Source organism: Thalia democratica, chromosome 4 (genome assembly GCF_965202585.1).
Source record: "Thalia democratica chromosome 4, ktThaDemo2.hap1.1, whole genome shotgun sequence".
NCBI classification, from domain to species: Eukaryota; Metazoa; Chordata; class Thaliacea; order Salpida; family Salpidae; genus Thalia; species Thalia democratica.
Genome location: NC_139168.1, coordinates 5,448,250 through 5,520,338, shown reverse-complemented (window position 1 = coordinate 5,520,338; position 72,089 = coordinate 5,448,250). Strand labels below are relative to the sequence as shown.

The 72,089-nt window shown below is 25.7% G+C and overlaps 2 protein-coding genes across 2 annotated transcripts; both read right to left on the bottom strand.

Moving 5' to 3' along the window:
• Nucleotides 1–15,071: 15,071 nt before the first annotated feature.
• On the bottom strand, nt 15,072–17,336 carry LOC145834305 (metal cation symporter ZIP14-like). Its single transcript, XM_082941703.1, has 2 exons — nt 16,379–17,336; nt 15,072–16,101 (listed from the first exon to the last, which is right to left on the bottom strand). The coding sequence occupies exons 1-2, from the start codon at nt 17,135–17,137 to the stop codon at nt 15,715–15,717; spliced, it is 1,146 nt and encodes a 381-aa protein (XP_082797829.1). The 5' UTR covers nt 17,138–17,336; the 3' UTR covers nt 15,072–15,714.
• Nucleotides 17,337–34,336: 17,000 nt separating this feature from the next.
• On the bottom strand, nt 34,337–64,756 carry LOC145834499 (mucosa-associated lymphoid tissue lymphoma translocation protein 1-like). The gene is made up of 12 exons (XM_082941943.1): nt 64,683–64,756; nt 63,908–64,204; nt 61,511–61,653; nt 60,251–60,353; nt 57,255–57,432; nt 52,404–52,472; nt 50,849–50,999; nt 46,732–46,837; nt 40,871–40,954; nt 40,583–40,665; nt 39,820–39,918; nt 34,337–35,725 (listed from the first exon to the last, which is right to left on the bottom strand). Coding segments are annotated over exons 1-12 (1,464 nt in total). The 5' UTR covers nt 64,684–64,756; the 3' UTR covers nt 34,337–35,575.
• Between the last annotated feature and the right edge of the window lie 7,333 nt (nt 64,757–72,089).

The following is a 72,089-nucleotide window of genomic DNA, read 5'->3' as shown; positions in this document are numbered from 1 at the left end:
AAATAACCCCAAGATTAAACGTTTTAAAATTTTTATTTAATGAAGGTTCACCAAGTGTTATACGGTCATTTCAAATTATTTAAGCTAAACTAACATTTAAATTTACCCATTATAGCTACCATGATGAAAGTAAAATAGAATAAAATATTAGATTTGTTTGTTAAGTCAAGACGGATTTATACTTTGTTTTAAGTTTATTAAAGTTTCGTTAAAAATATTTTTGAACGTTTAGGTTTTAATCTTTTAGGTATTTTGTTTTTATTTTCTACTTCTAAGCCTACTTATAATTTAATTTAATTTATTTAAGGTCTCAACAAAAAACATCAGCGAAAGTCTGCAGAACGGAAGTCCGGATTTTCGTTTGCCGTGAGACAAGCTCAAGTTTAACAAAAGGGTTGATCATGCCAATTCGATCATCAGACTACAAGTTTGTGGTCTGATGATCGAATTGGCATGATCAACCCTTTTATTTAAGGTCTTGCAATCAAGTTAAACATATTTTAAATATGAGTAACAGTATTAGAATACCAAAAGTTTAACCTACAAATTTTATTAAACCATAAAAAGCTATTCTGAGATTTTATGAGTTACTCTTAGTATTTAGGTGAAACTTCAAATAAAAGCTTCTACAACATTAGTATACAAATTCATAAAATAAACTATCGTATTTTCTTTAAATCTTTATTTTTTAAATATTTAACGAAGTATAAAAACTATAACTGTTTTAAACGGGTAGGTGTGATAATGCACGACTAAGAACTTTGTAAGGAAATTTTTGCACGGGTTGAATTTTTTATTATTTAAATTTTTTATTATTTTATTCTAACCTTAAATTAATTCTTTTTTTTGGATTTTTTTAATTTTTTACTATCACTATTACCCCTAACCCTTACCATCGGTCATTAACTTGTTATTTTTTTGTATAATTTTTTTTTCAATTACTTTTACTATCACTGTTATCCCTAACCCTTACCCTCGGTCGGTAGCTTTTTTTTCTTTTCGTTTTTTTGTTAACTTTTCTCTTAGTTTTTTTTCTGTTTTAGTTTTTTTTTTTTACTTTCGTGCAAAATTTTACCCTTGTGCAAATTTGTCTTCGTGCAAAATTAACCCTTTTTGCAATTTTTTCTTCGTGCAATTTTGACCCGTTTCCATTTTAAACGAATCTAGTTTAAAGTAATATGTTGTTGTATAATACTTTGTAAGCTTAACTATTCGTGCTAAATAGCTTTATTTTAAACTCTTAAATACTTAAAATTAAAACTTCAATAAAATATTTCTAGGTTCACAGTAGAGCATACTATTTCACTCTATTATATGATTAAAGCAACTTATTTTAAACAAAAAAAAACTTGAAACTAATGATATTGTAACTACCTAATGCAAATAGTTTTGTAAAAAAAATTATATTTACAGCATCATCAAATCTTGTTATTGTTTATTAAACGACAAAAAAGCGCTCGAAATAATTAGTCCTAGGACCTCGTGCACGAAGTGCATTTCGGTTATCGGGTCATACAAATCTTGGATACCTTTTAACTTCTTGTCCAGGACAATAAACTTAATGACTACCTACCATGAACTGTTTTTAATAACCTAGTTCATAATGAGCTCCATATCTAATGATTCAATTTAAAATTTGATATTATTAATTATAAAAACTAATCTATACTTAATAAAAAATCTCTGTAACGCAAATAATTCTGTTTTCACTTTACAAACATGTATAATGTATATCATGTATAATGTTGAATATTAGTTGGGTCTCTTTAATTTTGTGCGTTAAAAACAGCTACCGCTTGTTTGTTTTTCGAATAATAAGAAAACTAAATACTTTCTTTTTAGACATTTATTTTAATCCTTATGATAAGCCAATCATTTTTACGTGTTCGTTAAAAACTACACAACAAGGTAAAATAAACACTTTCACCTAAAACATGTCTTAATTTATGGTTCATTTATAAAAGTTGTAACTATATAATTTTTTTAAAACTGTAACTAAGGTTTTAAAAATTTTCTATTTATACTTTTTAAATCATTTTTTTTAATATTTTGTATTTGTGAGTAAATGGATTAATTAACTAAAAAAGTTAGTTTAATATTAAATATTGCATTATTGTAGATAAGATAAAGGTTAAAAACTTTTGTTAGCTTTTGTAATTAAAAACAAAACATATTTTAAATTTACCATTATAATTAAACTAAAGAAAAGTTAGTACCAATTATCTAGTACTTCATTTCTAAATTTCTTTTTGATTATTCTTTAGGAGATGCACTTGTAATACTTTATTCAAAATTCTAGTAAAATAAATTAGAATTTTTTAACTCAAACATTTAAATGAAATTTTACGATAAGTTCAAGCTGACTTTAGATTCGAAGATAGATACAGTTATATTAAGTAAACAAAATTTACTAAATTTTTTTAATACTTTTATTTGAATTTTTTTTTAACACCTAAAGTTTTAAACTTACTAGCACTACTTTTGGTTGCTTAATAGCTAAGTTTTAAATTTTGTGCTCACTACACAAACACCTTCAGTATTACTACGTCATAATATTTATAAAAATTTAAAATTATAAACTTCTGCAAAACATGTTTAATAAACTAAAGCTATATTGAGGATTATTTAAGACGGAATATCTCATATATGAAACAGCTGTATAAAACTGTTGTTTATTTTATAATTAAATGTTTTGATCCAGTTTAACTTGTCGAGCACTATCGATCGAAACTGTGAATAAAACTATAAATATATATAGATATACTGATAATGTATTAATTCATTATTTATATGTATAAATATTTGCTTTTTAGTTATTGTTGTTCTTTTTTATAGTATTACTTATAAAATAAAACAATTTAATTCGCTTTATATAAATATTACATGACTCACCATGACTAGTAATTGTTTTTTGACAGAGCTACCACTTATGTATATTGATCCGACAATTAAATTACCCTTAATCACTTGACCGTTGAAATGAATATTATATTTTTTATTTGCATTTAAAATACATTTATTTTGATTTATTTTGACTCTGTTTGTGATGGTTTTGATTTTAGAATAATGATAAATAAATATTATGCCGTAGCTTCTTTTTTTCCTTTTTTAATTTGTTATTATTGAATACAACTCTTATATTGTATTTATAGTACTTGTACAGTTTTAGAATAAAAAAATATCAAGATCTTCAAAAAAAGCAATAGCATTTAAGAAATATATTTGTTTCAAAAATACTCTCTTAAAACATTGAATGACCCTAGCCTTTTAAAGTTTTTCACAAATAAAAGTGTTCAAAAACGTATGCAGCCTAAATTCTAGTTTAATTAAAAATTCAGCCTAAATACACATGCTGACGTGCGAACAGTTGTGAAAAGAAAATATCCGACTATATAACAATTTTGTTCAAAAATTAAATTTTATTCAAAATTTTCTCTGATGATGCATCAGAAAAATAAATTTTATAGTTTACACTTCTGTTTTATACTTTACAAATGTTTGTATTTGATTGTAAATTTTCTTAAGGTAAATCATCGACAGTGTATGAATCGTGTTTGTTGTTTTTCATTGTTTAAAAAAAATCGTACATTTTAATCATAGTTAATAAGTATTGCAGTATATATTTAATAGATTTTAAGTTTTTGAACTATAAATTTTTGTAGCTATACATGATTTCATTTATCCACTTAAATTCTAAAATAGTGCAGGATTTTCTTGGTTAGTACGCACTTTTTAGCCAGATGTTTTATGTTTTGAAACTAATTTCCATTTAGAAGGTTACATTTTAGGTACGCACTCTCTGCTTCTAACGTTCTAAGTGCGTACTTAGTAGAACACTATTTTAAATGCATTTAAAAAATAAAACAAAAATTTACAGAATGAGAAACATAGAATACACATGTTTTAAATAGTAGAATAATGAGAAACGTTTTAAACAAACCTTAAAAACTGTTGCGTACAATAGTAAAAGGAGAAACGTATAACAATATTTCAACAAATGCCAAATAATGCAATTATTAATCTATGTGATTTTTCAAACCATTTTGTTTACTTTACAGCCACTAGGAACTTATTAATGTTTTACAACTTATAGTTACGAACAGCAATATAAGTAGTTTCAAGCTGGTTAGTAATAAATTTTGTACACAATTTAGTTTCACTGTCTCTTTTACATAAAAAACACACCAGTCCCGGACAAGACGTTAAAAGGTATCCAAGTTGATTACATGACAATTCAAATTCGGACAACTCAAATTCTGACAATTTAAATTATTAAAAAAAATTTAAAAAGACTATATGTAAATAAGTAATACAAATTTAAAAAAAATAAAAAAATACACGTGTAGATCTTATTAAGGTCTACAAGGCACTTTTTTTCTTTTTAGAAAAATCTTAAACATGTTTCGAAATATTTTAAAACTACTAAAAATAACTATGTTTTTTACTTTATTTAAGCCATAACTCAAAAAACATTTAAGGTTTAGCAAAAATAAAAACTGCTTCTGTATTTTTTATGTTTGACAAAGGTACATTAGTTTTTTTGTTTGTGGCCCTTTCATTTTTTTTAAGAATTTGAGTTTTCGGAATTTGAATTGTCCGAACTTGAATAGTCGTGCACCCATCCAAATGATTTGCAACTCGGTAACCGAAAGGTTTTTCGTGCATTAGGTTTTACAACGAAATTTTTTGAGCTTTTTTTTGCCTTTCAATAAAAAATAGCTAACTTTTCATAATTACTTTTGATTTTTTGGTTAAACATTTTCAAGTGTAAATAGGCTTTTTTAAAAGGAATAATTTTGAAAATAAATGTTTGTTGTTCATATAAAGGCAATGATATTAAAATGAGTACTAAATTTGTCGCTTGTTAAAATAAATATTGTTTATTGTTCAAGCACATAAGTTCGGGACACCGGATAATAAATACGGTAAAATTAGTAATTTTATCCTATGTATTTAATAAAAAATTATACGGTACTACAGCTTTGAAGCATTCCACTCAAGAAAAGCAAAGTGATTTCTTTTAAATAAGTTTTGAACGAAAATAAAGTTATTTTATTCATCACTTTTCATAATAAAAAGTAATTTTTAATATAATGAGCTTAAATAAGAAAAAAGCACGTGTTAAAGTACAAATCTACAGTATATGAATACTTAAATATTAGATTGAAACAGATTCAACACAAAATCAATTCAAATTAAATACTCATTTATTTAAAATATTATTTATAATAAAACCTCCAGTTACTCAAGTTCAGCAAAAACGGATTTTTAAACCGAGATTCTCAGCCAAATAGAGCACTATTTTATATTATTTGAATACTACAGTTTTATAGGGGATTTCTTTCTCTATTTATATGATAACTCATTCATATAAGTTGTAGAGTTTCATTTTAGAAAATAGAATCAGACTGAAAACATTTTTAACTAATGAATAAAAAGTGTATGTTTAACTTACGTCAGTAAATACTTAAGAATGACTAATAAACTTTTTTTCTTGGTCACTTTTTTACAACAAAGACTTTTTTTTTAACTTTTAACTATTTTAAAAATAAAGAATGTTGAACTTTTTTATAAGCTTTGTTTTATCAGTTAATATATAAGTATTAATATAAACTAATGCTAAATTACTTTTATAAACTTTTATTTCCTGAAACTAAACTTGCGATAATCCAGAAATTTAATTTTAGTATCACTTTTTAATAATACTTAAACTTGCAATATAACAATGAAAGCTAGTATTTTGAATAAGCCAATTACTTTTACAAAACACATTTAATATTTAGTTATACTTGCTTTACTTGTAAAACTTTTTGTCTACTTAACATAATAGATTATAAGAAAGTTTTAATACACTTTTTGTTTTAAGAACTAGTTAGAAATTGTTTTTTTACAATCAATTTATTTGAACTAATGATTCATCGTTTTTGTTCTTGTTTAAAAACTATTTGTTAAGGTGCTAATTTGTCATAGAAACAGATAGCTTTCTAAGTTTTACAAGAGTAAAAAATTGCACGAGGAGACAAAATTTTAGAAGATATTTTGGTTCAAAGACAATTTTTATGTAATTTTTTTAAATTATTTTTTTTTTTTACAATCATTGTTACTCCTATCCTAACCCTTACCCTCGGTCGGTAGCTTTTTTATTTATTGAAATAGAAATAATTGTTAACATAAGACTTTACATTAAAGTTAAAAATAAAACTAGTTTCTTTTTACAAAAATATTGATGACAAAACAATTAAGCATCAAGGCGTCTTATACAAACATTTCTTTTATTTATTATTAATATACGCTCCTCTTAGAAACAAAAGTACAAATACTAAAGCTAATAAATGTTTACACTGCATAAACAAACAAAGACTAAATACTTGCCTAGTCTTTTACTAAAAACTATTTTAATCTACCTATAATTAATTTTACTTAATTATGCTAATTGGTCATAGTTGAGTATTTTCTTATGAAACCTCTTACTAGTTATTTACTAAAAATTTATTTTAAAATTAGTTGCTAACAAAAGTATTTTGATAAGTGTTAGCTAAAATCGAATTTATTTGTAGATTTAATAAAAATGTTTTTAAATTGATCATGTCCCAAATTTTTGTCTAATATATGTAGTACGAAAAAAATTATAAAAAACTCTATTTTTGGTTTGTTGTAAAGGCATAATAAGCTTATTATCATAACTAAACAAATCTGATGTAAATACATAAATATTTTAGCTATACAACACTACTTAAAATCTATGAAATAAATCAAAATCAATGTGGTTAGCAGCATACTTCACTAAACATAATTAATCACTTGAAATTTTGCTTTTCCTCTAAATAATTATTAATAAAAAGTAATTTTTTTTTTAATATTTTTGTTATTTACTTAATGGGTGCACCAGTCTAAATGTATTTTTTTTTTATTTTAGAACTATTTCTTTAGTGTTTTAGGCTGATGGTTTTTCCATTGTGTTTATTTTTTCATTTATTAATAAAAAAATGTACGTTTTTAAATTACAGTTAACATGTCTTACAATATATTTTGTAAGGTTTTAAATGTTTAAACTATAAGTTTTAGCATCTATACACGTTTTTTTATTTATCTATTTGAAATTCTAAAATAGCACAGTAAATACCCGATAAGTATGCACTTTTTAGCCAAATGTTTTGTGTTTAAAATTTAGTTTCCATCTAGATGGCACATTTTAGGTACCCACTCTCTGCTTATAACGATCTTAGTGCGTTATAATTGTATTAAAAAACTAAATCAAACTAAAAACTTTACAGAATGAGAAATGTAGAATACATACGTTTTAAAAAAGTAGAATAAAGAGAAACATTTTAAATAAACATTTAAAGCTGTTGCATACAATAGTAAAAGGAGAAATGTACAACAATATTTCAACAAATGCCAAATAATGCAAATATTAAAGTACCTAATAGTATTCAAACTATTTTGTTTATTTTACAGCCACTAAGCACTTGTTAATGTTTTATAACTTTTTCATTAAACACGCCAGTCCTGGATAAGGCGTTAAAAGATATCCAAGTAGGTTACATGACAAATCAAATTCGGACAACTCAAATTCCGACAATTCAAATTGTTAAAACAATTTTAAAAAGACTATATGTCAATAATGTAATATGAATTTTAAAAAAATAAAAAATACATGTGTAGATCTAATTAAGATCTACAAGGCACTTTTTTCTTTTTAGAAAAATCTTACTTTATTTAAGCCATAACTCAAAAAATATTTAAGGTTTAGCAAAAATAAAAATGCTAATGTATTTTTATATTTGACAAATGTACATTACTTTTTTATTCGTGGCCCTTTCTATTTTTTTTATAAATTTGAAATTTCGGAATTCGAATTATCCGAATTTGAATAGTCGTGCACCCATCTAATTAGTGTGCAACTCGGTAAGTGCACGCAAGTAGTGTGCAACTCGGTGACCGAAAGGTTCTTCGTACATTAGGTCTTACAACGAAATGTTTTGAGCTTTTTTTTGTCTTTTAATAAATAGCTTACTTTTCATAATTACTTTTGACTTTTTGGTTAAACATTTTCGCGTGTGAAGAGGCTTTTTTAAAAGGAATAATTTTAAAAATAAGTGTTTATTGTTCTTATAACGACAATAAAACTAAAATGAGTACTAAATTTTTTGCTTGTTAAAGAAAATATTGCTTCTTGTTTGAGCACATAAGTTCTGCTCACCGGTAAATAAATACAATTAATTTAGTAATTTTATCCTAAAGTATTTAATAAAAGTTTATACGGTACTACAGCTTTAAAGCATTCCACTCAAGAAATGCAAAGTAATTTCTTTCAATGAATTGCTAATGAAGATAAAGTTATTTTGTTTATCACTTTTCATAACTAAACAAGAAAAAAGCACGTGTTACAATACAATCTAATATATCTGAATACTTAAATATTAGGTTGAAACAGATTCAACACAGGAATCAATTCAAATTAAATATTGATTAACATAAAATATTATTTATAATAAAACATAGAGTTACTCAAATTCACCAAAAAACGAATTATAAGACTGTGATTCTCAGCCAAGTAGAGTACTATTCAATTTTGTTACATATATGAACACTACTGTTTTACAGAGGATTGTTTCCTTATTTATATGATAAGTCATTCATAAAAGTTGTAGAGTTTCATTTTAGAAAAATATAATCAAGCTGAAAACATTTTTAACTAATGAATAAGAAGTGTATGTGTAACTTACTTCAGTAAATACTTAAGAATGACAAATAAACTTTTTTTTTTATTCAGAGTTTTACAACAAAGACTTAATTATTTTCTATTTCAAATTACTTTAAAATAAAAAGAGTTGAACTTTCTTCAGAAGCTTTGTTTTATTGGCTTAAATATAACTGTTTAAATAAACTAATGCTAGCTTTTTTTTAACTTTTACTTCCTGAAAATAAACTTGCAATACTCCAGAACTTAAATTTTATAATCACTTTTTAATAATACTTAAACTTGCAATAAATAAATAAAAGCTAGAATTTATAATAAGCAAATTAATTTTACAAAACACATTTAGTATTTAGTTATACTTGCTTTACTTGTAAAACTTTTTGTCTACTTAACATAATAGATTATAAGAAAGTTTAAACACAGTTTTTATTTTAAGAACTAGTTTGAAGTTGTTTTTTTACAATCAGTTTATTTAAACTAATAATTCATAATTTTTGTTTTTGTTTGAAAATTATTTGTTGTGCTAACTTGTCATAGAAACGGGTAGCTTTCTAATTTGTACAAGCGTGAAAAATTGCACGAGGGGACAAAATTGCACAAGGCACAAAATTGCAGAAGATATTTTAGCACAAAAAAAAAGTTTTGCACGGAGACATTTTTTTATAATTTATTTTAATTATTTAGTTATTTCACTTAGTTTGGCTTTTTATTACTATCACTGTTGCTCCTAATCCTAACCCTTACCCTCGGTCGGTAGCTTTTTTTTAATTATTTAAATTAGAATTATTGTTAACATAAGACTTTGCATTAAAGTTGAAAATAAATTATTTATTTTTTTTAACAAAAATGCTGATGACAAAAACAATGAAGCATCAAACCATATTATGCAAACATTCGTTTTTTTAATTATTAATGAACGCTTTTCTTTTAAACACAAAAATAAATATTAAAGTTGATAAGATGTTTACACATCATAAACAAACCAAGACTAAATATATGTCTTGTCTTTTACTAAAAACTACTTTAATCTATCTCTAATTAATTTTACTTAATTGTGCTTTATGGTAACAATATTGTAGTTTCTGATGAAACCATTAACTAATTATTTACTCAAAATTTAACTTTACAATTAGTTGCTAACAAAAGTATTTTGATAAGTGTTAGCTAAAATCAATTTTATTTGTATATTCAATAAAAATGTTTTTAAAATAAACATGTCTCAAATTTCTGTGTAATAAATGTAGTACAAAAAAAAGTTGTATAAAAAGTCTTGTTTTAATTTGCTGTAAATACATTATAAGCTTATCATCATAGCTAAACATTGTTGTAAATACGTAAATACTTTAGCTAAACAACACTACTTTTCCTCTATGAAATAAATCAAAATCAATGTGGTTGGCGGCATATTTCATTAAACATAATTAATCATTTGAAACTTAGCTTTTCCTCTAAATAACCTTTAATAAAAAGTAATTTTTCTTTTAATATTTTGGTTATTTACTTAATGGGTGCACCAGTCTAAAGGTATTTTTTTAAATTTTAGAGCTATTCTTTTGTGTTTTAGGCTGATGGTTTTACCATCGTTTTTATTTTTTCATTTATTAATAAAAAAACGTACGTTTTTAAATTACACATGTCTTACAATATATTTTGTAAAGTTTAAAATATTTAAGCTATAAGTTATGTTTTTTATTTATATATTTGAAATCCTAAAATAGTGCAGGAGTTTTCTGATGAGTATGCACTCTTCAGCCGAATGTTTCGTATTTTAATTAAATTTTCATTTAGAAGGATACATTTTAGGTACGCACTGTCTGCTGAAAAAGTTCTTTTGAGCTGTGTTCATAATGTGTACTTAAATAGAAATTTATTGTAACTTCATTTACAAACCAAAACAAACAAATTTTACAGAATAAGTAGAATAAATTCGTTTTAAAATAGCAGAATAATGAGAAACATATTACATAAACTTTACAAGATGTTGTGTACAAAAGTGAAAAGAGAAATGTGTAATAATTAAGATACTTCTACAAAGGCGTAGTAGTCCAAATATTAAATTGTCGAACATTTTTCATCCTATTTTGTTTTTAATTACAATCTTTAGGCACTGGTAAATGTTTTACACCTTATAGTACAGTTTTTGAGCACATTATAACAAAAACGTTTTTAAGTAAAAAATGAACTTGCTAATTTTGGTTCAATTTTTCTTTCTATTCTTTCATTTTATTGATCGTTTTATTTCATTAGGTTCAAAAGTTTAGATTAAAAAGTTTAACTTTTAAAGCTCATAAGAAATTGTAAATATTCCAAGTTGTGTACGAATCGATAACTGAAAGGTTTTTCGCACACTAGGTCCTAGGACCAAACTTTTTCAGCTTTTTTTGTCATTCAATAAACAATAACTAAGTTTTCATAAGTTATTTTTTATTTAAAAAATTTCACGTCTTAAGCAATTTTATTTAAAAAAAAATATGTGTTGTTCATATAGAGCTGTGAAATTAAAATGGGTACTAAATTTGTTGCTTGTTAAAATAAATACTGTTCCCTGTTTAAGCACAGTAGTTCAGAACACTAAAAAAATGAAAGGTAAACTATTTTTTGTCCGAAACTATTTTATGAAAATTTAAACGGTACTACAGCTTTGAATCTTTCTATTTAACTAATAGCAAAGTAGTTTTTCTCAAATAAACTGTGTACAAAAAATTAAATTAGTCAATTTCTCACTTTTCATAATTTAAAGAAAATTTCAATATAATGTGCCTTAACAAAATGATAAACTTAGGGTATACAGTACAAATTTAGAAAATTCGAACACTAATATATTAGGTCGAAACAGATTCAACACAGGAATCAACTCAAACTGAAATATTGAAATATAATTTATAAAAATTTGCACTTACACAGTTTCACCGTAAAATAAATTTTTAAGCTGTAACTCTTAATCAAATATATTACTTTAAATCGTTACATTACAGTTTTGTAGTGGATTTTTATGTTTATTCACTCATATGATAAATCTTTCATAAAAGTTGTAAAACTTAATTTTATAAAAGCAGAATCAGGCCGTAGCACTTTTAACTAATAAATAAAAAGTATGAGTGTAACTTATTTCAGTAAATTTTTTTGTTGATAACAGTTTTACATCAAAGTCTTAACTATTTTTATTTCAAAAAATAGTAAAAAAGGTGCAATTTTTTCACAAATTTTGTTTTATAGGTTTAAGTTTAACTACCAAACCGAAATTACTTTTTAAACCTTTTCTTTTTTCAAATTAAACAACACTTGCAATACACCAAAAATTTTAGTTTGAAAATTTTCAAGTAAGTTTGATACTAAACTTATTCAAAAGTATGCTAAAATAATAGCTAGTGTTTTAAATAAACCAATATCTTCCACAAAACACATTTAGTTATTAGTTATACTTTCTATATTTGTAGAACTTTTTCTCTACTTAACAAAATAGTTTATAAAAAATTCTTAACAAACTTTTCATCATTAATACACTAAATAGAAATAATTTTTTAACTTTCAGTTATTTAAACTAATGATTCATCGTTTTTGTTTGAAAGTTGTTTGTTAACTTGCTGACAAACATGAAATCAGTTGATTATTATTTACAATACAACTATTTATAAAATAGTTTAAAGTTTGAAAGTTTATTTTTTAACACATTAGTCTAATTTGGATACAAATATAAAAACTATAGTTATAAATAGTGATATACTATATTCTATATATTAGCTTGTATTTTTATCTATATTAAACAATCAAGAAGTTAATATTTTGATGATTAATTATATTTGTTTAACATAGTTTTTAAGACTGTTTTATGATTGCATTTAAATTAATCTATTACATTGAAAAAATTTAAACACTGATTCTACTGGATAGTTTTTTATTTGTTAAAATTAAACAAAAAAAAATTTATATACATTACTTAAAATTTATTAAGTTCAGTAAGGATGCATTAGAAATTTCGACTGGTAAATTTAAAACTAATTGTTTTTTTTTATAAACCAAAACGTACTTTTGTATTATCATAATTAACATAACCTTTATACTTTTTACTATACCTTTTCATATTAAAATAAACATCTTAAGAAAAAACTTTATCATGTAATTATAACCATTGTTTTGAAATAAGTGCTATCATAAAACCTCACATTAAAATTTTAAGTCAAATTATAATTATTTCACAAAAATGCTGATGACAAAAACAACGAAACATCAAAGTGTCTTATACAAACATTTGTTTTATTAATTATTAATGAGCGCTTCTCTTCGAAACACAAAAATAAATATCTAAGTTGATAAGATGTTTACACCACATAAACAAACCAATATTAAATTTTTGTCTTGTCTTTTACTAAAAAACAAGTTTAAACATGTTGTAAATACATAGCGAGCTCATTATCTTAGCTAAAGAACACTACTTTAAATTTACCAAATAAATCAATATCAATGTTGGTAGTGGCATACTTAATTAAACGAAAAAAAAAAGTTTAAACTTTGTTTTTCCTTTAAACAGCCTTTAATAAAAAGTATCTTTCCTTTAAACATTTAACATTTACTTAATGGGTGTAATAGTAAACATAACTGCAAACTAAACGTCATATAGTTCTAAGAAGTATTGCAATATTTCATATAACGCAGACTAAGTAGAGAGAAAGTTTATTTCGAGCATCTTTGAATTGTGTTATATATAAAGGTGTAAAAATGCTTATGCAAGCTTCAGCTATTTCCTTATATCATATCGATTGGTTGAAACTTATATGATATGCTTTTATTTTGAAACTACTTCTTAAGTCGCTAAGGTATTTAAATTTTTAATAGGTTTTTCTTATACATAAAATTTTGGTACAGTAGTTTTAAAGCTTAAACTTTTATTAAGAATATTGTGTTAAATATATTGATAGCTATAAAAAAATAAGACATGTTTTTAATTTAGTATGCATTTTATTGGTATTTTAAAACACGAGATCTTTAAATAGTTGGTAATTATATTTAATTCAAAAGTATAAAAACAAACAAACGACTTTTTTTCTGAAAACAGACAATGTAATCACAAAAATTTGAAACAGTTAGATAAAAAATAAACCATGCCATTGTAAAATGGTGACAAAAAAATTGAGGTAAATTAATATAAGTTCAATTAGTTATAAACACCATACATTAAATATAAACGGCTGCTTCTTCATAAAAGTAAAATAAATAGCTAAACTGTTTGTTATTTTATTTTTAAACAAGTACTTATAAGTGCTTAACACATAAAAACTTGCGATAAATTAATTAAAAAAATTAGAAAAAAAACACTGCCTCTAAAACAGAAGTAAAGAAAGATATACAAGAAAAATGTTTTAAATGGTAACATTGTTTACAAATCTTCAAAAGTTAAGTTATAAATAATAGTTGATAGAAATTCAATACAAACAAAATATATATATATAGCAGATACTGCAGCTAATATAAATTAGCTTTATAAGTGCAAGTTTATATAAAGATGATCGTACTTAGCAACCATTTGTTATAATAATAGGTGTAGTAGTAGGTTATGAAACACAAAATAGTATTGAGAAATATGTTTAAATACTTAGTTAGTTTTTATATCTTTTACAACAATCAGTTTTTAACTACAAAATTTTATCTTTTTTAAAAACAATTTTGACAGAAAATTGGAAATTTTAGTCAATTTTTATTTAACTTATTGGAGTATAATCGGTAAAACATTTTATACTTATAAATTAGCTTTATTAAATAAAGTTTTACTATAGAAGGTAGTGATTTATTTGAAAATTTTACAAAATATAAAAACATATAAAATTTATACACAATTATTTAATTAGGTAGATAACTTGATAAAATCATTTAAAAAACGTAAACCAAGTTAACTAGAAATATAAATAATTGAGGTTAAATAAATATGGATTTAAAAATTGTGCACACCAACAAAAATAGTATATATAAACGAAGTGTATTCAAGTAGGGCACCTTTCTGCATATTATTTTAATAAAAATGTAAAATTTTATGGCAACCATAATTTGAGAGACTGTTAATATTTATCAGTAGTTTATATTTGCTTATTCTTATTATTAAAAAACTATATCTTTTAAAATAAATAATGTGTTAATCTTTAAAAATGTGCATAAGATTGTAAAATGTGTTTACAAAAAATACGAATGTGCATTACATGGCTAATTTTTTCATTGTAAACATTTTATATTATTCATTGCTATTAATTTATAAAAAAAACAAAAAAGTATGCCTTTAAACAGTTTGTGCTTTTTTAAACAAAGTTGTACAATAAAAAATCATTTAAAACAATATCAGTAAATTACAACATTTTTTAAAAGCAAAATATGAATTAAGTTATTTTAAAGATAAAAATTAAGATTAAATTTTTTGTGTTTTATTAAATTAATTTAGAAATTAAATAGTTTAGAATGTTAATTAAAGAAAGGAAAAATAAACTATACCGTTTTTGAAAAGCAAAATATAATCTAAGTTATTTCTAAGCTATAATGTAGTCAAAATTTGATGCAAATAAGTTATTTAGTACAAATTATTTTATTGTGTTTTAGCATAAATTAAAGCAGATATGCGGCATATATATAAATTAAAAATAAAAAAAAGTAATTAAAATATCAGGTGATCTTAAATAGAATAATTTATTATTTTAAGTTAAAAAATAAAATTAAGCTTTATAACAAATTTAACTTAAATGACTAATAAGAAAATCAGGTAAAAAGTAAAAATATTTTAGTGTTTTAATCTAAGTTGCATAAGAACAAAAAACTTAAAAATTACTTAAACAATCAGGTAATTATAGATAGAAATAAAAAACGCATGAAATTTTTTAAACTAACATCTGAAATAAAAGTTATATGACAAAATTAAACTTTCAAGCTAATTAAAATATCAGGTGATCTAACTTAAAAAAAAAATCAATATACTTCAAACTATATAATAAAAACTAAAATCCCAAAACAAAGTATAATTTTAAATTAAAAAATCAAACAAAACTGATCTCGTCTTTGAAGAAGGTGAGCAGGAACATGGACAGAAACCCGACCAGCAAACCCGACATCTGAAGCACGAAACTCAGCCACGGCCGCTTCTTCAGCTGGGGACAGTTGGCCAAGTCCTTCCCTTCCGGCAGCATGCCCGTCAGCGATATGTACATGAACACCCCTCCGGCCAGGGCGAATATCCACGTGGCCGAGGCGAGTTGCTGACCGACGAGGACGCCAACGATCATGCCCAGGTAGCATGAGCAGGCCGAGACGAAGTTGAAGAAGGCGGCTTGCGAGACGGTCATTCCCGCTTTGAGGAGGATGGCGAAATCACCGAGTTCGGTTGGGAACTCCTCGCAGAAGATTGCAAACGATGTGCTGAAGCCCTGTTGAATGAGTATTTTCTAAATTTAATTGTATATTAGTGTTAGTTATTAGTTATATTAAATTTTGCTTCAGATAAACATTCTTATAATTAAATTTTCAATAAAATTTTCCACACAAATAAAATATGTAGCTAAAGCCCTGTTTGTTAGGTATTGCATAATTATAATCAAAGATTAATGTTGTTAAACTTTAAACTTGGTATATTTTGTTTCAGCCTTATTTTTGTGTTATTCATTTGATAATAAAATTCTTAACACAAATAAAATATTTATCAACCTGTATGGGGGAGATGACAAAAGAACTGCCTATTGCCAAACCATCAATAAAGTTATGGAGAGCGTCACCAACAGTGATCATCCAGGCAATAGGCTTGACACTATTGAAGTCTGTAAACTTCTCCCAGTAGGTTGTGTGGACAATGTTTTCCTTTGAAAGGGCCTTTTTCAGTATTTGCTGGTTCTCAACCGGGGGACTTTTTTGCTGCAGCAATATTTCAGCACTGTTGTCTGTGGTTCCATTTTCAACATCAGTGCTCTCAGGAGAGTACTGTAAAACCTTCAAATCTGCTTTACTCTTCTTCTGATTGAACACTATCTCAAGCAGGTTCTCCACAAAGAAGAACAAGTATATGCCAATAATTATAATGGCGCTGAGCCAGATAGTCTTGGGGTCCTCATAAACCCCAAAGCCCTCGGGTATTAGCTGAAAAGCTGCGTTTCCAGACAAAGTACCAGCAGCCAATGCTATCAGGAACAAAAGAACTTTGTTGTAGTAGGCCTTGTTCATCAATGGCAAAACGGCAATACCTATCAAAGAGCAAAAACTTACCACTGTGACTGATATGAACGAGTAAAGCCAGACATTGTCATTTGGGTTGTCAACGGATTTTTCATCTTTTGGTGTTTGATAATCTGAAAATGCATCACAGAAAAATTCAGCATTCTCTAGGTTGGCTAAAGTTTCTTTATTTTGGCACATTTTGGAGTACAGCATGGTAAGCATACAATTGGTATCATAGGTATAGTTGTTTTTCATGCTGGACTCTGCCAGTGTGGACAAAAAAGAGGCTTGGACTTGGAACACAGTTTTTCCTGTGAAGTTGTTGAAGTAATTGTCATTAAACTTTTGGGAAACGTTGAGAGTGGAATTTACATTTTGCACACACTTGTCAAAGCCTTCAGTTTGACAGTTTGAGCAAGTGATCAGAACTAGCAATAAAAAGATGTATCTTAACATTTTTATTTATAATCTAAAAAATTAATGTAACAATTATCTACTATGTTTATATATTTATATAAGGATAATGAAAAACCTTTAATTTCTATACAAAGTTTATAAATTTCAGTTTTAGAAACTCAGAAAAATATATTAGTTTTAAATATAATAACTTTGTTTATTATTGTACATATTGATAACAGAATATACAACACATATTTGAAGGAAGTATAAGTAAGTATTGTAATTTTTAAGAAAATACTTCATAAGTATTAATAAAAACAAAAATTATCAATGTTATTTAAAAACATTTAAAATAGGGTTTCCTAAAGTGGGCTACTATAGAAATTTAGGGGTATATAAGCAGCATAAGGGACATGAAGTGGACATGAAGCAACAATTAGAAACTATATATTCTGCAGTTGATGGTGAGGAGCAAAAAAAAGGTCTTAGGTGTTATTAATTAGTTTTTTGAGTAATCTTGTTGAAGGTGGCCATAGCTTTTTTATTTATTTAAAAGGTGCCACGACAAAAAGTTAAGGAAACCCTGACTTAAACAAAGCTTTTAATTCAATGGAATTAAACTTATTTTAATTTGATAGACACTGTTTAAAACTATATCAAACTATTACATAAAACTTAAAACAAATCATTCCAATTAGAAAAGAGTATTAACAAGTCTTTAATCATTTGTATTATAAGAAGTTGTCACTAATTATTGTTTTCTAGGTTTAGGGTTTATAAAAACTTTAGAGATCAGCTGCTTTTTAGTAAAAAAGCAGCTTAATTACAAAAAAGATTTAATTCACTTAATTAAGACAATTCATGTTTCATATCACTTATAAATATACAAAATAAAGCCAAGTTACTAGAAACTAGCAATATTGAATTAAATTAAAGCACTGCTTAACTTTTCATTTTGCTTACAAATTATTTTGACAATTACTTTTAACTTTTTTTTTATTTGTGACAGTAACTTTTTTATATGTACATTAGGGTGGTTATTTTTACAGCTACTTTTGATTTTCCAGCTGGAAGAAATTTTATGTTTTAGAAATATCATTAAAACACTTTGTAGAAAATTTTAGGTTATTTGAAAAAAGGTTTACCTTGGCACTAAGCAACTTTCTAAAAACCACCACAATGCAAAATGTATTGGATCCAAAAATTGCGACTGTAGAGTTTTAAGCTCAACTTTTTTTTACATGTGGCTATTTGTCTCACTAACAAACTGTGAACAATTTAAAACGATTTAAAGAAAGTTTTATGGTGGAATTTTTTGATTTTATGTATTTATTATTACTCTTTGTAACTTTTATTGAACTTCCTATTTTCTTTTAAACAAGAAAATCCATCATAAAATTATTTTATTATCATTTTAAATTCTTCACAGTCTGTTAGTGTGACAATTTGCCACATGTAAAAAAATTAAGCTTAAAACTCCAAGGTTGCAGTTTTTGAATCCCATACATTAAGCACTTGGGTGGTTTTTTGAAAATTGGTTGGGGTTAAGGTGAAAGCTTCTTCATATCATTTAAAACTTTGTACAGAGTGTTTTTATGATACTTCCAAAACATAAACTGTTTTACAGCTGGAAATTCAATATTAGCTGTCAAAATAAGTACCCTAGTGTACATAACAAAGTTTTGTGAAGTAACTTTTAAAAGAAACTTTAAAAACTGTCTTATACTAAACTTAGGTTATATTTTGCACCCCTTATTTGATAAACAACTCAAGTAAAATATTAATAAAGTTTTCTTTTCTAATTTTACAGTGAAAGATTTTGTATAAATTTTCTTCATAATGAAAACATGGACAAAACTTTCTTTTAAAATATTTACCTAACCAATACTTTACAGACTCTTTTAAGTAAAAATAGTTTTTAAGTCAAAAAAAATAAATTTAATAAGTTATTTTTAAGGTTAAAAATATATTAACGAAATGATTATTTTAATAAGTTTTGTATTTTACCAAACAAACTTTGAAGAAAACCCGTAACTGATTCAACCTAAAAATAAGCTTAACAATACAGAAAATGTAACTAACTTAAATCTTGAAGGTGTTTTTAAATTTTGGAACAGTTATAACAAAATTCTATTGTTGACATTGGCAATAACAAGTTTGAAAAAAAAGTCTTTAATAATGATATAAAACTATTTTGTTATTTCTAGCATTAAGTTTGAAAAAAGACTTAAACTTATTGTAATTCACTGTTTAAAACTTTCTATAACTTATTGCATAAAAATGTATTTTCCTTCTTAGTGACTTCTTATAGATATTTATTATACGTTAAGAAAATAAAACATAAAAATTCAAAATATATACAATCCAGTTAAATAACTTAGCAAAACATGTAGTATAAAACTTAAAGCTTTGATAAAAAATAAATCTTAAACAATGAAGTTTTTTTTTAATAAGTTTTTAGCTACATGAAATGCTAAAATAATTACTACTAGTCTATTTTTTAATTTAAAAGAAAGGGTATAATTGTTTACTGAATAACAAATAAACAGATTATACAGCTTACAATTATTTTCTCAAATATCCACCAGTCTTTTACACAACAACTAAGTTACAAATCAAACTTGTTTCAATGACTCATTGAAAATTATTATAAAACTACTCATAATATAGAGCAGAGTTTCTCCTGTTTTTTTACTTTTCATTATACTACCAAGGTTGCCACTCATTTTTTCAAAAATTTTTCTAGGTTTTTCAAGTTTCTTCCAGGTTTTTAAAAGTAAACATTTTTTGGTTTATTTTTAGTTTTAAGTCAAGTTTAAAATAAGAAACTGTGTTAAACAGTATTAAAACATTGAAAAGATACTGTAAAGCTACTTTAAACATTTTTTTAATGATAAAAATTTTTGATGATGACAAAAGTTTTTATTTATATGGTAGATTTTTTGAGTCAAATCCAAGTTTTATTACTGAACTTGTGATAATTGTTAAAATTCCAGGTTTTTCCAGCTTTTTTTGTCTAAATTATCAAATTCCATGTTTTTCCAGGTTTAAATATAGTTAAATGAGATAACATTTTCTCTTTTAAACCACATGGAAAAAATTGAGCTTCTTAACTTTCATCCCTTGTATTTAAAATTTCTCAAATTTTCCAAATCATAAAAATTATCTGGTAGTTGGGAAAAAATGTAAAAACAAAACTTGTATGTAAAAAAAACTTGCATGACTTTAAAATTCAATTTCAAACAACACCATCTATAAAGAATTTCAAAGTAGTATTAAAGTAAAATAAATCTTATGAAAAAAATACAAAATACATATCATATGATTGCACAGTGTTGAAAATTTATTAACTTATATGAGCTTTGAATTAGTAATTATTTATACAGGTTACAAATTAGTTTATATGTTAGTCAGTTTCAATCCTTAAAATAATAAAAGCTTTACAACGTGGCTACTACTCTCAAGGCAGATAAAAACAACCTGAGTGACTAAAAAGTAGCCAGAGTTACATCAATCCTGAGTTTATGAGAAATAATAATAATAATAATAATGTGAGCCAAAAAACTTTAGAAAAAACTTCGTTGTGGATAAGATTAAAAATACCAAAATAATAAGAAAAATACTTTATAAGAGTTATTGATAAAAAAACAAGACTAAAATTATAAAAAGTTAGCCAGAGGTTAATAACAAAAAAACTAGATTCAGTTGGACTAAGTTAGCTTGAGTTTTTCAAAAATTTCAAACTATCTTTAGTAGCATGAGTATGTGGCAACCCTGTTTAATAACCAATATTTAATACAATTTTATTTATAAACTTATTCCTTTAAAAGTAAACTATAAACTAATGGGAAATAAAACAAAATAACTCTTTTGTAGCCATAAGTATTCTAACTCATTTATAAACTTACACAACAATGCTAAATCTATGCAAAGTAAGAAAACTGTGTTCAAAATAAAACAAAAAAAAGGCAATCACTGGTTTTTGAGAAATTGTTTCCAGGTTTTTGAAAGTACACCCACTTGGGTATATTTTTTGCTTCAAGTTTGTTTTTTTGTTTACAACTGTGTTAGATAGTATAAGACTTTCAAAAGATACTGTAAAGGTTCTTTATTGTGTTTTATTATTTAATTAAAAATTTGATGAACACAAAAAAAAAAATCTGTATTCTATATGATAGACTTTTGTGTCAAATCTAAATTTTACTACTTATCATGTAAAAATGGGTAGGGCTTAAATATGCACAAAGCAACACTTTTGCACAAAGGGTCGCTTTGGAGCAAAGACACTTTTGCAGGAAGGGTCACTTTTACACAGGTTGATTTTTTTTGTTAACTTCTTATTAATTTCAATTTTTATTTTTTATTTCATTGTTATCCTAACCCTTACCCGTGGTCAGTAACTTTATTTTTTTCTTTTTGTTATTTTTTTTTATAACTAATTTCTTTTTTTAAATTTATTAGTAATTTTTTTTAGGGATATATATTCTTTCTATCACTGTTACCCCGAACCCTTACCCTTGATTGGTAACTTAGTTTTTTTTCATTTTTTTTTTTTTATAAAGTTTTTAATTTATTTTATTTACTCACGTGCAAAATAACCCTCTTACAAAACTGTCTTTGTGCAAAAAAGTCAATTCGGGAATATTTGACACTTGTGCAAAAGTGTCCCTTTGAGCATATTTGACTTTTTCCCTGTAAAAGTTGTTTCAAATTTCAGGTCTTTCAAGGCTTTTTAGTAACATTTGTTCAAAATTTTATGTTTTTTTTCAAAATTTCTAAAATTCAAGGTTTTTCTAAAATTTCTTAGCCTAAATTATCAAATTGTTATTTAAAATTCTATTTGCAACTAACAGGGTTCTTGCGCAAATTTTTTTTTATTTAGCCTGACTGAGACCATTTTAGCCTGACATTTTTTTAAAGTAAGGAAAATCCCCTTTAGAAGTCAATTTAGGTATTTGGGGGTCTTGACTAGTACTATTGTAGTCTCCGACTTCAACCAGTTTTATCTCAAAAATATTTTGAGCTTTAAAAATCTGCAAAAGTCAACTCATAGTTTTGTTACAACTCAATAAAATAAGACTAATTTTGAAAAAGGTGATTGACCCCTCTATGCCTTCTTACAGGGTTCGTGCGCGAAATTCATTTTCATTTAGCCTGACAGAGACCTATTTAGCCTGACATTTTTTTAAAGTAGAAAAAATCACCTTCAGAAGGCATTTTGGGTATCAGGGGGTCTTAATTAGCAAATTAACGCAATAAAAGTATTCACAAAACTACTTTTAAGGAAAATAAAAATTTAAATGAATTTTTTTTCAACATCTATCAATCCCTTACCCAGCAACTCGGATATTTTTAACTGGTCATTATAATTTCTGCTTCAATGAATTCATACCTTTATTAAATTTTGGGGCTTAGTTACATCCACCACTTATCACCCATATACAAGATTCGTGTCAATTAGTACTTGAATTTGTCAATTATAAGTTACATGATTGGACCAGAAGCTTTTATTAAAACAGAAATGTGAATAAGTCTGTAAAAGAAAATCAAAATGTAATTAAACACATCTCTCAAAAACTTTATATTATCATTAAAGCATCTTAATTTTTAAAATAACTAATTAAAATAATCATGATATTACATAAGTAATTTTTTAGTCTTGTGAATATCTCTAATAACTTTGAATACAGAAAATAAAATATATGAACAAACTGCTAAGAGTATTAATCTATAAAGTATTTGGTATAAAGCCTTTATATTAGAAATTAAAACAGTTTAACCAACTAAGCTCTGAAAAACAAAGCTCATGTAAACAAATTCAAACAAACAGTCAAGTTGTTGAACTAAACTGTAATGTTTAAACTGTACTTTTTTATGAATTTTTATAATTATGACGTATATAATCTACTAAAAACAAAATAATGAGGATTTTTAAAATTATTTTAGAGATTCAACAAAAGGTTTTAAGCACTTATTTTTACAAATACCAACTGATTTTGTCTTTAATAACTAAATCTTTATTTAGAAATAAATTCACATCTCAATTTGATCTTAATTAAAAAAATTTCATGCACTTGAACTGACAAAAACTGAGATTCTCAAATTTTTAAACACAAAAACTGATTTAGCCTGAAGTTTTTCAACTTTTTTCAAAAAAACTGATTTAGCCTGACTTAGCCTGACGCGCACGAACCCTGTTCTTAACATAACAAATTCAGTGATAAGTTTTAAAATAAGTGTTATATCTAATCTATTACTAGTATAAAAATTTAATATATATTAATAAACACAATTGTTTAAAATAATTGAGCACTAAGTAAAAACATTATAACCAGAAGATTTATAATAAAACAACTACATTGTTGTGTTTTATTAAAATTTAAAATGAAATTAATATTCAAACAAAACAGCCAAGTTGTTGAACTAAACTGTAATGTTAAAACTGCATTTTTTTATGAATTTTCATTATTATGACATATATAATCTACTCAAAACAAAATAATGAAAATTCTTTAAAAATTTTTACAGATTCAACAAAAGGTTTTAAGCATTTATTTTTACAAATACTGACTGATTTTATCTTTAATAACTATATCTTTATTTAGAAATAAATTCACATCTCAGTTTGATCTTAAAAGATTTCTAATTTTTCTTTATCAAAAATTTTCAAGCATTTGAACTGAGAAAAACTGAGATTCTCAAACTTTTAAATAAAAAACTGATCTAGCCTGACGTTTTTCAACTTTTTTCAATAAAACTGGTTTAGCCTGACTTAGCCTGACGCGCACAAATACTGAACTAAATGGAACGGGAAAGGTCAAATATGCACAAAGGGACACTTTTGCACAAAACTTTAAAAAAGTTATAGAAAAATAATAAAATCATAAAAAAAAATAATAATAATGAAAAATTTATTAATAAAAAAACAAAAATATTTACAGACCAAAGGTAAGGGTTAGGGGTAACAGTGATAGTAAAAAAATAAATAGAATATTAAAACTATTGAAAAAAGAGTCAATAAATAACATATTTAATGCGTGCAAAAGTGTCTTTGACATAAAGTGACCCCTTGTGCAAAATTGTTACAGTGGGAAAAAAGGTAATTCCCTTGGATGATGTCACACCAATATCAAATTTAAAATATATTATATTTGATGTCATTATTAACCATATTTTTGGCTAAAAATTTGTATTTTATAAATACATAAATAAAATTAAACTTATTTATGATAAACTAATAAAACTTAAATATTTGACAATATAAAGCAATTATATCAATACAATATTTTGTATTGATTACTATATAGTAAAATAAAATCGATTAGATATTTTAATTTATCATAAATGAATTTAATTATTACTACGAATTTATAGTATTATTTATAGTATTTATAAAAAAAGTATCTTTTTAGATTAAACATATTAGGCTTAAAACATTACATTTTTGCATATAACTATGGTTAAAAAAGACATTCAATTTAAAATATATTCAATTTGATATTGATGCAACATCATCCTAAGGAATTACCAAAAAATGTCCTTTTGTGTAAAAGTGAAATTAAAATTAAAATTAAAAATTCAAATTATTTATATAAATTGATTGTCAAGTCACACACCAATCTTTATCTTAATAGTTTTAAACAATAAAAACTATTTAATAATAAAACTTTTAAACACTAAATAAAAATATTAACATAAAAATAAAAACAAGCTCAACTTTCAATAATATTGTAAACGAAGTTTTTAAACCCACTTATGCCAAAATTAACCTTAAAAATTATATCCTACTATTAGCACCCTATCATTTTCTTAGCATCTCAGTTTTGAAGCCAAAAAAATCTTGCTTAAAATGTTTTTTTTTATTACTTACTTTTGAAAAAGTCTTAAAACTCCCTAAAAGCTTACAACCAGGTGACAACTTTAGTAACCAGATAACATTTATTCAATTTTTTTCAGTTTTTTTTTGAATTTCTTCCAGGTTTTTGAATGTACACATTTTTGGGTCTATTTTTAGTTTAAGGATAAGTTTAAGCTTAAAACCTTTGTTAAACAGTATATTAAATTTCAATAAAGATACTCTAATTGTTTTTTTGTAAAAAAAAACTGATGAAGACAAAAAAAAAATTATCTATACAATAGATTTTTTATGTCAAGTTAGGTTTTACTATTTTACATATGAAAATTGTTTAATAATCCAAGTTTTTTTTTTTAATTTCTTAAACTCCAGGTTTTTTTACTCTAAGTTTTCAAATTCGAGGTTCTTCTAGAATACCAGGTTTTGTGAAAACCATATTTCATATTATTAGTGATCTAATAAAATCAGTATAGTGATGTGATTTTTCTAAATTAAAATGGGATGAAGGTAGTCTTCCTCTTTTGATTTTAAAGACTGGACAGGATTGAATTTTAGATAAACAAAAATAAGAAATGGTTAGAACCATCAAAAAAATCAGTCACAATCTTATATAAGCACTTTGAAGAGATTTTTCGTTTATTAAAAAACAAACATTTTCAATTCTGTAGACAACAAAATAAATATACTAGCAACTTATTCAAATAGAATCTAAACTGCTTGTATAAGACTGTGAATTTTTTTTTGGTGGTTCTAAATATTTCTCATTTTTGATTTTTCTAAAAAGTAAAAAAAATCAGTCTTACACTCAACCACTCCCATTAAGGCCATAGGGGAAGTCCAACATTTTTTTTACAAAAATTAAATTAAGCTTTTATATGAAAGCTTTAAGTACAAACTACAAGCCAGTTTTTTTTAGAATTCAAGATGTCATTTAACTTTTGAGATATTTAATTTTTTGTAAAAACTTTCCGATATAAACAATGGACCGCAAATTTTTTGGGGTTAATTTTCTTGGAAATTTTAAAATTCACTAAAAATCTATTTCCTCCTAGATAAAAAAGATACTTTAGAATTTTAGTAATTTTAAATAATAAAAATTTTATCCCAAAAATGAAATAAAAAAATGTTTTTTTAATATATTTTTACAAAGTTTTATTAAAATTTCAAAGTAATTTTTTTTGTTATTGTATAAAAATTAGACTGTGAAAGTTTAAAGAAGATTTCTTGAAAAATGTAGGAGGAGATAGATTTTAAATGAAATAGTCTTTTTTCGCTGTTTTAGTTTTCCCTTCCCATAGGGAACCTATTATGTGACTGGCCATATCTCAAAAAATAATTCAAAATTTTTAAAACAATAAAAAGCATCTTGAAGCTTAGAAAAACTCTATAAAATCAGATCAACTTGTAAAAAACATGGTTTACCCCCCATGGCTTTAAACATATTGTATAAAAAACTAAGGTAATTACCTAAAAATTATGTTGCACCAATATCAAGCTGAAATTATATTGTAAATGATGTCATTTTTAACCATAATTCTAGGCTAAAAATATTTTTTTTTAGCCTAATATGTTTAATCTAAAAAAATACTTTGTTAAAAACAAGCTATATAAATACATAGTAAGAATTAAATTTATTTATTATAGACAAAAACATTTAATAGCTTTTATTTTACAATACTGTTATAAACATAAACTTTTGTATTGATAAAAATACTGTTCATTGAATGAAAAAAAAAGTGCTCAAAATTTGGTTCAAGGACCTGGTGTACCAAAATACCTTTTGATTATCAAGTCATTCACCAGAAAACAGTTTAATGTCATGTCCATGACAAAATTAAATTGCTTTATATTGTAAAATAGAAGCAATCAAACATTAATGTTTTATAAGTTTATGATAAATAAGTTTATTTTTGGTTATGGTTGACTTTAGGTGAGCACCAATATCAAACTGAAAATATAATACATTTGATGTCTTATTTTACTATAATCTTAGGCTAAAAAAAACGATACTTTGTTTTAATACATAGAAAGAACTAAACTAATATACTATAGACTAAAGTATTTAATCAATTTTATTTTACAATATCATAATCAGTATAAATTATTGTATTGGTATAAGCACTTTATATTGTAAAATAAAAGCAATTAAATATTTAAGTTTATTGGTTTATGATATATAAGTTTATGTATTTATAAAAGATAAATTTTTTGCCTAAAATTATGGTTAAAAAAGACATTAAATATAATATAATTTTAGCTTAATATTGGTGCGACATCATCTTAGGTGATTACCAAAACTAACTTGTTTAAAGGAACTCTTGAAATTTCCATAAAATGTTTATGTAATTAGATGTGCTTACTGGTAAGGTAAGTGCTTATATAAGCTTAGTAACTTAATATTCAAGTAAGTAATGTGATTAGCTTCATGGTTGTTTTACCGGTTTAGGTTAATTTATGTAATATTGTTCTACGTTCACAATTATCAGCAAAAAGCAAATTTTAAAAGTTCGTTGTTGCTATTGTAAATACTGCAAAAAAAAATTAAAACTAAGTTATTTATACTTTTTTAATTTGTTGATAAAAGTATAAAGTTTGATTTTGTTTAACCTAGATAAAACCTTTTGGGTACGATAACTATTTTTTTAGATTAAACAAGGCAAAAGAAAGCATATTTCCTACTTAATAAGCATGAATATTTTTTGTATACAATGCTAACTTCTTACAACAATAGATTTTACCAATTAAAAAAAAACAATATTTATTATCTTTTGCTATTCAATAATTGGGAAGCTAAATTATGTTTTTTACTAGCAAAGGGTTACATTACAATAGGGTATGTTTTATTCAACAAAAATTTCTAGTTACAAGTTTTTACTAAGATAGGTTTTTATTTATATAAAAATGCCTAGTAAAAATTATACTATTTTAGTTTAAGTATTTTATATTAAACTGAATTGTTACTCAATATGCATAATACTTTAGGCCTCTAATTTTATTCAAATGTTTAAATTATAAAATTGTTATTTTATTAGCTTCAATAAGTTTTAGTTTGTTTAAAAGCTGTAAAACCCAAACTATATTTTACTTAATTTCTCTCAAAAAACTATGTTTTCGATAAAAAAAAATATTTCACTGTAAATATTTGTTACAAAATTTAAAAAACTAAAAAGATTTTTTAAACTTTATGAGTTGAAATTCTTCTTATCTTAAAATACTAAAAAACAAGTTAAGCTAGGTTTGAAATAAACAGCATCAATTAAAATAATGACAATATAATTCTAACTGGTATTCTTACTTCATTTATATGATAATAGTAATTTTTGTTATTTACAGAATTTGCAAAGGTAAATTTATATTCTTATAAAAATTAAAATAAGGAAGAATTTAATCAATAATAGTTTGTAGAGAAAATAGTACATTTATAATAATAAATAGTTCTTAAATCACTATAAACCTAATGACAATAAAGTTTTCAAGTTTGTCTTGTTAGATGAATCAATACATGTTCTACTAATTCAAAGTGAAATGAAAATCTCACCACTAAATTATTTAACCACATCTATCAAGAAGCATTATTCGGATTTTATTTCTGTTTTATTAAAGAGTAATTAATCAATAAAAAAAAATTTATGTATGTTACAACCTAAACTAACATAATAAGATTTGAGTTGATTTTCTGCATTTGAAAATCCGATTCTTATTAAGAACTTTAAAAGAACTTTTCAAATAATAAAAGACTGTAAAAAAGTTTTTCTAACTGTTATTTAGTTAGACCTAGATGCGCTGTTGTCTTAAGCAGAAAAACTGATTAAAACGGATAAGTTTGAGCTCATTAATAATTATTCTGCGTTAAAAAAAATTAAAGCTTCCACAAGTTTTTATCATTTAACTTTTAGAGTAAAAAGCTACAAAAACTAAACAGACGTATTTTAAAACTTAAACTTTTCTTTTGTGTTTGGACTGTTTACTACAAATAAACAAAATGTCAATATAAATTTAACTTTTTGGATGTGCTTAAGCAAGTCGCAGACTTTAGATATTTAGTTCATTTATGAACATTAGCAAAGTTATTTTTACAAGTTTAACACTGAAACTTATGTTTAAACTTACAAAAAAGGTTTCTTAAACGTAACGGTAGAATTTAAGAGAGACGAAGAATGTTGTAGCTTAAGTTTAATTATCTTAATAATAGTATGGCTTAACCATTATAAAAGTAACAAAGCTTTGTACTTTGAAAGTAAGTGTTTATGGTAAAGTTCATTGTTTATTACTTTAAAAAGTAAAATTTACTACTCCTATATATCATAAAAACAGATTTCTGTCTATAAAAAATGTATTTGAAGTTATTTAAGATTTTCCAACATTTAAAACGTATTTTTTGTTAGTAACAAGGAACTTAGTAAGTTATACTTTTTGATTAAGTTGAATTTTAGCAACTATTACGGAGATAAGATGCTTACTTATTTCTTAGCGCAGGGGTCGACAAACTGCAATCTTATTTATACTTTAGATGGGATTCGGCCAATTAAAAGTAAATCTTGGAAACTTAGCTCGCAGATTATTATTAAAAAGTACACGAGATATTATATTACATGAAGTGAAGAGAAAAAAAAATCGTCTTAGGTATATTTCACGCGAAGTCTTGAAATTTTACTAAACATTTAGGATCTGTTACTAAGAAAATAAAAACTGAAACTACAACCGCGGCACGCGACTATTTATATTATTGAAATTCGGCCTACGACCATTAAATTCTTGCCGAACACTGCTTTAGCGTTTTTTCTTAGTTTGAAAAAACCAGATTTCTGATGCAGACTCTTATGTTATTTAATATTTTATAACGGCATAAGTAAGTCCAGGTATAGGTTCTATTTGATTTTCGCCCATGTTTTCTGTTATCGTATTCAAAACGAACGTACTAGCTGCTTTACCTGGTTGACAATGTATTAAACGTTGCACGGCAAAAAACAAAGCTAGCCTAACTGGTTGTAAACTGTTGCTTTATCATATTACAAAATAGATCGTTTGTAGATTGACGTCTGCAAGTTTTTCGAAAGCGACTTACAAGTTTCAAAAAAAATCCAGGTATCAGTTTACCAAAGGCTTTTGATCTGGTGACCCAAACTTTATTTTTAGCTAACCTTAAAAAGTAAAGAAAAATGCCCGTCGATAGTTCTTTGAATGTTTTTTTTTTAATTTCCTAATGAACTTAAAAACAACCTAAGGTCATTTAATAAACTTGTATTATAATTATATTTTTGGTAGGTTTTATTAAACTGTTTAGCCGTATTGTTCTTGTTGGTACAATTAATTTTTAAAGTTTTGTTTTGAAGAACTTTTTTAGTTTTTTTTGTATTCAACTTGTTGTTTTCCGTTATTTATTTTTTTAAAGCTTTTTATTCTTTATGATTATACGTAATTAAAAACCTTTTTACAAGTTATTATATATTTTTGAAAAACTTTGAGTTTAAATAAGATAAAAAAGACTTAGTTTCTTCGATAAGTTTAAACTAGTGATGTACCGGACTCACTATCCGGGTCCGGCCGGATATTGCCATTTTTGTCTGATATCCGGATCCGGCCGGACTCTAATTTGAAAAAAAAGTCCGGACCCGGATCTAGTTAGTAAAAAAGAGCATACTGAAAAGTATTTTTTCAAAAACAAACCCTGTGAAAATTAATAAGAGTCATTTTAGTCAGTTAAAATTAAACACCTACCGTGATTGGCTCATTTTGTACACGTGACTAATTTACATTTGTTTACATTTAAACTATAAATAAACATTTCATGAAATGCAACTCTTTACATATGTTGTAAAATTAAAAACTTTGGAATGAATACTTGCATTATTTATTGTTTAAAGTTGAGCTCAAAGTATATTTAGAGTTAATACGGTTGAATGTACGAGCCAATGAGAATCTAATGACGAAATGTTTCAAACTAAATACTGATGCAACAAAACATCAGAACATGACAGGCAGTTTATATGTAAGCAGTTAGTTATTTAGTTTTTAGTGTAGCTTGAAGCAACAAAATATCTTGAACGTTTTTGTGAATGCTTATTGTAAGAAGCGTTTTGTCTTAAAAGTGAATATTTCAACAGGTGTTTAATTGTTTAAATATTTAAGCCAGGTTTATAGTTTAACAGTTTATTAAATTTTTTACAGTTTCTTGTTTACTAAAATTTTTATTTAATTTTTAGTTTTAAGTCTTTTGATATAGACATAAATAGCTTCCAGTTTTTAAAGTGTTACCAAAGTAATTAATAATTTTGTATATGCTAGTATTTCTTGTGTTTTATATAAAAGATTCATCACTCAAAACTGTCGTGTCTGATTATAGAAAGTACTCTCAGTTAGAATTTAGTATTTGTTAGATATTAATTAAATAAGGTAGAATTTAATAATGATGGGTAGTACTAATAAGTTAAGTGTACCACAATCAGTCCACAACTTTACTACCAAATTGTCAACCTTTGCTAGCTGTTCTACTGATTATTAGATTAAAGTAATTTTTTCAGTTTTTAAAAACCTCATTCTGACTCAGGCTTGTTTATACTCACTCTAGCTAGTTTTATTGACTTAAACAGTGGCAACCCTGCTAGTTTGAAAATTTTTGAGAATTTTAGAAAATCTTGAACTGCCTCAGGCTAGTTTAGTTTTTTATAAAAACTCAGGCTAGTTTTCTTTTAGATTTTGAATGAGTTTGAGCTGATCCAGTTTTCAATATTTTGTAATTTTCTAGTGTATTTTGTTCAAGAACTTGATTTCAGATTTTTAATTGTAAATAACACCTAAATTTGTAAAACTTGTGGCTAGCTGTTCTACTTATTATTAAATTAAAGTTCTTTTTTTTCAGTTTTTAAAAACCTCATTCTGACTCAGGCTAGTTTATTCTAGTGATGTACCGGACTCACTATCCGGGTCCGGCCGGATATTGCCATTTTTGTCTGATATCCGGATCCGGCCGGATTCTAATTTGAAAAAAAAGTCCGGATCCGGTTCCGGCCGGACTCTAATTTGAAAAAAAAGTCCGGATCCGGCCGGATTCTAATTTGAAAAAAAAGTCCGGATCCGGTTCCGGCCGGATTCTAGTTTGAAAAAAAAGTCCGGATCCGGTACATCACTAGTTTAAACACGTTATTAAAGTTTGCTTGCTAAATAGACTTTCTAATCTTATACAGCAAGCTAATTATTTCAAACTTTCAGTTATGGAAGCGGGTCAGAATGACACAGCGACAAATATAATAAATTCGTTCGTTTATGATAAACCTATTTTTTATATATTCTTACAATTTTATAAAGCTTACTTTGTTAATTTTTACATTTTTGAGATTCTGTTAGTATATTTTAGAAATTTTTTATTTATATTTAAAGTTTTTTACTTCATGTTAAACATTTATGCCAAGAAAGGTAAAAAATTTGATCGTTAAAATAAGAAAAAAAAGAATTATATTTAGATTTTGTAGATTTAGATAAGTAGATTTTGGCAAATTTTTAGCTGTATATTATTATGCTTACATTTAATTATTTCTATTTTTGTTCTGTTAGAAATGTAAATACTTACAAATGCTAAAATACAATGTTATTAAATGCTTAAATTTTTGAAATAAGTTAGATACACTAGTCAAATAAAGGTTGACCTTTTTAATAGCATAAGCTTAACAATTATTTGAAGATATATTGGTTTGGATTTTTTAGTATCATGTTTTGCACAGTAGTTTAAGATACAGTTTTTTTGTACCCATAAAATGTTTTATTTGAATGAAAACATAATTCAAGAACAAAACTATTACGTCCTATATTAACAGCTTTATCAAAGAATAGTTTACACAGCATAGAAACTAAATTACTATTTAGAATTAAGATTTGGTGCATTTAAATTTTATAATACTATCATATTATTATTTTATAGTTACCTTTATTTACAGTATCAATTCTGTCTTCAACAGTATGGCAATATTTTACTATAAGTTAGGAAGATAACTCCATCGCTGTATGCAATATCTGCGGAGCTAAAAGATAAAAAGAAGTAGTAGCAAGTCTTAGTCATATACTACCTATTCCATGCACGAGCATTTGAAAACTCAACACAGCGAGAGTTACAAAAAGTCTCAAAGTGAATCTTTAGACAAAGATAGAAGTAATGCATTCGAACCTCCGAAGTCTATGAAACTCTGAGACATTAAGGATTCAAAAGCAATAAAAGTTTATAACAGTCATTAAAATATTTGGACTCGGCCGAATCCTAATTTGAAAATAAGACTCGGATTTGGCCGAATCCGAAATTTTTGGACTCGGTAGATCACTACTGTTAACCCTAACCCTTATTATCTGTCGGTATATTTTTAAGAACTTGTTTATTATAATTTTTCATTACTCTCGTGCAAAATTTACCTTCGTGCATGTTTGGCACGTCCCCGTGTAATGGCTTTTAACCAAAAAAGGCTTATTCCAAAAGTTAGGGTGGTGTATTGAACATAAACGTTGACTTTGGTTGAAAACAATGTAGAGATAATTTTAAAAACTAGAAATGCAGTCTAAGTTATCACTCTATTAATGATAACAGTTTAGACCAAAGTTTTCAAAACTTTTTATTTTCAAAAGGCCCCCTTCTAAGAAATAAAAAAGCTATGGCTCCCTCCATCAAGAATTCTCAAAAAACTTTTATTAAAATAGCTTGGATTTTTTTTTGCTCTTCATCATTAACTCCAGAGTATCTAGTGCAAATTTCTAGTTGAGGTCTTGTAGACCCCTAAACTTCCTAAATTTGTTCCATAATATCTAGTATAAGTTTTAAAACTACCATAAAAACCGCTTAGGACCTTTTGTTGTTTTTTTTGCATTTTATCATCAACTCCAGAATGTCTTATAAAAGTTTCAAATTATGACCCCATGGCTCCCCTGTAGCCCCTTTACTACTCATAGCCTCCAAATTTTTGTAATGGCCCCCAAATTGACCCAGTTTTGGAAACCTTGGTTTAGACTTTGAAAACACTGACTTGTTTAAAACAACAAAATAAAGTTTTTCGTGAAATAAAATTAAGTTTTTGGATTCATCAGAAACATATTTGAGATATTTAAATTTTGTTTAGATATCTTTATATATTTTTATACTAGTTTTTAACAGTTTGTAATTTTGATTTTATTGTCTATAAAACTATATATTTTAGAACAATTTTAGGGTTTAGTGTTATCATTTACCTTTTGTTTTAATTTAAAATCATATGAAAAAATATATTTTATCAAAAGTGTAATCATTCTTAAATAACTCAAAATTTTACAACAAATAATAAAATTGAGCGATAAAAATACAGCAAAAATGTTCTGAAACGAACTAAACACACTTTAAAGCACTTTAGAAAACATAGCGCCATAAATTAAAACATAAGAAAAAAAAGAATACAAGTAATATACTTTTACTGCGACAATTCTAGACCGATGGTGAGCTAAAAGTTTCAAAAAATACGTAAACACGACATAAAATTAAAAAGGAGAAAATATTTTGAATTGGACTTATGCTTGTTGCAGAAAACTGAATAAAGTTTAGAGCTGTGGATCCCAAAAACAAATCGCAAAAAAAAATTTTTAAATGACGTCAATTGAATATAAATTAAATTTCTGCCAATGGACGTCAAAATTTTCTGAGATTTCAAAAATCTGGGAACATATTTGCGTTCATTGGCAATTATGGTTTTAATGACGACCAACTTTTTATGTAAGCTCCGAAAAAAAGGACGGTTAGGGGCAATATATCCCCTTTTGGAAACCCTTAAAAATTAAATTTGATTAAAAAAAAATTAAAACGGATTACAATCTCACCCTGAACTTTATTTATTTAAATGTTAAAACTTCTACAGCTTAGCCCCTAAAACACGTAAATTGAAAATATGATTAAAACTTTCATACTTGTGGATCAGCGTATTCAGCACAAATACGAAACACACAAATACAGCGCAATATGGCCCGATAGTTCCAATAAATAAAACTCTACTATTAAATATAAAGAAGAGAATGTTTGAGAGGTTTGAAAATTATGGATATTTAGTTCGTAGATAGGTAGGTAGATATTTTAAATAAACCTTATAAATGCAAAACACTGCAAATTTAGAAAATAAGTACAAGATTAAGATAATTAAAAAAAAAGAAGCTATAAATAAAACTTCTAAAAAGCAACTTAACTAATTTTGTGAGCAAGAGTTATTGGATAAAGTAAATAAAAGTTTCCACACTAGTTAAAAAAAAGTATTATATTTCCTACTGAGTGAATATTTAAAACTAAACCTCTAAGCAAAATAATTAATTATAAAATCTTAAATAAACCAAACAAACCCCGATACGACTTAAAATATTCAATGAAAAAAAAACAGTTCAAATCTCAAGACTTTTTTCAGCGCTCATCTAAACCAGTTAAACCTGTTTACCACTCAAGAGCGCCCTCACGTGATGAAGTGGTCGAGCCACAAGCGCGCGAAATTAACGGGCAGCTGGTACTTGCACCGCTTGACCCGGATGTGCTCGATGTCTTCCATCAGGATGTACCTCAGCTCGATTCTGAGTTGCAGCGCACACTCTTCCTGGTGGACTAACTGAAAAATTAAAATAAAAAAATAATACTGTTTCTACAATTTAACGTTGGTAGAATCCTTCTATGGTGGACTGGCTGTTGAAAATCGTTTGAGTGGTAAATTGGTTGTAACACCGTTTTAAACACTGCAAAGATTAGTTTAATTACCAGTAAGGGTTTGATAGCATCATTTTAAACAACATATAATGAAGTCTGATGAAACCCTTTGTAAATTATTTGTAAAAGTCGTCATGGTGGCCCGACTGTGAGTGAAAAATTTATGAAGTATAAATAAAGGTAAAATATAAAACATGGTATTTTGAGTTGGGACCGGTTTCTGATATTTTATTGTCACACCCGTCAATGTCAGCTGCTCCAAAGCTGAATATTTTAAATTTTGAAATATTTTCTGTTAGTTATTTTTCAGTCGTTAAATTAGCAAAATACTTTTCTCACGAGCTTTAAGAAACTTCAAGGAAAAGTTTGTATTAACAAATTAGGTTGATAAAAAAGTTTTGGAGTTTTCCATCAAACTTTACTTGTTTATCTCAATTACATTAATTAGATTTGTTTAAAATGTATTAAAATACATTTTTAATTTCAGTTTTAAACTTCTGTTTAAATTTAAAGGTTTTGTATAAACAATAAAACGTACAAAAGTAAAACAAACATTAAATGTAAAACTATATAACTTGTTAACAATAATAAATGTATAACACAAGAGTGTACGAACGAAGAAATTTATTAAAACATAAAAACTTTTTTACTTTATTTATTCAACAAACAAAACTCATTTAAGTTGATTATTTTAGCACAACAATCGAACACAAATGTTTATTGATAATATTTAATTTAGGTTTATTTTTGTTAACTTCCATTAATTTAAATATTCAACTCCATAAGCATTTTTAGTCAAATATTTTTATAATAAGAACAGCAAGTCTACCTAAGTGATATAAACAAGCTAAAGTAGTTTTATCTGAAAACTAGACAGAACTGTAAATATGAAAATTTATGCAAATTTTTGAGCAACAAAATTCAATGAAAATGAACAAGTAAGTTTTATTTTTGAAACTTTATTTATTCTTTTTAAACCTTGTTTTTCTCAAAAATAAACTTCACAATCATGTCGAGCACCGAATTCTGCTTATAAAAACACCAAACACTTTATAAAAAAGATGAAAAATAAGCATAATTTTGAACAACTTGTAGGAAACAGAATTTTTAATTTTTGAGGAAAAACGTTTTAATAAAAAATAAACAAAACAATCTATTTTAATGTTGGTCGTAATTTTTTAACTTTCTAATTAATTAATTAATCATAATAAACTGAAATTGCTTTAGTGTCTTGAATGCAAACAATTTATCTAACTTGAATTGGGTTGACTTAAACTTAATTTTAATGTATTAAGGGGTTCAAGACATTTTTTAAATTTTGTTTTTATAAAAGAACAAAGCATAAATTACAAGTCAATTAATATACAATATAAAATTTTCAGTTATATTTTTAAGTCAAGTTGCAAAACGTGTCTGATGATAAACACCGAGCCATGAATTCACTTCAAGTTATTTTCGATTAATTGTTTAATTAGATAATTGCTTTGAATGAGTAATGATTAGAAGTTAACCATACTAACAACTAGAATACTTGTTTTTAATCATTTTTCATTCAAGGTTGCATGTGAGTTTTGATCAGCTTAAATAAACCCGATTTAATTCATAAAACGAGTTTTGTTGGTAATATTGAGGTATGTGCTGTTTTATTATAAATGTTTTACAAACTTAACTTCCAAAAAATAATTGAAAACTTCATATTTCATAAAATTGACTTGTAATTAATAATCTATGCCTTGTTAAAAAACAAAATTCAAAATTTTGTAAAAATGTTTAAAAACCTTAACAAATAAAATTAAGTTTACGTGAAGCCATTACCAGTTATTATAAATTTGTTTTGTATTCAAGACACGAATTCAAGTAATTTCATTTTATAATGATTAATTACTTAATTAAATAGTTACACCCTAAAAAAAATATTACTTTAAAACTTTTTTTGCGAAAATTAACATTGGTTGTTATATGAAAGCTTAGAGTATATACTACAAGATATTTGTCATAGAAAATAAAAAGTCTAATAAACTTTTGAGTTATAACCAGTTTTGTAAAAAAGCATCCGATACTACCGTATGTAATCAAAAACTTTCAGATTTTCTCAGAATTTTGAAAAATTCACAAAAATCTATTTCATCCTTCAACTTTATATTTCACTTAAAACACTGTAGTTATGATAAAAAATTGTCAAACCTGTATAAAAGTTAAACAAACAACAACTAACCTCACACTAACTTTAACAAAAAGACGTGCAAACTCAATAAACTCAAATTAAGTTTGTGTGAACCCAATATAAGTTTGTACAACAAAAATTGATGGTAAAATCTAGGCATGTACTTTTTACAAGTTTAAAATATTTTAAATTCTGTAAAAACTGACTTTAAGATCATATTTGGAAATTCAAAGTTAGTTTTATTGCGCCTTAATCTCGCTACGCCCGTTAAGAAATCAAATTAAGCTTACATGAACCCAATATAAATTTCTGATAAATCTGTTTAAACTTTACACCTAAAGTAACATTTTCAAGAAATTCCATTTTTTCTGATTATTTTTTTCAATTCTTAAACGCCTTGACGAAATCAAATCAAGTTTACGCAAACCCAAAAAAAGTTCTACATTATTTGCTTGTACTGTACACAGCAAGACACAGATTCACTTTAAGTTTGATTTATCACTTAATTTAACAGTAACGTGCTTTGAAACGTAAAAAGTACAATTTAAAAACACTCGTTAGAAATATTTTGTAAATATTGTATGTTTTCCGATTCAAGGTTATGTGAAAGATTTGTTTTTTTGTTAGCAAACAATAACAGACTTAAAAATATTTTTGTAGAAAGTAGTTTTATGCCGTGTTGTCAAGTAAAAATAAACTATTTTATATTGTACATAATGTAATACTAGTCATTTATAATGATTTTTACAACGTTAACGTTATTGTATACGAACGTTAACGATATTTTATACCGTAATTTTTTAAACTACTAAAATCACCTAAAGAAAACTTGTACAATGTGTAAAATACACTTATTTTGGAAAAAAAATTACACATCTAAATGTCTAAGCATAATGTTGTGAGTATGAGTAATAAACTAAACTTTTGGAACAACTGTCTTAGATAAATATCGAAATAACTAAAATACATTAATGCATTGCAATATTCTATACTAAATTTTTCATATTAAAAAACGTTTAGAATTCAAAAAGACAAAAATTACTGTAAAAATCTTCCTAAAATTTTCCGAACAGATTTCATAATATGTACTACTTTATATGGTTATATGACAGTTCAAGTTCAGACAATTCGAGTTCTTAAAAAAAAAATTTAAGAGACCTTGTGTCTAAAATAAAAATGTATTTGAAAAATAAGAAATACGTAGGTAGGTCTTACTAATACCTACAAGTCATTTTCTATTTTTTGCTAAATGTTTTATACTTTTTGAGATATCTAAAAACTACTATACTTTAAAACTTATTTTAGCCATTTATCAAAAAATGTTTTAAGTTATGATAAAATTTGAGTGGTTGATATTAAAAAGACCTACATGCGTATTTTATTTTACATGTTTATTTTTAAGATATGGTCTCTTAAATATTTTTTAAGAATTTGAATTTTTGTGCACCACATGGTAAACATGATTAAATACAAAACAACTTTATTTCTCAAATTAAAACCGAAACACTCTATTTCCGTTCATCTGCATTAAATCCGAACAGATAAAACGGATTTAAACCTCACAACTTACATTTAGCTTAGCACATCAAAAATATTCTTAACATTTTGAAGGATAATACAAAAAAATGATGTAACAAAATACTAGTATGGACAACTAACACTTTGAATATAAACCCAAACGGAACTGAATTTTTCATATTCACTAGTTTATTTACATTTATGTAAATCTTTAATAAAAACAACTAAAATTTTGCAGGCCAGAAACTCGAATTAAACTGAATTTTTCTGCTTCATTAAAAATTATACAAAATATCTTTTAACAAAAAATAACTAACATTCTGAAGGCCGGAAACCCAAATAGAACTGAATTTATCATCTTCTTCGAAAATCCGCAGTCCGGTGTCTTGCAACACTGTTACTTGGTTGTTCGATTCCTGCATAAAAACAAATTATACATATTAATACACAAAAACAACAAATTTTTTTACTATAGTTTCCACGCATTAAGCGTTTCTTAGTAACAATAATAAAATAGATACTATGACGTGTTAAATAAATTTTAATAATTTTAGTTAAAATTGAAACTAAATATATATAAAAGAACTTTAAATTAGTTGATAGCTTTAAACAAAAAAATAAAAAATTAAACAAAACACAAAATTGTATTTTAAATTCGAAACACCTGTACAATTGTATTTTACAAAGTAAACTAGTTTAAATCAAAAAAGCTTCGTAAAAAACTCACACAAATATATTTGAGTTCAAACAAAAAATATTTCGATGAACTTATAAGAAAAACACAAAAACAAAATAAAAAACTTATGTCTTATTGTGATTTTTTTAGTTGTAAATAAAAAATAAGTTTGCATAATTATTAAATAAAAACTTACAATAATGTAATTGTGATCGAAAAATGCTTGTATCTTGTTATTAGTTATATAGTTGTAAATAAAATATATATATATATATATACAAACATCAAATAATAACTTACAATAATGTAATTGTGATCGAAAAATGCTTGTATCTTGTTATTAGTTATATAGTTGTAAATAAAATATATATATATATATATACTAATATCAAATAATAACTTACAATAATGTAATTGTGATCGAAAAATGCTTGTGTCTTGTGTCGTATCGTTTCGCTACCGTGGCCGACTACTTCTAGTTTCAAACCTACACAGTTAAATATTATCATTACTATTATGCTAACGTCTAAGCTAAATGATTAGTAAGTATTATCATTATTATTTTGTAATTTCAAACCTATACAGTTATTATCTTAACTGTTATTCTTTAAACTTAGTCTTTTGTTAGTATTATTGCTTTTTAACGTCTAAGCTTATACAATTGGTAAACATTTTTTTTTTTATTGACAAACCTATACAGTTGGTCAGTATGGAGGAAACGGTCAACTTCACTTGACCGCCCATCCTGAACTTGAACAGGATGGGCGACTGGACTTCTGTTGAAAATATTTATACAATTGTAAAAAATATTATACAATTATCGTACTTCTATGTAGATATTTGTTATTGTGTTAATTATGTTTGTTATAAACTTTTTTTCAATCTAATTTTCAATCTAGGCAATAACGGAAAAACAACTTGTGTGTGAATGCTTTATTTAAGTAGTTTAAAAAGAGACACAAATTTTTACGCTTCCATGTTACTGTTAATAATTACAACAACTGTCAAAGTAAACAAAAAAACAATAATTCTGTATGAATACATAAAAGTGTGCAAAAACCAAACTTTTAAAGTGGTTTAAATTGGTTTAGTGTGCATCTATACAAAATATCAAATGTAAAAACAGTAAAGTATTTAATGATTCAACTTATATTTTATGTACTAAATACACTATACATAACATATACATATTCTAAACTAAATATATTTTATTGTATTAAACTAACTACTGATTTAAAAAGCTGCAAAAAATATGAGAACATATAAAACATATTAAATTTCATTTATTAAAGATGAATAACATACCAATATACATTTAAATAAATAAGAATCCACTTACTAGCTTAACAATTATTCTTAAAACAAAATTAATGTTATAAAATTACCTAAAACACAAATAACAATTTTTGTCAGCAAAATAGTTATAAATTATTATCTATAACTTTTTATTATTATGTAAAACACTAACTAACCGTGTTTTACGCCGTATATTGTATATTTTTCACATTAAAACAAGTTCAAGTTTACTTGACTGCTTTCATAGCAGCTAATTTAGCACAGTGTTATAGCAATTAAACGTAAATATTTAGATTTATTTCGTTAAGGTTAAAACGTCAAATATCAATTATTTTTCTGAGTCGGGGCTAAATCTATTACCAATAAAAATTTAAGTACGATTTTATACGGTTGTATAACAATCAGGGTTCGTGCGCGAATTTTTTTTTATTTAGCCTGACTGAGACAAATTTAGCCTGACAACTTTTCAAAGTGAAAAAAATACCCTTTAGAAGTCGTTTTAGGTATTGGGGGGCCTTGAATAGTACTTTTGTAGTCTCTGACTTCAACCAGCTTTATCTCAAAAATATTTTAAGCTTTAAAAATTTGCAAAAAGCAACTCATAGCTTCGTTACAACTCAATAAAATAAGACTAAACTGTCAAAAAGGTGATTGACCCTTCCCCTAAGCCCAAAACATAACAAATTCAGTGATAAGTTTCAAAATAAATGTTATATCTAATCTATTACTAGTGTAGAAATTTAATATATACTACTAAACACAAGTGTTCAATTTAATTAAGCACTAAGTAAAAACATTATAACCAGAAGATTTATAATAAAACGACAAGCATTGTCGTGTTTTATTAAAGTTTAAAATGAAACGCTTACATGAGTATTAAATTAAGTAAAAATGTTTATTAAAGTATTTTGACTAACACTTAAAATTGATACATAATTATAAATCCTAAACTCTAAATAAATACAGTGATTGTTTATGTCATATCAGATTTAAAAAGCTTTAATATTTTGTTCTTGTAAAGAAAAATTAATTGTACCTAAAATTTGTACACCCACAAAACTTAATACTTATATCTTAAAGCTAGGTTTTAGTCTTACGAATATCTCTAATAACTTTAAACAAACAGTAAAATATATGAATAAACTGCTAAGAGTTTTAATCTAAAAAGTATTTGGTATAAAGCTTAAAATTAGAAATTAAAACAGTTCAACCAACTAAGCTATGAAATACATAGCTGATGTAAACGAATTCAAACAAAGATTTAAGTTATTAAACTAAACTGTTATGTTTAAACTGTATTTTTTTAAGAATTTTCATAATTATGACGTATAAAGTCTACTCAAAATAAAAAGATGAAGATTTTTAAAATCTTTTAAAGATTCAACAAAATGTTTTAAGCATTTATTTTTACAAATACTGACTGATTTTGTCTTTAATAACTAAATTTTATTTAGAAATAAATTCACATCTCAATTTGATCTTAAAAATATTTCTCAATTTTTTTTAATCAAAATTTTGAAGGATTTGAACTGAGAAAAACTGAGATTCTCAAATTTTTAATAAGAAAACTGATTTAGCCTGACGTTTTTCAACTTTTTTCAAAAAAACTGATTTAGCCTGACGCGCACGAACCCTGAACAATACACATCAAAACGTTCATTAGATTTAGCACATATAAATTGAAGTTACAAAAGTTAAATTCTAATTAAATAAAATAATTTTGACTATTTACAAATTTAATCAAAAAAATTTAAAACAATTTTTTGCAACATATTAAAACAAGGTCTGTAGAAGTAAAAATTATACAATAGAAAAATATAAGAGCTTGAAAACTTATATAGTTTTAAACAAATTAACTAAAAACTAAGTATTAGCTGTGCATTTAAAAACAACATGTACAGATTATTTAGTCTAAAAATAAAATGTTCTTACAAGTTTTATTCTTTTTTGTGGTTACTACTTACTTCCTATCATTGTGATCGGTTTTTTTTTTATTTTTTCTTTAATATATTGAGTTTCACTTAAAACAACCTAACTTGTTAATATAAAAACTCAATACCAAAAGTTATCATTTTTGGTTACTTAAAAAACTATTTTTTTACCGAAATTAAACGTTTACTAACAATATTCAGAATTTATTTATAAGTAAGAAATAGTATGTTTAAAAAATTATATTTTATCTTAAATAATTTTCAAAAATATAATTTTTTCAAGTCATATACATCACAATGGAATAAAATAAACATTAAACATAAATATTTCAAAATTAAGTTAAGTATTGATTATTTCACAAAATAAAACATTACTGTTTTGGAGCTGTAAAAAAGCAAACATTCTTTTCAAAAAAAAAGTAAAATTACCCGGTAGAAAAATTATTTAAAACAAATAAGGTATGAATCATCACTAAATAAATTGCTGAAAATAAAACCCCTTTTATTGTTACATTATCATGCGACATACTTTCATTATTTTTTTTTGAACAATTTTATTAACAGAAAAACTAAATTGAACCCTATTCAAATCAAGTAACAACATTTCATAATGAAATTTCACTTTTTATGTGATCAATAATATCAATCAAAAAAGTTACTAAGACCACTTTTTATTGTATTTTTTACTTTTTAAAAGACAATTTTAGTAAGTTAAAAGAAGTTCCAAGTTAACAATTTACAAGCTGCAACCTTTTTTTATAGCAATCGTAAGATTCAAAAATTAAATGACATTTTCTTTGTAGTCATGGATTTTATAAAAGACAGCGGTAAAAAACAGTTATAGTTTTTTTTTTCAAGTCTTAAAAATATTTACTTTGTAATAATCTTTGTAATTACTGATTACTGGTTTATTTTGCTTTACTCAATAAATTCAATGATTTTTAAATTTTATCCATAAAACAAACATATATTTAAATTTCATATGCGCAAATTATTTTAAATTGTGTTTAAAATGTTTTTCAGTTTTATTACTTGCTTCCTAAAACCTATAAAAATATTACAAAGATAAGAATAAAAAATAGACTTAATTTATTTTTAGTGTCAAACGAAAACTTTTAGCAAAAAATTCATTAAACTATTAGTTGTTGGGACTACACTAAAAATCATAATAAACAAAAAAACATACTTATTATGTTTTAAATAGTTTGTTTATTTTTTATTTGCATATATTTTAAATTTATAGATTGCCAAAAAATTTTTTCATCAGCAATTAAAATATTTTTACAGCTTTAAAGCTTAAAAGAAATGAAACATAATTTTAAACAGAATGTAAGCTATTTAGTTTAATTTGAAATTTTTTAACAAAATTGTATGAATTTTGTATGAATCATCACAATCTAATTAATTGATTAAAAACCCTTTTATTGTTACTTTATCATTGAATTTAAACTTAATCTTTTTTGGTTTTAATAACTAAATTTAACACTTGTTATTTTCAAATACAAATATGTATAAGTTAAGTTTAAACTTTTAAATGATAAAATATGTTAATGACAAAAAGATTAGGGTCATTAAAAAATAACTAAAATTTTTGTCTATATATATTACTATAAATACAATAACTACTTTGCGTTATTTCTAAATATATAAAACTCAATTTTTTTTATATCTATCAGTTTTAAATCAAATTTGTAAATTACACACCTAAAACTTACAAATTTGAACACTTATGTTAACAAAAAATTTGGTGAAAAAACTTAAGAAAATAAGCACATTAGTTGCTTAGAAATAATAATTTTATATAATATAGCACTTAAGGTTTTAGTTATTGATAAAACTAGATTTATCGCTTATAAGATACAAACATTCAAAAATATTGAGTTATTATGGTACAGATAAGTAAAGTAGATCAGTATAATTTTTTGATACAATACTAAAAATTAATAAGTTTTTCATTGATATTTATTGCTAAAATAAAGCAATTTTTATAAACAAAGTTAATTATTTTAGGTTGTACTTTTACTTTAAAAATTCAAAACCTAAATAAAACATAAAAACTATACGTGTATGTGTATACAAACTAGAAATCTAATAAACTGAAATATTTTAAAAACTTATTGGTCAAAAACATTAAAACACATAGAACTGCACAATTTACAAAAAAAAACTGTCAACATTAATTTTAAAGACCAGATTCTCTAAAATGCAGTAAACATTAAAACAAAAAAAAAAGCGAAATTGGTAGCAACACTAGTAAATGGGTGATCACATTATATTTCAAATTATATAAAAAAAAAATCTTTCAAATCAATAAACAGTACATGAAGATTTTAATTGTTTTATTTTGCATTGTATAAATTTTACAAAGTTATTTTTTTGTTTTTTATAGTGCAACTTAAACTCCAAAATATCTTATTGTTAGTTTGTTGCGTTAAGATATTGAAACTATCAAGCTGTAAGTTATTTATGTAATTATTTTTTTCAAGATGCAGCATTATCTTCTATTAATATATTTTTTTGAACAAATGTAAAATTACCCATATTAAATTTTATGAATTTTTTATTTAAAACAAAAAGGCATGATTCATCAGTAAATTAATGATTAAAATTTTTATTATTGCTTTACAATTGAAAACTTTTTTTTTCAAAAAGCACAGAAAGTCTAAACTGGACTCTCGATACTTTAAAGGATAAATATTCAATATTAAAACTCAATTTACAAGAAACTAATTGTTTTAGAAAAGGATTAAAAAAATCATTCAAAACTCTCTATCTATTAATACAGATATTTATTTTGGTGTCTTTACATGGAATTCAAAAAAAAAAATTATACTAAATTGCTTTTTTTTTAATCCTACATATATTCATAAATCAAAGCCAAAGTACATAGTACTTTGTTTCATATAAAGACAAATAGTAACTTATAATGCTATATTTATTAAGTAATTCAACATATTATTTATCTAAAACAAATGCAGTCTATCTGAAATAAATAACAACCTAAAAAAGTATCAGTTTCATTTTTTTACAATAACATGTATAACCCACCTCAATACTCTGTATAATGTATTTTTTTAAACACTATATCAGCAACCCATGACAATCTGTATAGTATTTGTAAAAAAAATATTGGTAAAAAGGCATGATTTAAATTATTTTCTTATAATTTCTTACAGTCTTAATTCTTATACCAACAAACCGCGATAACCCGTCCTCGTTGTCTTATATTTTTATATCGGTACAATTTCACAAACTTTATAATCTAATATTTTTTATACCAACGAAACGTGATAATCCTTCCTACTAATAATAATTTTTGTACCAACCATGATAATCTGTCCATTTGTAGAAAAGCCTCTGGTAGTCTACATCCGGGACTATCGGGTCGGTGAGACATCTGTGTTCCGCCAGTGTGTGGCACAGCTCGACAACCTGCAAAAAAAAACACTTATTTTATTATGAATATACTTTTTTTTTCAGTATATTTATGGGGTTGGCTAAAATTTGACGTAATTCAACTGCCTGAAAAACAATCATTTATTTTAACATTGTTGTCATATTTATTTATTCGGCCTGTAAGACACCCATGTTCGGTTTAAGTTCAAAATAATTCTACCACTTGAATAAAAAAACATTTTTTTTTAACTGTTATTATAATTGATGGTTTAGTGAGACATTTACGTTTGGCGAAAGTTTGAAATAATTCAACTACCTGATCAAAAACTACATTATAAAACAAAAATGATAAAATTTTATAAAAAAAAGTTTTTTATTAAAGCAGCGAATTTTTAACCCGGGGTAAATTTCCGTGTTTTAGAAGGTTATGGTTTAGAGGGTTCTTTATTACAAGTTATGTAAGTTAATGTTTATTAATTGTCTTTTTAATTATAAAATAGTTTTTAAACACTATTATATTTTTAAAACTAAATAAACTCTTTAAATTTTACGATTTATTATGTTTAATAAGCTTCACGTTCTAAAAATCTAGTGTTTCTTCCTCAAAATTAAACACTATTTTGTACACTGGGGTAAATTTTGTAATAATCTTCCAAAAAGAGGTAAAACATGAAAAAATATTAAGAACCGCAGTATTTAATTGTGTGACATAATACTTGTGTATATATTTCTTTAGTTTAAATAATAATTAAAACACTAACTAGAACCCTCAAAACTTTTCAGTTGTTTTTAAACATTTATAAATTTTGTGAGTCTCACAAAAAAACAACAAATATTTCAACTTGAAACAATTTAAATTAAATGATCGAAGGGGCATCCTTCTATATGAAGAAAATAGACACTTTACCGCTGAAATGAAACAATCAAAATATTTCAGCTTTAATTAAAAATTACCGCACTTTTAAAATGACTGACTGAAAATTGGTTAAACTTTTTAATGTGTTGAGTTCATAGGTTTTTTAATTCGATTAACTGCTTTGCTTTGGTGTTTTAATAGCTGTTATCAATCACAATAAACTATAAGGTGTCAAAATTAAAATAATTTAAAGTTGTAATTTCTTAGAGTTTAAAGTTAATTTCGCCTGCAAGTCAACTTTGAAACGGCCAGTCTTATATTTTTATTGATAACAAAACAAATGAAAACTTTGAGGTTTTTTGTTAAAATAAATGAAAATGATACAAAAAAAAAAGGTTACTAAGATTCACAAATTAACCTGTTTCTATTCAATTTAGTAATTGTAACAATTGTAACAGAATATCAATATCTAGTTGCACTTGACATTCTGTTACAAAATAAATAAAAATAATACAGTTGCTTACAAGTTTTTGAAAATTTAACCTGTTTTAAACAACTAAGTATAATTTCAACGAGCCACGTTCTCTTTAGATTGAAACGTTTTTACCTTCACTCAAACGAGCATATTTTAAACTAGTTTCAATTTAAAATAAAACACTTTCACCTTTTAAAGTTCTTTTAAAATGAAAAGCTTAAAATTTAAGATAATCATTACAAACATGAAAAATTACAGCGCTCGGTTTATTTTTTGCATTGACTACTCAATGGGCTACTTAGAGCTGCAAACTCAAAATAATTAAAAATTTTCAAGCACAGCAAAATGATTTAAAGTTACTTAGTCGGTACTTAACTTGTTTAACCGATAATGTATAGAATAAATCTATTTTAACGACAACCCTGCTCAAAGCTGTGGACAATTCACTTATGAGTAATAACTCGGTTCTTTCAAAACTTCTAAAACTTATCGCGTAAAACGATTTAAACTACAAAAACAGTAAGATTTTTTTCCAAATGTTTCATACATGACATGCGCTTGCCAAAAGACACATTAAACATTTTGTTTAGCAAGCGGCCACATAAAAATTATTTAAGTCACAGTCACATTCTTCGACCGCTGCCAAAATATATATACGAATAATTATTAACCAAAATTACAACATCTAAAGTAACAACCGTTTTCCCTAAAATTTAAAAAAAATCATAACTTTTAGTTTTATAAGCACTAACGAGCTTTTTGAGAGAAATTTTAAAAAAATTACAGTCATTATGTATTACAACTATTTTACAAAAGACTGGTGGAAAATACATTAAAAAATATTTAGTCAGTTCTTCAAAACCCTTTCACCGCTCAACTACCGCAAAATGCTCATAAAAATTCAATTTTCAATTTACCAGACATTACAAAAGTCGATACTCAAGTATCGACAATTCAAACTGACTTTAAACTCAATAAAAAGCCACGAGTTTGTTTTCAAAATGCCCACTTGATATCAGCGCTCGGTAGTTAATCCTGTTGTGACACAACAAACCCGATTTCAAATTTAAAAGTCTCTTATTTTCATTAAAACACTTGGTTTAATTTTTCAAAGCTAAACTACTAAACACTTATTTTCCTGTGTGTTTAGTCTAACCACCTTTCTTTTTTGCAGTATTTATAAATCACACAAACTCAGCTCTAATTTCAAATGTGATTTTAATATAATATTTGTTGATTAAAAAAATGTATTGCATTATTTACAGCATGACTTTTACTTTTAAGCTAACAGTTTGGTGTCAAAAATCTTAAAGTTTTGAAATCTTGAAATTAAACAATTTTACGGTCATTTTGCGATTAGAGCAAATACTAAAGTATCGCCGCTCGAGTTGATTTTAATTTCGAAAAAATAAAATTTCGGCAAAATTTAATTTAAATTCTAAATACGTCAAAGACATTGTTAAAAACACATATTTAGTTAGTTTATTAAGATATTAAATTTATAAATCTTTTCAATCACTTAAGGTTAATTGTAAAATTTTTAAATACCAATTTGTCTCAATAAACTCAGGCGTAATTTTTTGTGACGTAATAATAAACGTGGTCTCAAATTTACCAGTTCGAACGAAACTAAGCAGAACTTAGTTTTAAAATATATCACTTAGATAAAAGTTGTCAAAGTTCAGTTTATATTTTTTAAATTACTTAAAAATTTACCTGAAAAATCAGAGCACGATCAGTAGACTATTGTATTAATCTTTTTTTTGTAATTTTTTAAATACTAGTTTTTATATATACCAAAAACATGCAGCAACAACTCCATTCAAAAAATAATAATAATAAATGATGAAAATAAATTACATAAGAGTAAAATCAAATTAATCTGCAAATTAAAATCATGCTACAAATAAACCGGCTTTATATTAAAGCAAAAATAAAAAGTTGTTGTAAATTTTTACATTTATTCGCAGACATATTTCGCAGAATATACGCATATCAATTCGAGATTCAAACTTCATGCGAATTTCGACACCGATTCTAATTTCGGATTCGGACTTTTGTGCTCAGACTTTAAATACGTGACCAAACTGTTGCATATTGCTACTGCATGTAGTTGTTTTAGCAACAAAATGGTTATAATAAAAATTACAATAAGTTTTTTATTTATTTTAACTACAAAAAGCAGTTTGTAATTTAAAGTAAAACAACTATTTCAGTAACAAAAGGGTGGCGACGTTTAGTGAAAAATTTTTAACAATTGCGAATAAAGTTTGGACAAAGGTTTTGCAAATAATCATCCATGTAGTGGCTTTTTCTTTTAAACTGCCAAATATGAATCAATTTTACTCATAATTAGTATTGAAGATTGTTAATCACGAAAGAAAGGAACAAAAAAATAACAACTTCAGTTAAGGGTGAGAGCAATGATTTTAGTTTCGAACTTTAGTTACGATGTAAATATGTATTTTGGTTCGACCAGCCTTTAGAAGACCAGTTAAAAAAGTTCAGTTTTCAGCTTGAAATATCAAAACATCAATTTCATTGCTGAATGTAAAAACACTTGATAACAACTAATATTTTTTATTTATAATTTTTCAAATAAAGCATTTCTTGCGTGCGTTTATGCTCTAAGCAGGTGTAGAAGAAAGTTTCGTTGAAAGCTCACAAACTCGCCCCATTACCACTATGTAATAGAAAAATAACAAAAAAATCAAACTTGCGTTCCTTCGGACAACTCATTGACCCGCCCCATGACCATGGACATCATCTGGTCCACTTTTATCGGGTCGATCACCCTCTCCAGTAACGCCCTGTTGAAAATCGACTGCCGCCACTCGACCACTTCCACTGCTCTCTGGGAGTGGATCCTGTGGAGAAATGAGTTTTTATTACAGGGTTGTAGAGAAATGTACGAGTTTACTATTGTGTTTATTTTATATTGAAAATTTAAAATCGCCACTCGACCACTTCCACTGATCTTTGAGAGTAAACTCTGTAGAGAAATGAGTGTGTTATTTTTATACGGTTGTTTAGAAATCAGTGAGTTTTTATTAAACGATTGTTTAGAAATGTGTGAGTTTACTATTGTAATTATTTTATTTTGAAAACTGATTTTCGCAACTCTAAATTACTGCAAATGGATGTTGTAGGGATAATTTGAAATTTGTGAGCAACTGAAAAACTATTTATTTTCCAACAAATTGGATTTTGCGAGTTGATTTTGGGGTGAGTAGAAATGCGTGGGTTTATTTTGTGGTTTGCAAAGTTTGTTTAGTGGATTTCAATGAAAAATAAATAAAAAAGTTGAGTTTATTCTGTGAGTCTTATACAAAACTTTAAAAAAAAGTTTTAAGCTATTCTGTGAGTATTTTCAAAAAAACTTTCTGCCTCATCTATTTCCACACAACTATGCAGTCGAAAGTTTTGAACAATTTTAATTGCAGCAAAGTTCGACCACGTGTGCATTGCAGCATTTTTTGCAAAATATTGAATCGAGGAAGTTATAAAAGTCCAACAGGGCAACATTGCTTCGAATCTACACCTGGAATTTGTTACTATGACCTGAATAAATATCCAACGTGTTTTTACGCACAATACACACGTGGATAACTAATAAGTAATTATTTTCACACATTTTTGCATCATCAATTGCAGCATATTTGCAAAAAATTGAGTCGATGACAATTGAGTCAAGTCAACAATGAAACTTTTAAATTTGAATCTACGTATTACTGCACCTGGAATTCGCTTCAAATTTAAATCACGCAATGACCAATATACACTTGGTGAGCTAATAAATAATAACTTTTTACGCATTTTCAAGTTATCTGCATAACAAACTTGTAACCTTGCAAACTCATAAATTTAAAACCTTTGTTACTTTAACGTCTTTGTTATCGTTGTTTATTTCAGTATAAGTATTATTAATATTATTTTAATTATTATTGTTATCAATATGCGGTTCTATTTGTTAGTTTGTGATCAATAAACATTTTCGACACAATTTTTCAACGTTTGACGCTCATAATTTGTAATGTTTCAATGTCACTTTTATTTATTTGTAAGTATTATTAATATTATTTTAATTATTGTTGTTTTGCGGTTCATAAAATGTTATGTTTGGCAGATTGCGATCAACAAACATTTTTCAAAGTTTAGCGCTCATGTTTGTACCTGTTTAAGTTATAATGGAGTTGAAAAACACTGTTGGATTTAAAAACTAAAATTATTATTTCTCGTAAAGTAGTTTTTATAAGTGATAGCAAACTCACGTGGCATAAGCGAACACAACATTTGGGTGGGTCGGTTGAACCGCTACATTGTTGTTGGCGACTTCATTGCTGTAATAATAAATAAATATCAATGAAAAATTAATAATAACTTAACTACTGTAGTAATAAATAAATTTCAATAAAAAATAATAATAATTTGGTTGAACCGCTACATTGTTGTTGGTGAATTTGTTGCTGCAAAAATAAATATTAATAAAATTAAGTAATAATAACTACTGTAAAGATAAATAAACATTAATAAAAAATAATATTAAATACTGTAAAAATAAATAAATATTAATAAAAAATATTAATAATTCGGTTGAAAACTATTGTTTGAGACTTCGTTGCTGTATAAATAAATAAACATAAAAAAAAAATAATATTAAGTACTGTAAAAATAAACAAATATTAATAAAAATTGTTAATAATTCGGTTGAAAACTATTGTTTGTGAACTCGTTGCTGTAATAATAAACAAATACTAATAAAAAATAAATAATAACTCTACTACTGTAAAAATAAATATAATTAATAAAAAACAGACGCTAATTCGGCTGAACATTGTCTTTGGTTACTTCATTACTGCCAAATACGTAAAATTAAAAACAGAAATGTTAGTTGCTGGAGTAATGCTGAAAAATAAATACAAAAATATTTTAATATCCTCGATAGCTCCAGCACTACTGAAACTATAAAATTTTGAAAACTGTTGTAAGTATAGTATTTTAAGTGCTGAAAATAAAAACTAAACATTATTTTTAACATCTTCAACATTGTTTAATTTATAAAATTGAATATAAATTACTTTTATTAACATCACTTATGTTCAAAGTGAAAAAAAAGTTCTTAAAAATTTACTGAAAAGAAACTGCCGCACTATTTTACAAAGATAATATATCATAATAAATTATTTAGTCTAAAATTAAGTCTATAAAACATATCATTTTTTTATTGTTTATAATATATATGCTTTAGATAGTATATTGATTTATTATATAATCTTTTTTTTTATTTCAAGCATAAACATTTTTTCAAGAGTTTTTTCAAAATTTTTCAATTTCAGATATTCCCAACAAAAGTAGAAATAAAAGTTAAATTTTTTCTCAGAGATGACAAAATTCCTGGATTCAGTCTATAAACAAAAGGCAATTTTCAAGGTAAATCAAATAAACTTTAGACAAAAACTTTATTTATGGCGCCAAAATAAGTTTACATTATATTTACTTTCAACTTTAATCATCAATAAAACATCATTAGAACTTATAAAATATTCTATACTTTTATCCTACATAACAGTACAAATAAATAAAAATTTAGACAAAATTACACAATTTTCCGGATAAACTTTTGATCTGCTTTTACTATAACTAATCTATTTATTCTATTTTCAGAAAATAAACAAAAGCAATTCATGTTTGATATAAACTAATTGACCTTGTCAAACAATAGCTTTTACAGACACTAATTGCAAAAATATTTACTTTCAACTCTAATCATCAACAAATCATGAACTAATTCTGTTTACTATAAATAAACATGTTTATTATATTTATTCAACGTCGCAGTTAAAAATGCAAACTAATGGATAATCGCATTACAGTGCATATTAATGCAAACGCTATTTGCAAATTTACTTATTTATTCACTAAAAAAACATGACTTATTTCTGTTAATTACAAACAAAAATGTGTATTTTATTTACACAACTTAAAAATGCAGACTAATGTTTACTTTTCAACGGTATTCACTCGTAAAACTTGCTTTTTGTCCCACTTAAAAATGCAAACTAATGGAAATTCGCATTACAATACAAAATTTCTAATTAATTTGTAATGTTTCACTTTTTACATTAACATTTTATCATTACGACTTTGATAATTTGAGTTTTTTTGAAGTGAAACTAAAAAGCAAGACCAGTATTAAAAAAAATTAAAACCTATAACATAACCTTAATTACTAAACATATTTACGTCTAAAAATAAAAAACAAAAAAGGATACCTTTTTGAACTTTTTGTTATATATTTAAACACCTTTAAAAAGTATTTACTTTTTTCCATTATAAAGGAAAAAATCAATTAAGTACTATATTTCAAGACAAAGGTTGCCTAACAAATTTGGCTACCCAACACAAATTAAGTCCTTAGACTATTAGCCCTTACTTGAAAGATATTAGTAAAGGCTATAAGATTTTCATTTTATTCGTTATAAAATTTAAAAATAACTATCTCTTTGTAATTGGCATTTTTGTTTCCAATAAAAATGTATATAAAATAAATTTGTCACATACGATTCATTGGAAATTAAATTAAAAATCTACATTCTCCTATTTATTCTTAAGCTATATATAACAAGTTTTAAGGAAATACTTCTTGTATTTTTAGCAACAATTTCCTGTATAGGAACGAAAAGAAAATAAAATATTTAAATTCATAACAAAAAGTTTCATGTCTTTTTTTATTACTTTCAAAACTTAGACAATTAACACATGGATTTGCTTTCAAAGATGAATTATTACCGTTTTAGTTTGATTCTTCAAAAAAAACAATTTAATTTTCGTTTTTTGTTTTATTTACAATATTATCCTACTTAACAAAGCAAACCAACCGGAATTTACACAACAATAAACATCTTCCTGAACAAAATTTCCATCTTTTTATAGCAAGACTATTTATAACTATCTATGTATACCATTTCCTTCAATAATTTTAGCTTTCGAAGAGAATAGCATAAATAAATTAGTATGAATGGTCTTGCAGTAATTTATTTAATGTTATTTAAATACAATCAAAATTATTCAACAGTTAAAACTATTGAACTAATGAAATCATTAAACAAATTCGACAACTTTTTTTATTGAAGGCTTTATTTAAACACGAAAATATTTTGTCAATAAACAAAAGTTGAACTATATTTGCTTTACCTTGTTTTGTTTATCACCGACGATAATTTAATCGGTAACTGATTGAGTTTATATATTCAAAATGGTGCAATTGTCTCGGATAATTTGATTTGATTTTTGATTTTATTGATATTCAAACAGTTTACAACATACATATTATTTTTGCAAACTAAACAACATAAAAAATTTTTAATACTTAAATTGTTTAACAAGATTGAATCAACACATTTTTATTTTCTTTTCATTGACAAATAAAAAACTTTTTAAATTAATAAACCTCGTTATACAATAAAACACATAGACTTTTGCGAATAAAACAACTAATGTTTGCAACAAATATTTTAACCTTGTATAATTACAGCAACTTTTACAGACACTTATTGCAACAACATTTGTTTACATTTGTATTTACTTTCAACATAAATCAAACATAAAACATGGTTTTTTGTCCTACTTACAAATATAAACAAATCAAAAATTTCCATAAAATGCATTCAATTCCTAAATGCGCTTTCGTTTTTAAATTTTTATTGTTGCAACTATTCATTCCAACCTAAAGCATTCGTTATAATAACAATCTCTCGTTTTAATAAAAATACACAAGTATTCAACCGCACTATATTTATAATCTATATTTCAATTATATGGTGTTACGTATTTCTTCAATTCATTAAGATATGTTTATTCGTTCTTAAATACAACAGCAAAAAAGAATGATATTTGTTTTAAAATGAAATATTATATTATTTTGGGTACTAATACTTTTAGATGTGCTTCACAATTTTTATATAACCTATGGACAAAGATACTTTTCAATCTTATTTTATTTTTAATTTTCAAGAAATTTATAGTGACTGCATAAACTCGTTTTAAAACTGATTTAAATTCTTCTATTTTTATTATTTATAATTATTTTTATTAATATAAAGTAAGTATAAATTTAGTTATTTCTCAGCTTATGCAGAAATATTTTTTTGATTTTTTACAGTGATCAAATTGCAACTTCTAGAAACATCTTTTGTTTCTTCCTTCTTAAGTATTTTTTTATTTGCGCGGCAATATTGAAACACATGTAAAAAACTGTTTAATATGGCTTTTTTATGATAAGTACTGTTAAAAAGTTTTTATTACACAATGTTTAAAAAAAGATAAATAAAGTTATAGCTCTATTATTTTGTTCTAAAAACATTGTAACTTTCATTGACTTAAAGTGGAAACAAAAAAGACTACAAAACAAGTTTTAACTTTCATTTGTGTGTTTTGTTTTGTGCTTTATTTTAAACTTGTTTTGAAGTTGATGAGTGCATAAGCACGAAACTCGAGTCTTTCAAGTTTTACATCATGAAATAAAACTTTTATATATATATATAAGTAACCCGACTAATTTTTAGTATGTGAAACATAGTGACAATGTTTGATAAAGAGTCAATTTGTTCACAAACAACTTTCTGCAGGCGTTTTAAGTATTTTAAACCATAGAAATATTTTTATGCGATAAAAATTCGATTTATGATCAACACTTTAAGTCATACAATCAATAAATCTGCAATAGTAACAACGTCTTCATAGCAGAACTTTAAATTATTTCCCTAAAATGATAAACAAAGGTATGGTTATACAAAACATATAAAACCGACTTGATCTGCAGGTAGTATTTTAAATATTTCATGACATAAAAACATAACTAACATAGTAAAAATTACAAACTTGGTTATACATGCGTCTAGTAGAACTACAGTCAATTTGGGCTCACAATAATTCATAATTTATCAACCAAATATTTTTCTGCATGTCTTAACAAATTTATCACAATAACTAATAGCACTTGTACCAATTTTATTCTGCATCTGGTAACACCAGCGTCAACTTGGAACCATAAGGGTACTATTTCAAATGCAAAAGTTAAAGTGAAATGACAATTTATAATAACTTGCATAAAAATTACTAACTTTATTCTGCAGGTATCAGGTAACACCAGCGTCAGTTTTGGATCGCACTCCAACTGAATTTTCCTGGCGATCATCTGAACTGAGATGCAAAAATTGCTTCTCATCTCAAGCGCGTCCGTCGGCACCAGGTACAGTTCAGTGTTGGCCGAGTAGCCGTGCCCGCTGAAGTACACCACGCCTGAAAGTAAAAAGGACATTTTATATACGAAAAATCACGCCTGAAAGTTAAAAGGACATTTTGTATGCGAAAAACCACGCCTGAAAGTAAAAAGGACATTTTATATGCGAAAAACCACGCCTGAAAGTAAAAAGGACATTTTGTATACACAAAACCACGCCTGAAAGTAAAAAGGACATTTTGTATACATAAAATCACGCCTGAAAGTAAAAAGGACATTTTGTATACACAAAATTACGCCTGAAAGTAAAAAGAACATTTTGTATACGAAAAATCACGCCTGAAGGTAAAAAGGACATTTTGTATACACAAAATCACGCCTGAAAGTAAAAAGAATATTTTGCATGCGAAAAATCACGCCTGAAAGTAAAAAGAACATTTTGTATACGAAAAATCACGCCTGAAAGTAAAAAGAACATTTTGTATACACAAAATCACGCCTGAAAATAAAAAGGACATTTTGTATATGAAAAAATCACGTTTGAAAGTAAAAAGTAATTTTGTATGCAAAAAATCACGCCTAAAGTAAAAGGTAATTTTTGGTACATAAAACAGTGTTGAAAGTAATAAGATAATTAAAGAACATAAAAACATGCCTGTAAATATGAGTACAATTTGATATGCCATAAAAACATTATATCACTAATTAAAATAGAGCACTCTATAAATTTTTAAAGTGCAAATTGAATTTTTTTTGTTTTTTTTTTGCTTTATTTTTCTTCGCGGCTTGAAAATGTTTTGTTAATTATAATAAATAAAGATATCTATTAACGATGCAGTTATATTAATAATTTACTCTTACTTGGTATTAATTTTCGTTTTAACTTTTTACAAACTTAAACTAAGTATCTTTACTGAATCTTACTAGGAATTTTATACAGATAGTTTAAATTTAACTCACCATAAAGTTGATAAAACATAAATAAGTTTAGAAAAACTTATATATATAAGTTTCTTGTAAGCACTTTACTGTGCTGACTTAATTTAGCTTAACCTTAAGTTTTGAAATAATAAACAAAATAGCTTTATTAAAGGAGCAACATTTTTTGAAATGCTTATAATAGAACATTTTTCTTTCAATTTCTCGCAGTAATTGGTATTGCTGATATAATGTGTTAAAACGCGTTAGATTGGAGAATTAAATGCTTCTGTTACTTACGTTCTAATATACTTATTAGTATATTGAATGTTCCATTGTTTTGTTAAAATTTTTAGTTATAGTTAGCACTCTGTAATCTCTGCACTTTCTTTATTTTTTTAAGTATATTACTTAAGATTAATAATAAGAAATAGATGGTTGATGTTATTAACAAGGCAGTTGACAATATACTGTTTTCTATATAAACATCTTTCCCCAATTATCTAAACCGCAAGTAATAGTATACGTTACATTAGACACCACGCATTTATTGTGATAGAATAAACAAAAAATTATATACCCTACATAACAGAAAATTATTATGCTATAGGCATGATTTAATCGATCTGATTAGAAGCTTTTAGATAAACTCAAAAATAAAAACACTATAAAATACAAAGTTGATTATCAAATTACTTGAATGTTTATTGTTGCAACACAGTATCTCACGAACATTCAAAAATCATTACACTGCATCATGGTATGATCTTACAAATCCACTTTGAAAATATATTATATACTTCATTAAACAACTTATGTCTTGCTAAACGTTTGGATTTAAATTTTCAAACTTTTATATTTTGGAATTATTATGAGTTTTGTTTTATTATTTTTTTTTTTTTTTACCACATCTTTTAATAACCTTCTGTAAAATATTTTTTATTCAACTTTAATTAATTATTTAGATACACCTTTTAAAATATCATAACAGTTTAAATTTTCAGAATTTATTTGTAGTAATTTAAATTTTCATGTAATCCGATTAAAAATTGTTAACATGTTTTTTTGACTGATAGCTTTTATGTGCTGTCCAAATTAAGTGTGATCTTTTAATTATGTAAAAAAAGTATTTTAATATGAAAACTATCAATATTGTATTAAAACTATTTTGATAAGTAATTTTTAATTAAATCTTAAAAGGAGCTTTTTAATGTATAATTGGTGCAAAAGGCCACAGCAAAATCAAAAGTGATTTTTTTTAATTGGTTATACAGTGTTCTATTTACACGAAAGAACATCATAAGAGAACATCGATAAAAATTAACCTCAAGTATTTTAAATACAAATACTGGGGACGGGTCGAATATGCACGAAGGGACACTATTGCGTGAGTATACTTTTGCAAGAAGACAATTTTGCACATAGGGACAATTTTGTACAAAGGCAGTTTTGCAAGAAAGGTAAATTTTGCACGAAGGTAAAAATATAAGATTAAAAAAAATAAGATAACAAAAAAAACCGACCAAGGGTCATGGGTAAGAGTTATAGCAAAAACTAATAAACAAAAAAAAAATTATAAAATAATTATAAAGAAGAAAAACAAAAAACCGACAAAGGGTAAGGGTTATGGTTAACAGTGATAGCAAAAAAAAATATTTTTAACATTTTGAAACACTTTCAACATGCAACATAAGAAAATTCACAGTGGCATTCATACGTTTTAATAAGTTAAGTATTTATTTCAACAAACAATAACATGATTTTGTCAAAAAAATATTAATTAGTATAATGAGAAACTGTCGAGTACTATACTGTCTACTGCATGAAAAATAATATGAGCTGCAGAGGCGGTTTCTTTAAACCATAAGCAGCTTACCTACGTATAAAGTTTCACAGTTTTCCACATTAAAAAGTTAAAGTATTTCATTCAACTACTTAACTAAAATAATTTCAACTAACAGTAGCAGCCCGTCCTGCAAAGCTGGCAAAACCAGTCAAGCGCGACCATCATGTCTCCCCTGTTGAGGTTGGTGAACGACAGGGTTTTGAAGTGCAGCTCCTCCTGTTAGAAAAATATGCTTATTGTTATGTATTTAATGTATTTGTATTTGTTAAATGTTCAGGTTGGTAAAAGACAGAGTTTTGAAGTGCAGCTCCTCCTGAAAAGGAATATTGGTTGTATGCCTATACGTTGTTATTTTATTTGGTTGAATAAAAGCTTGTCCTGAAAAGGAATATTGGATGTATGACCTATATTTGGGTTTATTTGTTGTTCTGGTTTGTAAAACAACTAGGTTTTGAGGTAAAGTTATTCCTGATGGGCAACAATAGTAATGTTAAATGACATTAAAAAGTTGACAACAATGTTTTTTTTTAATGTATAAAACGCATTACACACAAAGTAAGTTTTAGATTCAAAGAGTTTTTTTGTACTTTTGTAGTAAGGAGGAACACTTATCAAAGTTATTTATAAATAATAAATACCTATTGACAAGTTTTTCTTGATAGACAAGAATGTTTTATTTTAAAGTGATACACATTACACGTTAAGTAAGTTTTTAAATTTAAATAATTATTTTTCATTGTATTTTTGTATTAAGGAAGAACACTTATTAAGGGCATGGGGGGATAAACACCCTTTTTTGGTTTTTGATCTTATTTTATAAAGTAAAACAGCAAAAATAGACTATGTCACTAAAAATCTATCTTCTTCTACGTTTTTTGAGATAAGTACCTCAAATTTTCAGGAAATGTGTCTTGATACTTTTAGAAAATTCTATCAAAAAGAAATTTTTAGAAATTAAAAAATAAATTTTTTTATAAAAAATAAACAAAAAACACAGTTTTTTTTTTAGTTTTTTTGTTATAAAATTTTAATCTTTTATTTTTTTTAAATTCTGGTCCTATAGAATTTTTTCAAATATTACAAGGAACATTTCCTAAAAATTTGAGGTACTTATCTCAAAAAACATACAAGGAGATAGATTTTTAGTGATTTCTAGTTATTTACTGTTTTAGTTTGCGCCTCCCATAAGGATCCTATTGTTGCCCCCGACTTTAACCGGTTATATCTCAAAAGTTATTTTGAATTTTTAAAATATGTAAAAAGCATATTGAAGCTTAGTAAAAACTATATAAAATAGGATCTAAAACCCAAAAAGTGTGTTTACCCCCGCTATGCCCTTAAAATTCTAAATAAATAGATAATTCAAAACCAACCCTGAGTCTCTTGCTGAGCACAAAAGCATCTAGCGAGGCACAGTCCAGATTGCTAAAGTGGTCATAATTGTCATTGCCTATGAGCAACGCCACCTTGTCGGATGCTTGGAACTGCTGCAGGCCTGCAGAGGGTGGGGGAAACGCTGTTGTGATGTTAGTGTTTATACTAAAAAAATGTGGACTTAATCAGGGTTGCCACTCTTTAAGTCAAAAAATCGTCCCTTAGTGACCAGAAACTTCCCTGAGTAACCCTAAAATTCCCTGAGTTTTTTTCAAAGCTTTAAAAATTTTATTACTTATTAAAAAATTACAATGTTAATTTTGAGAATATTGAAGAACTAGTCGCAAGGCTTGAAAATTTGTTTGTAAACACTTAGAAAATAAAAAAATAGCTTTTTTGAACAAAATATTGAAACTGGATTAATCAAATCTCATTCTAGATCTAGAAAAAAAATCCCTAAGATTTTTTAAAAAATCTTTAAATATCCCTGAAAATAGTAGAAAAAACCAAAACTGCCCTGAGTTTCCCTGAGTTAAAAAAAAGAATCAAAATTCCCTGAGTTTCCTTGAGTCTCCCTAAATTTTCTATAACTTGAAAATTCCTTGAGTTCCTTGAGTGTGTGGCAACCCTGCTTTATGTCACAAACATGTAATATTTCAGTTGTAGTAAAAAAATGCAAAGTTTGTTTTTTGCATGATTACTAAACTTGTACACACCAAAACGTGTTGGCTATATTCAGCAAAGCAGAGATTTTTTAGCCATCATTAAAAAAGCATCCTTATTGTACAATGGCAAAAACGTGTTAGTAAGATGTGCTCATGTCTAGTTCAAAGTGATAATAAAACTAATTTCAGGGTTGCCACTTTTGAAAAAAAAAAAACTATCTGAGTAAGTGGCAACCCTGATATTTTTATAAGGTTTATTAGCTATGGGAAAAGTGGTGAAATAATAAGTTGGTATTTTTTTCAGAATTTAGAAATATGTTTTTATACATAAACTATTTTGTTTACACTGCAATTTAAAGGTATTTTAACAGTAAAACTAAATTTAAAGTGGGTAATAACGAATAATTCAGTAACTATTTCTTAACATAACATAAGTATTTTTAAAAGATTTATGATATACAAATATTCCATTATTATTGAAACAAATAAGTCAAACTAGTATATAAGTTTACCTTTAAATCTATAAAACTTAACACTTTGTTCTTGTAACAAAACAAACATTAAATTTACTTATCAAAAAAATAGTCAGAAATACCCCTCTTAAAAAACAAAAAATATTAGAAGTCAGCCTGATTTCACATAAAAAGTAAAAAAAAGTAGTAAGAGTTAAAACTGCAAAACTATAATTAAGGGCATAGGGGGCGGTCCACCTTGATTTTTACAAGTTGATTTTAAAATAGACTTTATCTGAGCTATCAGACATTTTTAACCTTTAATCACTTAAAAAAATTTAAAGTAATTTTTGAGATATTTCAAAGTCGGTGACCTCAATAGGTTCCTAATGGAAGGTGCAAACTAAAAATGCAAAAAAAAGACTATTTCACTAAAAATCTATCTCCTCCTTCATTCTTTAAGCAATCTTCTTCAAATTTTAAGAGAAAGTGTATTATTAAATTTTAAAAAGATTGAAGGCAGGAATTTTTTTAATTTTGAAAAATAAAATTTTATTTAAAAAAACCACCTATTTTTTTTGTTTTTTTATGTAAAATTTTTATTTTTTAATATTTTTAAAATTCCAACATTCAAAGTCTTTTAAATCATAAAAGGAACATTTCCTGAAAGTTTGAGGTCTCTAGCTCAAAAAAGGAAGAAGATAGATTTTTAGTGATTTTTTAAATTTCCAAGAAAATTGACCCCAAAAAATTTGCGGTCCATACGTTTGTATTGGAAAATTTTTATAAAAAATACAATATCTCAAAAGTTAAATAAGATTTTTTTATTCTATGAAAAAGCTTGTAGTTAGTACTTCAAGCTTTCATATGCCATCCAATGTTATTTTTAGTAAAAAAAATGTTGGACCCCCCCCCCCCCCTATGCTCTTAATAAAGCTTAAATAACTAAAAAGTCATATCAATAACATAAGGCTTAAGCTATATGAAAATAAACATAACTTTCAAAAAGGTTAATTTTAAAGTCCTAAAAAGTAGCCTGAGATTTACAAAAACTCTGATAATTCTTAAATTAGTCTAAGTTATTAAGTATATGGGTGTTCTGGTAAGTACTTATTATTTACTTTTTCAAGAATTTATTTCATAAACGAGCTCATGAGCACAAAAAAATCCATTGAAGTCATACAGAAGATATTATTCTGTAGATATTGGATAAAACTTAAAATAAAACATAAAGTTGGTTATAAGAATTAAAAAAATAAACTAACAAACAAAATCAAACCTATGCTGACAAACGCTTGCCTTGTGACCACAAAATTCCCGTCCGCCGTGGCAACCTTGCAGTAATAAAACCCCTGGTGGTGCGCCGCCACCAACTTCCCCTTCAGCCCGCACTGGTAAGGTTCCAGGACCACTTCGAACTTGCCGGGGCACAGGGGCCGGTTGTTGAAGTACCAGTGGGCGGAGTAGCGGGGGTAGGGGCAGGTGAGAGTGAATGTGAGGCAAAAGTGCTGGCCGTAATAAAACATTTGGTCATTTGGTTGCTGGGTGATTGCTACCACAGAGTGATTCATGTTCACTTGAAAAAATGTTAATAATTTAAATTAGAAGAAAAATATTAAAATTAGAAAAAGGTGTTGAAGATATGTTTTTTTTAAATTTCAGTTATTGAATACCTGAAAAATGTAAATAAAACAAGCAAGACAATAAATTATCATATAAAAGTTGTAGTTTTTGAGTTATGAGAAACATTTCTGCATCTTCAAACTTACTCTTTAGTAATATGTAAGATAATATTAGTAGGACCACCAAACAAAAATATGCTTCATACTATATAATCAAAATATCTTTATTTTATGCCAATAACCTTCTAATTTTGTTTTAACACAATTAATAAATTTTCAATATTAAGTTCTTTAATCATTTTTGTCCTGAAAACTAAACTTTTAAATTTTCAAAAGCAAACAAAATTAAGATTAAAAGACGAAATCTAAAATACTCCTATATTAAAATATACTTATAAAATTATGCTAATAAATGATAAGAATAAAACTTACTTTTTTGTGAAAACTTTACTTCTTTAAGTTTTTTTTTTCTTTTTTTTGGTTTACATTACAAAACAATAACAACTATTAAATTTGGATTTGAAAGTTGCACAACTAATTTTATAAAAATAAAACATAGAAATTCTCTAAAGTATTTAAAGCATTAATGCAAAACTTATTACAACACTTTTAAATTGTTGTCTGATGTGGGAATATTTTTAAATAAGTTTTATCAAATTTTTTCCAACTTAATGTATTATTTGAACTGTATAAACAATTTTAAATGGTACTTAGTGTTTTATTAAATATTCCTACTAAAACTTAAAAAAAAAATCCAGAAAACTTTTTGAAGTGTATTTTGTCTGACTGACTTTATATTACATTTAAATTAATGGAAATGCAAGAAAAAAAATTGTTTTATAAATAAAAGTTATCAATTAAATAATAATTGACCAATTACTAATCATGAAATTGAAAAAAAAAATTTAATCTCAAAAAAATAAAATTTACAACTTTTATTAAAAAAATTGTTGTTAAAAAACTAAAAATAAGAATAAAACAGGTTTTTATTGATATTTGTTGAAAATTCCAGATTTGTTCAGGTTTTTTTTTTTAATTTTCTTAATTTCAGGTTTTTCAAGGTTTCTTGGCTACCCTGATGTATATATTTTTTGCAAATTGAACTTATAACTTTTTATACAAAAATAGTCAAAATTTTCATATTTTTTTAAGTTTTTTTGTTTAAAAATTATCAAGTTCAATTTTGTTTTTTGACCAAATGTTTAAATTCTAGGTTATCCCCTGAGTTCCAGGTCAACTATACATAAGATGACATAGGAGTATTTATGATGGCTTTGAAATCTATCTGATTACAAAGTTACATGAATGAATTCAAAGACCAAACACATCTACAAAATATTAAAAGTATAAAAAATTGTTCACATAAGTTTTAGTATTTTATATTTATTTTTAACAGTAAATAGTAACTTATTTTGATCTTAAATTACTAAATTATGTAATTTTGTTGAAATAATTATATATTGGTATCAAGTTCAAATTATTTTGTATCAGAACTTAAAATTTTGTTATTAGGGGATTTTTGTTTACCTTATCTACAGAAACTTTATAAAAAAGAACTAACTAAGTGTTAATTCAGCAAAATTAGCATTACGTATATAAGTTAAATGCTAAAGTATTATAACTGAAGGGTGGGTGTCAGAATGACACAGCGACAAATTACACGGTGCGTCACTTTGGCACGGAGGGTCACTTTAGCACAGCGACAAAACGACACGGTGAGTCACTTTGGCACGAAGGGTCACTTTGGCACAGTGACAAAATGACACGGTGGGTCACACTGGCACGGTGCGTCACTTAGGCACAGAGGGTCACTTTGGCATAGCGACAAAACGACACGGTGCGTAAATTTGGCATAGCGACACAATGATACGTTGCGTCACTTTGGCACGTTGCGTCAGTTTGGCACAGCAACAAAATGACACGGTACGTCACTTTGACACGGCACAACATTTTGGCACAGCAACAAAATGACACGGTACGTCACTTTGATACGGCACAACATTTTTGCACAGCGACAAAATGACACGGTGCGTCACTTTGACACAGCGACAAAATGACACGGTGCGTCACTATAGCATGGATTGTCATTTTTACACGGTTTTTTTTTTTTTTCATCTATGTTCACTCTGAACGTCTTTCAACTTTTTATTTTTGCAATAAACGTTATTACTGCTTAAACCAAACTTTTAAAAATCTTAATTCGAAAGTTTTTCTATGGTACATGTAAAAGTTGTAAGCAAAATTGGAAAAAGTGAGTATAGCAACACCAAAGTAGGAGTTAAACTAATCATTCTTTTAATTATTAGCTTTACTCGAAAAGTAACACATTTTGAATTCGAATTGTAAATATTTCGAAAAATGTATTATTCAAGGCACATGTTTAAAAACTAAATTTAAATTTTAAAATAAACGCGCATTAAATATGTAAGTAAGTAAACCTTAAAATACAACTTTACTTTGAACTTTTTTTGATTATTTTCAGTTTATTAAACAAACAAAACTAAAAAGCTTAACCAAACAGTAGAAATTTTTTGTTTGATATATAACAAATTATTGTTATTTTAAGCTTTCATTCAGTTTTATAAAACAAAATTATAACAAACTTATAAACAAAACTAAACTTCTTCAGTAATATAACTTTTATTTGTAAAATGTTGATAGTAATTAGTTAAACAAAATATTTATTATATTTTTTCCAAACTATAGTAAGTTGATACATTTGAAACTATATATGATACAATAATTTAGAATTTAAGTCTTAGTATAAAAACAAAAACGTTCTTTAGTTTTTTTTTTACGTTTCACGACTTTTCAAATTTATGTAATGAATAAAACTTAGTATTTTTTTTATTCGTTTAATTAATTATTATCAGGAATTGTATTAAGAAAATAGTTAAGACTTAATTAAATACAGAGTTATTTCGTTGTAAGATTAAGTCATGCGTGTTTTAACTCTAGTTATAAAAGTACAGAGTTAAGCTACTTTTGTAGTAATTAGCCAGTTATATTAAATATGTTTAATATTTTAACCTAGTAGTTTGTTAAAACATAAAAGTTTTTTTATTACTGTTTTTAAATGACAAAAAGTTATCGCTCGAAAAGTTATACCAAAGAAGTTATCGAGTCGTAAATCACATGCTTTAACCGTAAATTTCTTTTTAATCGTAATTTGTAAATCTATTACGAGCAGTAAAAAGTAATTTTTTTAATGTAAAGTCCCAAATTTCCAAAAACATACAAAAAAATATTCAACAAAAGCTAATAAGTTAGGATGTTTACTTAAAACTCTGTATTGAAAATGTATAAAAACTTGTCTAAAAGCAAATAACTAAAATAAACGGTCCTGGAGCCTAAATTTATGAAAAAGTTAAATATAGTACTATGAACAGTTAAGAGAAAATTAAGAGTCTGATGCCACCATTTATGCGCATTTATATATTCATCACTTTTAAAAAAATTAAGCACTAGAGGTTATAAATACAACATTACTGCTGCAGCCTAGAATCAACCTGTTTTTGAAATTGTATTTATTTATTGATTTATTCTGAGTCTTTTTTAATCACTCATTACTACTTTTGAGTATCTTTTGATTTTATTTCTAAGTAGTTGTACACCTATAAATATAAATATTCTAAAATAGCTTTCTCTGAGTATTAAACTGTGTTTTAAGGGTTTCAAAACATTTAAAATATTTTTGTTAAGTAAAATGTACCATTCACTCATTTTAAAGCCTAGTTTGTACAAAATAGCTTTAAGTACAATTTAGTGACTTTTTAAAATAATTTTATTAATTTAGGTAATTTTGAACAAAAAAAAGGTTTTGGTAATAGATTATGTTATGAATATAACACCATAGTTTTATAATAAAATCTTAAAAACAAAATTAAAAATTAGTTGTTATAGCAATTTAAGTTTCTTATATTTAAAAAAATCCTACTGTAAAATTTTAAAAAATATTTCAAAATAGTAATACACTGTTTTATAACTTACTTTTGTTTTCTATTGTTAATCCTTTCTGGTAAGCCTAGTTGTTATGTTAAGAAAAAAGCGGTGTTTACACAACTTGAGTCCAAATAAATCAAATTAGTTGTTCTTAAAATAGTGTATTAAATGTTAAGTTTATCGTCAACTTAGTTGATTTTATTAAAGTGAATACTATAAGTCTTTTTTTTTTACGAAACTTTGTAGCCTAAAATATAAAGAATTAAAATTTGAGTATGACAGATATTATAGTATCTTATTGCATATAAAGAATTAAATAGCATTTATATTTAATACAAAATCTGTAAATAAATTTCATAACTATACAGTAAAAGCATATTTTAATTTGCTTGTAAAAAATTTCTGCTACTTTATATTCTTGAGTTTTATTACAAATTTTTAAAAAACTCTGTTTTGTCTTAACTCTGTTATGAAATATTTTTTAATTTTCTTTTTTTTTTATTGCGAATAAAAAAGGGAGTTTTTTGTAAAAATAAAAACATTTTATAGGATTTCTAAAAACTTTTTTCTAAAATTTTCAAACAATATTGTTTATTAATTAGGATTTAATTTCTTTCTGATGAAAAAGTAAAAAACAGAAATCTTATTTGCTTTTGATATAGAATAGACAACATTTTGAAAGTATGGGGCATATGGCAGTATTCGGTGAAAGCGATGTGCTATTTACCTAATTATCATGGGCAACCCGTGGTCTCCAATATCTGCATTGAGACATTGGAGACCACGAGTTGCCTGAGCTTTAGAAATATTCTAATAGGAATCAGACGCCTAATCCATTAAAAAACGCGGCGAGAAAATAATTTAGATAATTACTAATAATTTTTTTAATGAGTTTAAAATCTTGACAATATCAATTGCGATAATATTTTATTTTGCGAAATTTTACTATTATAATAGTAAGAAAAATTGTATTTTGTTAAAGTCTACAATTGTATTACAAGTGTGAAGTAGTGGTTTATTGAGTTTTATTTAAAGAAATGCTTGCTGTAGGTAATGTTTTGCTAAAAAAACTAATTTATTTGCGGTTATTTGTACTTATACTTTTATCTATTCATTTTTAGTGCTTAGGTGCACAATTTTATTTGCGAAAGAGCATTATATTTCTACTTCTAAGTGCACAATATATGTTGCAACTAACATAAGTCGCATAGAGGCGCAAAATTTATATCTTTTAAGTCAAATGCACAATGATTTTTTGAAGATGCTGCTACTAACGTAAGTTGTCAGGGAACGCAGTCTTTTAGTTCAAAATTGCAACCTATTAAGTCGCCAAAAGAGCGCAAGTATTACTTTTTTTTAAGCGTTAAAACGTAAAATAAGAACCGCATTAGAATTTAGAACTACAACAGCAGAAATGTTGTTTTCGATAAAGTCTGAGTTTTAGTGTATAAAAAAATTTTCCTCTGTATTTACATCTATTAGTTTATTGTTTTGATGTACTAAATGATTGTTCTAAAAGGTAGATTGTATTGTTTAAATCAGAATGTTGCTGAAGTTTTAAAAATATATTTATATAAGTTTTTATCTTTCTAGTCGTAAAATGGCAAGTCATTGACCCGCTCCCAAACGAACTACCAACAACATTTACATTATTCATAGTTGTCACTTTTCAAGCCAAAAAATCTGCCCTGACTGACCTTAAACTGTCCCAAGTCACCTCGAGATTTTCCAAGTCCGTAGAAAAAGTTAATACATTTTCAACATAAATAAAAACCAAGTTTTTAATAAAATTGGTTATAAAACAAAGTATTGCAACTAATTCAACTAAGTCTCATTCAATATATATGAATACTAGCCTAAAATTTTAAAAATCTTAAAACTACTCTGAGGGATTTATTAAAAGCTAAAACTACCCTGAGTTTGCCAGAACCTCCAAGAAATTTTCTAAACTTTTAGAATAACCTATGTGTTCCTAAGTATTTTTAAACCCTTGATTGCTATAATTAATAAAAGATAACAAACAAATATTTTTTAAATATATGGTTTTTGTATAATATATTGTTTTCATAACAATATTTTACTTCAATAATAGAACAATTTTTTTAGATAACAGAACAGTATTTTATAGAACAAAATTTTAGAACATTGTTTTTAAAATAAATATTAAAATGTTTGAAGTTATAACATATATATCATGAATTAAAATTATCAGTTCAATAAAAAATAAAACATTAACAAAAAATATATAGATAAAAGTGTTCAATCATCTGCTTCAATGTTACATATTTAAGTTGCATTTCTTTTATAATTTTAAATAATGCATTAGTTCATGACAACGAGCAAACATTAAAAACTAAACATATGATGAATAAATAAGAGCAGTTATCCAAAAAGCTGAGATTTGTTATATTTATTTTAGAGTCTAACAAAAAAAATATACCATAGTTTTTATACTGTGTGCAAAACTCTAAATCAAAGTTGATAATGCTTTTATAAGTGAGAAAGCCCTTTGTTTTTTATCCACTCAAGCGTGTAGTCAGTAACTAATTTTACATTTCATTTAACTTTTGACAAACAATTAAGTAAAATTAAAAAAGTTTAAAGTAGTCTACCGAGTCCAAAATTTCGGACTTGGCCGAAACCGAATCGTATTTTGAAATTAGGATCCGGGTCCGAGTCCAAAAAGGCCGGGTTCGTCCCAGGGGCGTCGCGTGAGGTGTTGCACTGCCGCAACTGGACCACCTTAAACTTTTGTAAGAAAAAATAAGTATCTATAACGTTTTCGTTATTTTTTAGAACAAAATCTCTTATAAAACTCCAATTTAGACAACGACCATTTTGCTCACTACACTGCCGCAAACTCTTAGCTGACTGCCGCAAATGAACTCAAAACAGTAAAATTTCTTCAAGAATTACCGCAAAATCAATATCTTGCGGTAAGTAAGCTAAGTTGAAAATTCCCTAAAACAGTACAGGTTTAAGTATCATTCCACAAGTTATTGTAAACAAAAAGTGAAAATAAAGCTAATCAGAGCACAGGCAACTCGAGCAGAAGCAACTCGAGAAAAAGCAACTCGAGAAGAAACAACTCGAGAAGAAGCAACTCGAGAAGAGGAAACTCGATAAGAGGAAACTCGAGAAGAGGCAACTCGAGAAGAAGCAACTCGAGAAGAAGCAACTCAAGCAGAAGCAACTCGAGCAGAAGCAACTCTAGCAGAGGCAACTCAAGTAGGGGCAAATCGATCACCTTCAACTCAGATTTTTTTCTGCACCACCTAAGAAAAATACCACGCAACGCCACTGGTTCGTCCGAATTCGAGTCCAAATCTTGGATTCGGTAGATCACTAGTTAACAGTTAAAGTAAAAAAAGTAAAGGAATAATAAAAAAAAGAAGTTACCGACCAAGGGTTACGGGTAAAATTGGAAGTAAAAGAAAAATAGATTATTAAAAAAGCTTAATCTGTGCTAAAGTGTCTTGGTGCAAAAGTGTCGCTTCTTGCATATTTGACACCTATCTATTTTATACTAGATAATAATTCTAAACTTAACTATAAACCTTATTACAACATACTTAAATACATGACTTATTTACATATTCTTCACAAATTCTCACTTAGCTTTATTTATTTCTACTTTAGTACAATTAACTATTTAACCATTATACAGTACTTAAAACTTATGAAGCAGATTTTCTAAAATTTAGTTACATTTTTACCAGTCTTGCATAGTTTATCATTTTATTAATTTACAAGTTTTATAATCCGTTTATCAGTTTAAAGAAGTAACTGCCTGATGTTATAATAAATATACTTTTCAATTACAGAAACCCTTAACTTAAATTGATCCCATAGTTAATTTGGTTTAAACCATCATTTAAAGTATTGTCTTTTAAAAGT

Excerpts from the sequence above, each read along its gene's own strand:
- LOC145834305 (XM_082941703.1), bottom strand. The coding sequence starts at position 17,137 with ATGAAAAACAACTATACCTATGATACCAATTGTATGCTTACCATGCTG. Across the intron at positions 16,102-16,378 it reads TTGTCATCTCCCCCATACAG|GGCTTCAGCACATCGTTTGC; the intron begins GTTGATAAATAT and ends CTCATTCAACAG.
- LOC145834499 (XM_082941943.1), bottom strand. Across the intron at positions 60,354-61,510 it reads TGCTCAGCAAGAGACTCAGG|GAGGAGCTGCACTTCAAAAC; the intron begins GTTGGTTTTGAA and ends TTTTTCTAACAG. Across the intron at positions 35,726-39,819 it reads GGGTTTCCGGCCTTCAGAAT|TTAGTCCACCAGGAAGAGTG; the intron begins GTTAGTTATTTT and ends TTAATTTTTCAG.